Consider the following 72,089-nt stretch of genomic DNA (forward strand, 5'->3'; position numbering starts at 1 on the left):
TCATGGAATATAATCAAAACTGAGTAGAGAACACTTACCCAAATCCCTGTGATGAAATTTGCTTCAAAAATTGCCTCAATCGGAGTCCTACATCTCAAAATATGAAGAAAGAACCAAAACCTCGATTTTTATAACTCTACCCAGCTATTCCGCATTTGCGGTCAAAATGTCGTATCTGCGACCACCGCTTCTGTGATAATTCCTCGCTTCTGCAAAACAACCTCACTCAGCAAAACCTCGCACCTGCGGTCTTTAAGCCGCTTTTGTGCTTGCGCTTCTGCGCACTTGAACCACATCTGCGGTTACGCAGGTGCGTCTAAGCACCCGCACCTGCGATCCTCACGCCCAACTCCCTTTCTCGCTTTTGCGATGGCACTGCCGCTTTTGTGGCTCCGCACCTGCACTACATGCTCCGTAGGTGCGGTCATACCAGAATCAGAAAATCTTCAGCAATGCAACATGGAATGAAATTGGTCCGAACCTCGTCCGAAACTCACCCGAGCCACTCGGGACCCCGTCCAAATATACCAACAAGTCCCATAACATAACACGGACCTACTCGAGGCCTCAAAATACACATAATAACATCGAAACGACAAATCACACCTCAATTTGAAATCATTAAACATTGAAACTTTAACTTCCACAACCGATGCCGAAAACTATCAAATCACATCTAATTGACCTCAAATTTTGCACACAAGTCACATTTGTCGTTACAGACCTGCTCCAACTTTCGCAATCGGAATCCGACCCCGATATCAAAAGGTCCACTCCCGGTCAAACTTTCCAAAATTCTAGCTTTCGCCATTTCGAACCAAATTCTACTTCGGACCTCCAAACCACAATCCGGACGTGCTCCTAAGTCCAAAATCACCCAATGGAGCTAACGGAACCATCAAAACTCCGTTCCAGGTTCAAATTCAAAAAAAGTCAAACTTGATCAACTCCCCCAATTTAAAGTTTCAACAATGAAATCCATTTTTCCAATTCGATTCAGAATAACCTGAAAATCAAAATCGATGATTCACATAAGTCATAATGCATCATACGAAGCTACTCGTGCCCGTAAACTACCGAGAGAAGTGCAAATGCTCAAAACGACTGGTTGGGTCGTTACATCCTCTCCCACTTAAACATGCGTTCGTCCTCGAACATGCCCAGAGTTGTTTCAAAAGCCATCAAATCGCCGTGTAACCTTACCATGCACATACCAGGGGGGTGATCCCACATCACCCTATCCCATATAGGTCTGATAACACAACATGATTGAAATTTCTTAATCCAACCTAGCACATAAACCTTAGAATCCAATTTTCAACCTCCACAATTTCTATAAGATCAGAATCTCGTATCTACTCACTGTATAAGTCTGAACAAGCTGTATCAAGCCATATCTATAACCCAAGATGTAATCACATGATGTACCATATAACTCAAATACTCTTAGCAAAAATTTCAAATCACAGTAGCTGCTCAAAACAACCCAATACCGGTAATAGACATCATATCAAACAAAGCCTCGCTCTAAAACCCTCGTACACTGCCAATGATGAAAGAAACATATAGAATTCATAACCATTCATCAGATCAACAGGTCATGGAGCTCCCTCTCCTTATACAAGAACTATAGCCAATTTCTAAGCCGACTTCCGATATTATCCTTCCAAATATACCAAACCAAATCCGATAGCATCCATTCTAGGTCCAATGACTTTATCCCATCTAACATAATCACTCTAGTGACACGACACATCAATACAGCTTAAAGCCACAACTCGTGCACCAAATAGTAACATTCCAAATGTACTAAATCCTGAAAAAATACCTCAAACGAGAGGATTGTCCCGCTAGCTTAACAAGTACCATCACAGCACCATGCTAAGATCCTAACACACACCGTAGAACCAAAACACATGAATCTATCACATAGGATCATATCTCAACATAACTTCACGGCAATGTGTGACCCCATCCATACGCTGATCCATGTTATATCCCTCGAGCCACCTTTCTCCAAATCAATAACCACGTGAAATTCAACATCAAGTACCCAAAGTGCATTACCATAACCATGGAGAGTAAATAACATAATACCACAATCCAAAAAGAACATAGCCAACGCGCAATCAATCATGCAATACCCAAATACTCATCTCGCTCATATTCCGCTATAAAGCTCAAATAGAACCGCACCATATGTGCGTATAACCAACGAATCACAACTCCTCGTGGCATAGAAGAGTAATTCACCAAACATTTCAGAACACGTATAAGCTCAACAACAGTTGAATGGCGCATCCCTCAACAATGGCAGTATGGAGCCAACCAATCCGACTCGGTGCAGAACACACATCCATATTGGGCCTACCAATGAACCCCAAATCAACTCTCGTCACCCATAATAGATAAATAACCCTCCGAAAGTCCACAATAACTGAATCACAACATATACTATCTTCTGACTAACCTTGGCTACATTTTCAGAGTCCATAACAAAGAAACAATCTACTCATGAGAACTCCCAGTCTCCAAATCCATAGGACACACGAATTACCATATCTGATCTCAACTCCACTGCCTGAATGTCTAACACTTCTCTAATACACGATCATCCCACGAGGAATACTTCTATAATTCTTCTGTGCCATAAAGCAAAATTTGAACATCAGCAGTCGATCAAACAAGAGAGTGCTTGACACAATACCAATGAAGTATCCATAAATCAAAACATATTGCCCTTTCTGAAATGTATACCCTCATCGAGCCATGCCAGATAGTAATATCATTTACCTAGTCGTCCGAAACTGCACACGTTGCCTAAGGACTCATGACCTTCCCTTCAAAATTGAACTGTGACCTTACACATGAAATTCTCAATCCTACCCAACACACCGCACATACCATGCCATCATACGAAAAAATATGAGAGCTTCGAAATCCACTCCGAGTCACAAGCAACTGCATACTTAATTAGCTAAGAACTTTCCTTTTGAGCACATCCAGGAGAAAATCGCTATACATCGCATGCTCCTCACGCCAGTAGAAAATATACATCTCTAACCGTGGTAGAAACCATCAAGAACTCTCTGAATCCCATTTGCATAAAATACATTATAAGCACCAAACGAGCCAATTGCATATGTTGCCATGCTGATCCAACCCGATACTAAACTGTCCTAATTCTCTGAGTTCCTTCGGAATTACCTTCAAATTGATACTCCTCCTTGCCATAATACTTCAATCCTCAACCCAAGAATCACCACACGAGAACCTAGCATAAAAACACACCGCCTCAAGGCTCATAAGCCGCTGAATGCTCTCTTAAGCACCACAAAAGTACCACAATCGAGATACCCACTCTGAAGAGACCTTCTGTGAATTTCAAGTTGTTCATCTTACCTTCCTGATACTGAAATGTAGAATCGACAATGATGTACAAATGCTGCAAGTCTCGACACCATCCAGTGTAAATATCAGATCCTAGCCATATACCAATCTGAAATCCTCAATTTCTACATATAATTCTTGAATCCATTAGAACCACTCTCGAGAGTCATCCACTATACTCAAATCTTAATTGAGCCGACCAAACGGACCGAATGACCTGTGCCCCATTAGTACACCAACACCCAAGGGAGTAGTCCACACTCATAAGCAATCGAGCAAATTCCTACTCCAAGTATCCTACATCCTTCGCGAATAACCACTCAATTATTTTATGATTCCCATATACCCATAAAGCATAACACAAACCTTATCCAAAATTTCCTTTACTCGAGTCACCCTCGATCTCAACCTCTGTAAGCCATAACTGATTCACCAGTATACCTCAAACTGAAACCAATACAACACATAACCATGCAATCAACCCGTCAATACAGACTCCCCCACTAGGCTCAAGGCTAAGGAATAAAGCATCTAATAACTTACAATAGCCATACCTCAATACTACCATAGTACCACAGTGAGATTCTACTAAATCCTTCATCCTCCCATGCAACACAAAACATCTAGTACCTCAAATCATTTGCAAATCTCGCGTTCATCCTCGTGATGGTTAAGCCAACTTCCACAGGCGATCCAAACTCAAATTGTAACATATATCATTCACTGGTAAAAGAGAACTCTTTACAAAACTTCATAAGGACCACACAACCTCAGGACACCTTACAGGAGATAACCTACTTGCTCTGCCTCAAACTGACATCTCTCTATACCCTTCCACAGTCACGACTACTACGCAATCACTTAATCTTCTTGATTCTAAACTCATCAACAAGATATGAGAATCTACTTTACTCCACAACTAAACAACAGGAGAGATCCCTCAACACACCCATAACTCGAGACCATATGCCAAATCAAGACAGAAATCAAACACCCCATAGTCCTTTCTACCTCTCAAGTAAACTCTTCTCGTCACATTCGAACGATCCGAACATATCTCGCAGTCACATCATACTCACAACATAGCCATTTCACCGCTCATCGAGCCATAAATTCCTCTCGTTGGGACATTACCGGACATATGAGTCCAAATGTACAAGTTACCACTGAAGCTACTGAGCTCAAGCTGCGGTCTAACCATGGCCTCAAGTCCTCCAGACTGGCCCATCACCAAAACACAGAATACATATCTCGAACCTCGTTCATAGAATCACAAGCTGGCGATGCACAGCTGATACCAAGCGCTCATGTGCGCATATGAATGGTGGAAGGAATTCAAAGAGTTACACTTCGAGCTGAATCAATGTCGCACGATAAGGAAAGAAAGATGGGAAGTATATCCTAAATATCCTATAGCCTTTCGAAGATAGGTATGGACATCATCAAACCGATACGTAAGACTCTACTAGACACTTGCTCATGACTTGTAGAACCTATGAACCTAGAGCTCTGATACCACCTTGTCACGACCCAAAATCTGACTAGTCGTAATGGCACCTACTCACCCGCAAGGTAATACACTTAACCGCTAAACAAATCTAATAAGAATTAATAAAGTAATTTAAGAAAAGAATTATCCTAATCTTATACATTCCCCAAGAACTGGTAATACAAATCATGAGCTTCTAAGATTAGAGTTTACAAAGCGGAAATGAAATAAATATATAGTCTGTTTGAGTAGTACATAAACAGAGTTTTACATATCTAAAGCTACCGCGAAAAAGAGGCAGCTACAGCCGGGACGCAGGTACATCTTCAATCCATCTCCCATCGAACACAGCAACCAACATCTGCATGCAAGGTGCAGAAGTGTAGTATGAGTACAACCGACCTCATGTACTCAATAAGTAACAAACCTAACCTTAGCTTGAAAGTAGTGATGAGTTTGTACCAAGGTCGGGTCCCAACTTCAATAACCAACAATAGTTCATAATAACATAAAACAAGTAATACCATAAGTAACTCAACAATCAAATGTTCAACAAAAACATAATTTCTGAAAATAGTTTTGCCTTTCGAGTACTTCAATGAAAACCCAAATCGTTTACCAGAGTTACCAAAAATATAAATAAGTTTGAAAACAATAATTTTCCCAAAATCCTTTCCATAATAAATAAGATATTTCATTTTCCTTCCAGATAACCAGTGTAAAACAAATGCATCACTATGCCCATCTGTCAACATGTGTGAGAAATCATGAATGATGTAATATCGTACAGCATGAGGAAAATATATCTCTATGCCCGTATGTCATGTGTGCATGTCAATGCAATGCATCTCAAAGATGAACTCATGCACTCACACTTTCAGAGTACTTAATCTCACTGTCTCGCATTCTCTCTCACTATACTCAAGGCTCAGCACACTCAATCACTCAACGATGTATATTACATGTTGCGGCGTGCAGCCCGATCCACAAATATATATATACCCCGAAGGCTTGTTGCGGCGTGCAACCCGATCCATATAAAATATAATCAATATCATATGCTACGGCGTGCAGCCCGATCCCAAAATGTCACTCTCACTCAGGTCCTCGACCTCACTCAGTCATCAATCTCTCTAGTCTCACTCAAGGGCTCACAATGCCATGAAACTAGCATGACAATAATGATATAATGTATCAATAAACAACAACTGAGACTGAGATATGTTATGAAGGCATGAATATGACTGAGCACAATATATCGATGAAATCAGTGAGATAACAGCAAGAAACGACCACTATGGGTCCTAACAATATCAGCATAAAGCCTAAACATGATATTTAGCATGATTGACAGCTTATCTACTTTATCACATGGTGATAACACAGATATCAACAAAATAGGGCCACTATACAATGCCTATGGAAATAACGGAATCACAATTCACAGGGTGCATGCCCACACGCCCGTCACCTAGTATGTGTGTCACCTCAATACCAATCACATAACACGTATTTCAGGATTTCATACCCTCATTACTAAGATTAGAAGAGTTACTTACCTTGAACAAGCCAATTACAACATCGAGCAAGCCAAGCGATGCTCCAAAAATGCCATCACGCGTGTAGCGATCTCCGAACGGCTCAACTCAAATACATCAGATAAAGCCCAAGGGAGCAATTACAAATGATAAAGATCGAATTGTGCATGAAATCCCAAATTTGGCCAAAAATCACTCTGGGGCCCATGTCTCGAAACTCGACAAAACTCACAAAATCCGACAACTCATTCAATTACGAGTCCAACCACACTAGTTTCACTCAGATTCGACTCCAAATCAGTGTTCAAAACTCAAAAATTCATATTATGAAACTTTAGGCCAAATACCCCAATTTCCTCTTTAAAATTCATCAACCAATTGCTAAAATCGAAGATAGATTCATGGAATATAATCAAAACTGAGTAGAGAACACTTACCCCAATCCTTGTGATGAAATTTGCTTCAACAATCGCCTCAATCGGAGTCCCAAATCTCAAAATCTGAAGAAAGAACCAAAACCTCGATTTTTATAACTCTGCCCAGCTATTCCGCATTTGCGGTCCAATTGTCGCATCTGCGACCACCGCTTCTATGATAATTCCTCGCTTCTGCAAAACAGCCCACTCAGCAAAACTTCGCACATGCAGTCCTTAAGCCGCTTTTGCGATTTTGCTTATGCGCACTTGAACCACATCTGCGGTTGCGCAAGTGCATCCAAGCACCCGCACCTGTGATCCTCATGCCCAGCTCTCTTTCTCATTTCTGCGATGGCACTGCCGCTTTTGCGGCTGCACCTGCGCTACATACTCCACAGGTGCGGTCATACTAAAACCAGAAAATCTTCAAAAATGCAACATGGAATGAAATTGGTCTGAACCTCGTCCGAAACTCACCCGAGCGACTCAGGACCCGTCCAAATATACCAACGAGTCCCATAACATAATACGGACCTACTTGAGGCCTCAAAACACACATAACAACATCAAAACAACGAATCACACCTCAATTCAAAATCATTGAACTTTGAAACTTTAACTTCCAAAACTGATGCTGAAAACTATCAAATCACATCTGATTGACCTCAAATTTTGCACACAAGTCACATTTGACATTATGGACCTGCTCCAACTTCCGGAATCGGAATCCGACCTTGATATCAAAAACTCCACTCCTGGTCAAACTTTACAAAATTCCAGCTTTCACCATTTCGAGCCAAATTCTACTACGGACCTCCAAACCACAACTTGGCTGCGTTCCTAAGTCCAAAATCATCCAACAGAGCTAAGATAACCATCAAAACTCTGTTCTCGGTTCAAATTCACAAAAAGTCAAACTTGATCAACTCCCCCAATTTAAAGTTTCAACAATGAAATCCATTCTTCCAATTCAATTCTGAATAACCTGAAAATCCAAACCGACGATTCACATAAGTAATAATGTATCATACGGAGCTATTCATACCCGTAAACTATTGAGTGAAGTGCAAATGCTCAAAACAACCGATTGGGTCATTACATGGGACCCGTGCGTTGTGAATATTCTGAGGTTCGGTACCTCGTGGAGGTTATTGGCTAAAACCCAGTGTGAAAGTGGTCGTTTTGTTGAGTTGTTATTTGCCTTTCATTCATTTGTGATCACCAGATTTAGACTGTGTTTCCATACATCTACTGTGTCATTATTATGGTATTCCGCTGATAGTTGTTGTTTTCCTTTCTTATTGAAATTACCGTATTAATTTCCATTTCGCGTGGTCATTATGTAGTTATCATACTCTGTTGTTCCTATACTTATACTTGTTCAGGTTTTTTAGTCTAGTAGGTATCTTGACTGTACCTCGTCACTACTCCACTGAGGTTAGTCTTGATACTTGCTGAGTACCGCAGTGGTGTACTCATACTACACTTTTGTATAGTTTTGTGCAGATCCAGGTATTTTTGAAGTCAGTTGATCATTAGCTAGCTGTGCGGATTGTTGCTGTAGAGACTCAAGGTAAATATGTTATTGCGTTCGCAGGCTTTGGAGTCACCTTCTGATTTGTATTCACATTGTTTATTTTATTTCAAACCGTTATATTTAAAAAATTGTAACAAACTCTGTAGAGTTTATGACTTGTACTATCGGTTTTGGGAATTATAAATTTTATAGAGATTTCCATTTCAAAAAAAAAATTAAATGTTATTAAATTACTGTTGTTATTTAGAAAATGTTAGGCTTACCTAGTCCTTAAGACTAGGTTCCATCACGATACCCAACGGAGGAAAAATTGGGTCGTGACAAGTTGGTATCAGAGCCCTAGTTTCATAGGTGCTACGAGTCATAAGCGAGTTTAGTAGAGTCTTGCGGATCGGTACGGAGACGTCTGTACTTATCTTCGAGAGGCTGCAGAACTATTAGGATAGTTTCTCTTCCTTCATTCCTATCGTGTGAGTTTATTGATCTCAAAGTTTGAAGCTTTTATCATTCCATTCTCTCACAGATGGTGAGGACACGAGTTGCAGTTACCGATGACGTTGACCCTGGAGCATATGTCGCTAGGGGCAGAGGCAGAGGCCGAAGAGGAGAATGTGCCGCAGCTAGAGCATCCACTAGAGCAACAGTTGAGAAGCCGCCAGTAGCTCCGGTTGAGGGACAGGTACCGGAGGTGCCTGCTGTTACCCCCGGACTTCAGGAGACCTTAGCACAGTTCCTGACCATGTTTGGCACATTAGCTCAGGCGGGTTGATTTCGGTTGCACCAGCTACATCACAGACCAGGGGAGGAGCTTAGACTCCCGCTGCCCATACTCTAGAGCAGCGAGTTCACATTGGTCCGATTTCAGGTGTCATGGCAACATAGCCTGTGGTTCCAGTTTAGCATGTGGTTATGGCAGCAGCATCTGTGGAAGAACAACTTAGACTTGAGAGGTACAAGAGGTACCACCATGCTACCTTCAGTTGATTGGCGACAGACGATGCCCGGGGTTTCCTGGAGGAGTGTCACCGCATTCTTCGTACTATGGGTATTATGGAGACGGGCGGGGTTGCTTTTGTTATGTTCCAACTTAGAGGAGCGGCTTATCAGTGGTGGCGGGCGTATGAGTTAGGTAGCCCGGCCGAGTCAGCTTCACTTACATAGGTTCAGTTTACAGAGATGTTCCTGAGAGAGTTTGTACCTCAGTCCCTTCGAGATGCATGGCGCGTGGAGTTTGAGCAGTTGCACCACGACACTATGTTAGTGTCAGAGTATGCCATTAGATTCAATGATTTGGCCACACATGCACCTGCTTTGGTCGCTACCGTTAGAGAGCGTATCCGTAGATTCATTGAGGGGCTCAGGCATGATATTCGGTTCAGCATGGCTCGGGAGTTAGAGTTGGATGTTTTGTTTCAGCAGGTAGTAGGGATCGCTCGCCGAGTGGAGCTCATGTGGGATCAAGAGAGAGAGAGGATAGGCGGTGCCATGAGAGAGAGGTTAGACGAGGTTAGGAGAGAGAGGACAGAGAGGCTAGGAGGCCTCGTAGACCGGATAGATCTACTGGTCCTTATTTTGGAGGCAAGGTACGGTATGGTAGAGGTTTTGTGGGTCAGCCAGTTCAGTTTGCACTTCAGGCTACGCACGTTGTTTCAGCTACTCATAGGTCTCAGAGTACCCGTACCGCACAGTTCCCACAACCACGTCAATAGAGGGGTTGCTTTGAGTGTGGAGATACTAGACACATGGTGAGAGATTATCCCAGACTCTAGACAGATGTGTCACAGCGGGGTATTCGTGCGAGTAGAGGGCACCCAAGAGGGGGAGACCCAGCCCATTGATGTGTTTCATATAGTAGGCTTAAGGCTGATGTGCCAGATGATGTCATACAGGTATGCTTTTTATTTGTTACAGAGGGGCACCATTCGTATTTAGTTTTGGTTCTACTTATCGGGGCAAGTTCCCTTATTTGTTGCTTCATTTATGGGTGAGTTTCATGATTAGTACTCTCCTTACGTGTTTACCCCTGTTGGGGAGATTCTATGAGTGGTAGCCCGTATCTATAGTTTGTAATTATTCATTATTGAGATTTACAAGGCTAGAAGTGAATTCATGTTGTCCATTATGGTAGGTTTGATGTGATTCCTGAGTAATTTGGTTACGATTTGTGATTTGATACTCTACCGGGGTGAAAGTTTAGTAAGTGTTGTGATTTTATTGGAAGAATTGAGTTAGTGGAAGATTTTCATTGGTATAATGTGTATTCGACTTGTGATTCGGAGTTGAGGGTGAAACCATCGCGATTCCATGTGATTTGATATGTTTGAGCCGGGCTGCATGCCGCGGTGGAAGTTATATCAGGATGAGATCCTTGTGAATTGTTCATATACTTCAATTTTTCCTTTTAAATTGATTTGTAGGATGGTACTCATAGAGAGTTGTGTCTGTCGGGCTTGTTTGACATTCGCATATGTGTTATTCTTTACATATTCAGTCATTTTTCATTCTGTGCTTCTTGAGTTTTAGCTTGCGGGGTGTGTGCCCGGTGGTGTTAGTTGTGACTCGTTGATTTAGGTGTATAGTTAAGAGGTCTTTATGTTTCTTGCACCGTTGTCAGTGTTGTGGAGGTTTAAAACAGGGTTCTAACGGATATGAGACTAATTGTCGATGTTGGTTTGATTACGGGCACCTATTATGATTAGAAATGTTATTACGGGCCTATGTGTGGCGTGTCATGTTGAGTGGTCGTACCTTGTAGGGATAGGCATGAGTTGTTGCAGTTGGTTGAGACTGATACAGGGTGTGGATTTAGAATCGGGTGTTTTGTAGATGAACGGAAGGTGAGAATTTTGACTCTAAGGCTTATCGGTGTTGGTAGAAAGGATAAATTATAGTTGAGATGGTGTCGTCAGGTTTATGTGGATTGAGGTGACATGGGGTCACCTGCGGGTGTATGTTGGATATGTGCATTCAGAGATTTGAACATGTCGAGACGATTCTTGGCACGTTCGAGGACAAACGTTTGTTTAAGAGGGGGAGGATATAACGAGCATGTCGGTCGTTTTGAGAATTTAAGTCATGCTCGGCGGCATAAGGTCTTGAGCAGCTTCGCATTATGTCTATTGACTTGCATGCGTGGTTGAATTCAGTTACCGGATGATTCAGAGTCAAATCTGAAGAAGGATTCAAGTTTTGGAAGCTTATGCGGTAAGAGATGACCGGAATTTGACTTTTGTGTAAACGGCTCCGAAATGAGTTTTGGATGATTTCAACAGCTTCATATGGTGATTTTGGACTTAGGCGTGCGTCCAAATTTGGATTTGGAGGTCCGTAGGGTGATTTGAAGCATTTCGGCGAAAGTTGGAAAAGTTGAAGTTTTGAAGGTTGAGAGGTTTGACCAAGAGTTGACTTTGGTGATATTAGGGTCGAAATGCGATGTCGAGAGTTAGAACAACTCCGTTATGTCATTTGGGACTTGCCTGCAAAATTTGACGTCATTCCAGGTTGATTTGATAGGTTTCGGTGCGAGTTTTAGAAGTTGGAAGATTTGAAAGTTCATAAGTTCGATTCATGGTGTGATTCGTAGTTTCGACATTGTTTGATGTGATTTGAGACCTCGAGCTAGTTCGTGTTAGGTTATGGAACCTGTTGGTATGTTTAGACGGGGGTCCCGGGGGCCTCGGATGAGTTTCGGATGGGCTACGGGCCATTTCCTTCTATTTTTGGACTATTGTTTTCTGTCATCTGGTTTCCTTAATCGCGTCCCCGTCACTTCCTTCGCGTTCGCGTAGTGTAATTTTTGGAGGATGAATTATTTGTTCTCCGCATTCGTATAACTCCTTCCGTGATCGCGGAAGCCTGCCTTCCCCTTCTTCGCGTTCGCATCCGCTCCATCGCGTTCGCGTAGTAGAAACTAGGAGCTGGGAGTTGGTGACCATTTCCTCTACGCATTTGCACTGCTCTATCCGCTAACACGTAAGTGTGCTTTCCCCTCCTTCGCGGTCGCATGCCGCTTCACGCATTCGCGTAGCCCAGTTCCTGGGCCATTATTTTCCTTCTTCGCGATCGCACATGCTTGTTCGCGATCGCAGAGCACCAATTCCGGGCAGTAGCTATTTCCTCTTCGCGATCGCAGCTCCTCTTCTGCGATCGTGATGAACAAATACCTGGGCAGCAGAATATATTTTCCAAATCGAGGGTTATGCCATTTTTATCATATCTTGACTTGTAGAGCTCGGTTTTGAGTGTTTCTTTGTAGGGTTTTCAAGTAAATCAATTGGGTAAGTGTTCTTCACCTAGAATTTATTATATTCCATAATTTTATCTTCATTTTTATCATTTAATTTGTATTTTGAGTTGAGAAAAATGGTGGTTTTTAAAGAAAATTTTCAAAATGAAAAATCATGATTTGAAGGACGAATTGGTATCGGAATTTGATAATTTTAGTATGGTTGAACTCGTATCGAAATGGGTATTCAGGTTTTATAAAATTTGTCAGGTTTCGAGGTGCGGGCCCGGGGGTTAATTTTTGGGTTAATTTTTAGATTTTGATAAAGATTTAGGCTTTATGATCCGGAATAGTTTCTTATGAGTTTTATTTGTGCTTTGAAGTTATTTTGGTTAGATTTGAGCCGTCCGGAGGCCATTTCACCCGAGAACTTTATTTTTGAGTATCGGTCTTTCTTCTTTGAGGTAAGTATCTTGCCTAACTTCGTGTGGGGAACTACCCCTTAGGATTTGAGTCTCTATGCTAATTATAGTCCGTGTACGCGAGGTGACGAGTACGTGCTCGGACTTATTTGTGGAAAGTTGGTCTTTTAGGGTTTTTAGGTTCTTTTATTTACTGAATATGTAGTTGTTTTGTTATGAATACGTTTCTTAATTACTATTTTCACCTCTACCTGCTTTAATTAGAGTTAATTGCTTCATGATCCACTCATGTTATTTATTTGATTCATCTATGCCTTAACTGAAATTGTTATCTCTTCTATTGTCACGTTATCTTTCCCCTAGCTGCTTATCTTTATTTGAAGTTATAATTATCTCTTCTGTAATTGTTCATCCTTAATTGAGACTATGATTATTTTTCTGCTGCTTGTCCTTAATTGAATTCGTTGTGTCTATTTCATAATTGCCCGACCTTAAAAGAAGTTTAGATATCCTATATCTTAGTTGACTTTTCCTTATTTGGAATCATTCGACTTATGTTAGCTCCCTTGTTGTTGAACTGTACATTGCGGGCCGTTGTTACATATTATTTCCTTCCTTATTGAGCTATTCTTATTATGACTAGCATTCCCTATTATGACTAATCCTTGTGAATTTGTTCTTCCGTTTCTTTGAGTTCTAGAATTTCTGAGTTGATTTATTTATTGTACCCTTGTATTAGTGTTATTGTTGATGTGGTACTTGTTGTGATGCACGAGGTCTCTGTCATGCGACTGTTATTGTGATGCACGAGGTTTCTGTCATGCGGTTATTGTTATGGGGTTGCATGAGGTTTCTGTTGTGCTATTGTTACTACTGATATTTGCACATACGGCGTGACAATGCGGGCTATATATATGTGGGTTGCGCATGTGGCGAGACAAGGTGGAAACATTATTATGCACGTGTGGCGAGATAAGGCGGGCATTTACTTTATTATTGCACACGTGGCAAGACAAGGTGGGTTGTGTCAGAAATTGATTTGTGATAACTTGTGATGTCCTGGGGGCATTCTTATTGTTGATATTTGTGTAATGATACACTTACCTGTGTGAGCTTTATCTTGTGGAAAGTTGTGGGAAAACATTCTACGTGTTGTCCATTTCTTTTCCTATACTTACTAGCTGGCATGAACTATGTTAGGACACTTGCACAAGCATACACGTAGTTAAGCACTCTTATCGGTTAAGAGGTTTTCTTGATATTATTGAGTATAGATGCACACCCATGTTTACTTTCCTTCTATGTGAGAATGGCTCTATTTGGCACGTGAGTCGTCAGTGCGGTTATAAATTGTAATGAGAGCACAGGATGCTAAGTGTTATGGTTCAGAAATTGGGACCCGTGAGTTGTGAATATTCTGAGGTTCGGTACCTCGTGGAGGTTATAGGCTAAAACCCAGTGTGAAAGCGGTCGTTTTGTTGAGTTGTTATTTGCCTTTCATTCATTTGTGATCACCGGATTTAGACCGTGTTTCTGTACATCTACTGTGTCATTATTATGGTATTCCGCTGATGGTTGTTGTTTTCCTTTCTTATTGAAATTACCGTATTAATTTCCATTTCGCGTGGTCAATATGTAGTTATCATACTCTGTTATTCCTATACTTATACTTGTTCAGGTTGTTTAGTCCAGTAGGTATCTTAACTGTACCTTGTCACTACTCCACTGAGGTTAGTCTTGATACTTGCTGAGTACCGCCGTGGTGTACTCATACTGCACTTCTGCATATTTTTGTGCAGATCCAGGTATTTTCGAAGTCAGTTGATCATTAGCTAGTTGTGCGAATTATTACTGTGGAGACTCAAGGTGAACCTGTTGCTGTGTTCGCAGGCTTCAGAGTCACCTTCTGATTTGTATTCACACTATTTACTTTATTTCAAACAGTTGTATTTAGAAAATTATAACAAACTCTGTAGAGCTTATGACTTGTACTACCAGTTTTGGGAATTGTAAATTTTATAGAGATTTTTATTTCAAAAAAAATGTTAGATGTTATTAAATTACTGTTGTTATTTAGTAAATGTTAGGATTACCTAGTCCCTAAGACTAGGTGCCATCACGATACCCAACGGAGGAAAAATTGGGTCATGATAGCATCTGGTGTGTCTACTACTCTTTATGTTCCAACGTTTGATCTGAATATTGCATCACCATCAGGTAACGTCTCTTTCGCCTTCATTGATTCTATATTGTTGGATGCAACTGAGAAGGAAGCCATAGAGAACATGTTGTTTATTGCTACTGAAGGGGTTTTGGTTGGGGAGTATGTGTCTGGAGATGTGAGTGCTGAGACTCAGGGGGAATAAAAAGAGAATGGGAATGGAAGTGAGGAACTGGTGCCTCAAGGTGACTTGGTACCAGTTAGTACTACAGGGAAGCCAACAAAGGTACCTGCTCCCTCTGCCCAAGAAGATCACTTTGCTCCTACTTGGGATGAAACTCCATGCTCCACTAAAAAGCCCCTGGATAGTATTAACCCTCTCCCTTCCCCTCATCTAGATGCAGTTCCTTTACATTTTGTGATTCCTGATATGAAGCCTTTGTCTGAAGAAGAAGATGACGAAAGTGAGGAGGATTATGATGATATGCATGTTGCACAATTTATAGTTGCTAGAAGTGGTAGGGCTGTCTCCAAGGTGACACGTCAGTATGATGACCCCCACCTGCTCGTTCTTCATGACAGGGTTCAGCGAGGTGATGCTAGAGATGTGATTGTTGGTGATGATGGCATGTTGAGGATGCAGGGCCGGATATGTGTGCCCAACGTGGATAGGCTTCGGGAGTTGATTCTTGAGGAAGCCCACAGCTCGCGGTACTCCATCCATCCGGGTGTCGCGAAGATGTACCAGGATCTGAGACAACACTATTGGTGGAGGCGGATGAAGAAGGATATAGTTGGGTTTGTGTCGGTGTCTCAACTGTCAGCAGGTTAAGTATGAACATCAGATACCGGGTGGCTTGCTTCGGAGGTTAGAGATCCCAGAGTGGAAGTGGGAGCAAATCACCATGGACTTTGTAGTCGGGCTCCCACGGACTTCGAGGAAGTTCGATGCTATGTGGGTTATTGTGGATCGGCTGACCAAGTCCACACACTTCATTCCAGTTGGCACTACTTACTCTTCAGAGCGGTTGGCTGAGATTTACATCCGAGAGATTGTTCGCCTGCATGGTGTCCCAGTTTTCATCATTTTAGATAGGGAACTCAGTTTACATCGTAGTTTTGGAGGGCCGTGCAGTGAGAGTTGGGTACTCAGGTTGAGTTGAGCACAACTTTTCACCCTCAAATGGACGGGCAGCCCGAGCGCACTATTTAGATACTGGAGGACATGTTACGCGCTTGTGTCATTGACTTTGGGGGTTCATGGGATCAGTTTCTGCCGCTCGCGGAGTTTGCATATAACAACAATTATCAGTCGAGCATTCAGATGACTCCGTACGAGACTTTATATGTGAGGAGGTGTAGATCTCCAGTAGGATGGTTTGAGCCGGGTGAGGCTAGGCTCTTGGGTACAGACTTGGTCCAGGATGCATTAGATAAGGTGAAATTGATTCAAGAGCGGCTTCGCACAGTGCAGTCTAGGCAGAAGAGCTACGCGGACAGGAAGGTCCGTGATGTGTCTTTTATGGTTGGGGAGAAGGTTTTGCTGAAGGTATCACCCATGAAGGGTGTTATGAGGTTTGGGAAGAGGGGAATGTTGAGCCCCCAGTTTATTGGGCCTTTTGAGGAGCTTCAGAGGATAGGGGATGTGGCTTATAAGCTTACCTTGCCACCCAGCTTGTCGAGTGTGCATCCAGTGTTTCATGTTTCCATGCTCCGGAAGTATGTTGGAGATCCGTCCTATATTTTGGACTTCAGCACGGTTCAGTTAGAGGGTGATATGACTTATGATGTGGAGCCGGTGGCCATTTTGGATCGGCAGATTCGGAACTTGAGTGCAAAGGATATAACTTCAGTAAAAGTGTAGTGGAGAGGTCAACCTGTGGAGGACACCACCTGGGAGACCGAGCGGGAGATGCGGAGCAGATATCCATACCTATTTGAGACTCCAGGTATGTTTCTAGACCCGTTCGAGGACGAACGATTATTTAAGAGGGGGGGATGTAACGACCCGGCCGGTCGTTTTGAGAGTTATAGCCCCATTTTACCCATTTCTGCTTCCTTTTGTGCTTTTTAGCTATATTATGATATATCGGGTTAGTTGGTTTGGCTCCGGAGTGGTTTCAGAGTGAATTGAGACACTTAGTCTCTAAAGTAGAAGCTTAAGTTGGAAAAGTCAACCGGATGTTGACTTATGTGTAAAAGACCTTGGATTTGAATTTTGATGGTTTCGTTAGCTCTGTTAGGTGATTTTGGACTTGGGAGCGCGTTCGAAATGAGATTTAGAGGCCCATGGTAAAATTAGGCTTGAATTGGCGAAAGTTAGAATTTTGACAATTTTGGTCAGTAGTGAAAATTTTGATATCGGGGTTAGAATGGAATTTCGGAAGTTGGAATAGGTTCGTGGTGTTATTTTTGACTTGTGTGTAAAAATTGAGGTCATTCGGACGTTGTTTAGCGGGTTTCAGCATCGTTGGTGGAATTCGGAAGTTTAGAAGTCCTTAGGCTTGAATCCGAGTGTAATTTGGTGTTTTGATGTTGTTTTGAGTGATTTGATGATTTGTCTAAGTTCGTATGATGTTGTGGGATATGTTAGTATGTTTGGTTGAGGTCCCGAGGGCCTCAGGGTGATTCCGGATGATTAACGGAACAAGTTTGGAAATTGGAGGATTGCTGAAGTTGAACTCAGCTGTCATAATCGTACCTGCAGATGTCTCATCGCAGGTGCGAGCCTGCAGAAGCAAGCGGGAGATCGCAGATGCGAGATTGGAGGAGCTGGGCAGAAGGCGTAGGTGCGATGGTCGCGGAAGCGGATTATGGGGAGCAAGTGCGTTGTTGAACTGCAGGTGCGAGAAGGTTGTCGCATCTGCGAGTCCGCAGGTGCGAGATTTGGCCGCAGATGCAGAACCTGGGATCTTAAGTGAGTTCTGCACCTGCGATGGAAATTCCGCAGGTGCGGCGTCGCAGAAGCGGAAAAAGGTGCCGCAGGTGCGTTTTCACTGGGCAGAATGTATAAATTGAGGACTTCGTGATTTTTGCTCATTTCCACCATTTTTAACTCGGACTTTGGAGCTTTTGGGGTGATATTTGAAGGGGACTCAAGGGTTTTCACAGAGGTAAGTTGCTTGAGCTCTAATACTCCTAGCTATGGTGCTTTCCCGTTGATTTCTCATCTAATTAGTGGGGTTTTGAAGTGAAAATTGGGGGTTAGGGCATGGGATTTTGGAGAGTGTAATTTGAGGATTTGAGGGACCAAATGATGTTGGATTTTGATGAATTTTGTATGGTTAGACTCATGAGTGAATGGGCTTTCGGGTTTTATGACTTTTGTCGGATTTCGAAACATGAGCCCGGGGGTCGGATTTGAGTTGATTTCGGGTTTTGAGTCTAATTTAGTAGTTTTCTTGTGGAATTAATTCCTTTAGCATATATTAATGGTATTGTACTGCTTGTGGCTAGATTCGGGATGCTCGGAGGCTGATTCCAGAGGCAAGGGCATTGCGGAGTAGAGATTTGCTCGGATTGAGGTACGTAACGGTTGTAAATCTAGTCATGAGGGTATGAAACCCCGAATTTTTGTGTCATGTGACTATTTGGAGGTGACGCACATACTAGGTAATGGGCGTGTGGGAGTGCACCATTGGGGATTTGTGACTTGGCCCGTCCCGTAGCAACTGTAAAGTTGAACAACTTGTTGTAGCTATATGCTCTTTATGTGCTTTAGAAAGATTTACTATAAATCACGCTAGATACCATGTCTAGGCCTTATTCCAGTATTGTTTGGACCCTTAGAGGTTGTTTCTTGCTGTCCTCTCACTGCTTTAGTTGATATCCCGTACTCAGTCATGTTCATGCATTCTTACATCATAGCTCAGTCTCTGTTATTCTATTTGTTGCATCATGTTAATATTGTTTAGGTTGATTTCTGAGAGCCCGAGAGACTGGAGAGGTTTATGACTGAGTGAGGCCGAGGGCCTATTTGTGAGGTGTTGTACCTTAGCACGTGAGTTGTCCGTGCGAATTCTGATATGATATTATAGCACGTGAGTTGTCCGTACAACACATGAGTTGTCCGTACAGATTATAGCGCTTGGGCTGTAGGAGCCCTTCCGGAGTCTGAACACCCTCAGTGAGTGCATGTACCTACTGAGTGCGAGTGCCGAGCGATTGTGAGGCATGAGTGATGGTGAAGCATGAGTGATTGTGAGGTTGGAGTGATTGGGAGGACTGAGTGATGTTAGCCCGAGGGGCAGTATATGATTTCATCATCCATGCTCATAGTTGCTTTGAGTCCTTGTTTGAGAACTATTGAAAGATATTTCTAATTGATTTACTTGAACTTGATTTAAACAAGCTGATTTGACTTAAACTCTGGTTACAAAGCATGCCGCACTTTACTAAATTTTGTGATATGAACGGTACTTGCATTTAGCTCGTCACTACTTCTCAGCCTTTATTTGTTTCTGTTACTTACTGAGTTGGTGTACTCACGTTACTCCCTGCACCATGTGTGCAGGTCCAGGAATTTTTGGTCACAGTAGTGACTGTTGATATTCCTGTAGCTGATCATTGGAGTTAGCAAGGTAGCTGCCTGGCGAACGCAGCCCTGTTTTCTCCTTCTTTATCTCCCCCTTAGTTGTATTTTGGATTTTTTCCCAGACTATGTTAGTCTTATTGTTGTCGGACCAGTTTTTAGTAGTTGCTCATGACTCAGTGACACCCCGATGTTTGGTCCTTTTCATTCCGCATTTCTATTTTTGAGTTCAACCCTTATTTCCTTTATGAAATTCTGTTATACAAGATGCCTTTTGGCATATCTTTGAATGAATTGTTATAGTATTGTGGGAGTCGGCTGGCCTAGTACCATCGATAGGCGCCATCACGATAGGTTTGAGTCTAGGGTCGTGACACCTGCCTCCTGCCAATATTGTGGATGTTGAGGACAAAGAGGTGAATAAGGAACCTGCTTCCCTTGTTCGTAAATCCTCTAAGAAGTCTGTGCTCGTGAAGCCCAAGAAAATATCGTCTGTGAGGGGTGTTGAAATTGATAGAGAGAAAATTATTGAAAAGAAGGAGCCTGGTGAGAAAGCTAAGTCTGGTAGGAAGGAGAAAAGTGTTAAGAAGAAGAAATCTCATAAGAGAAAGGCAAGTGACACTGAGGAACCTGATTCCTCCAAGAAAGCCACAGTGGAAGTATCAGAAATTAACAAAAGAGAAAAGCTGAAGAAGCAAAAGGTACTGTGAGGCAAAGTGTTTGACGCTGACATTCTTGACATGTCAGGCATGAGACAACTGTTTGATATTTGCGAGTTTCATAAGTGGACTCATCTCTTTACTATTCAGAGTCCCAAAGTCTATGAAGAGGAAGTTCGCATTTTACGCTACTCTGTTCACTGTGGAAGATGACAATATCTACCTAAGGGTTAATGGAGTGGATTTTGTGATGGATGAAGCTGTACTGGGGAGTATCTTGGATGTGCCTACTGAGGGGCTCTCGTCTGTTGAAGGGACATGTTCCTCCGATTTTAGGAAAATCATTCTAAAGCCTCAGGCTGTTCAGTGAGAGGAGCGGCTGCACAAAAAGACCCTGCTTCCAGTATACCAGCTCATGTTTGAGATGGTGAACAAGGTCCATCTCCCTCATGCGGAAAGACGTTCCATTACTTCAATAGCGGACCTATTCCTCCTAGAGGCATTGGATGGATACATTACTATCAAACTGCCTGGAATCATAATTGAACATATGAAAAAGGTGGCAGACTTCAAGGATGGGAACCATGGTTGCCTTATGGGTTTCTGCTCACTAGAGTGTTTGAATATTTCAAAGTTCCTTTGGGAAGAGGAGCGATGGGTACTCGAAAGCAAACGTTCTCAATGACTACCTTGGAGGAGTGCGAGTGTATCGATAAAAAGGGGGAGTTGGTAGCAATTCTACAATTTCTCAGCTAATTGATGCTCATACTACTGCTAATAAGGAAATAAAGAGGCTGAAGGCTAGGAATGCCATTCTTAAGGGACATCTCGGTCAAGTCAAAGAGTAACTAGTTCTAGCAGTGCACAGGGTGCAGAGATTGCCCGCTTGATGGCTGAAAATGCAGACTTGAGAAAACAGGTTGAGAACCTGAAAGAGCAGCGATCTGCAAATGCTCGAGTGTATGTTCTTCTCAAAGCCCTTGCCCCATCATCCTTCCCTCCCTCTTATAGTGCCCCTTAAACAGTCCCTTTGTCAGTGTCCAGTTTATCCATGCTTGTCTTCGTCCCAGTGTCCTATTTTGGTTTGTTATTTTTGTGACTGTGCTACTTTAAGTTGGTTTATTGTGCGTATGTTTTGTAACAATAGTACTAGTACTGCATATGTTTTTCTTCTCAAATTAATCAATGAGCATCCCAGTCTTTTGCTATGCATGTTATACTCTTGTGCTCTACTTTTAGCTATGTTGTGTGCACACAAGTGGCATGAGTTAACTTTGCTGGACTTCTTTTTACGTTTACTTGCATAAATATTTTGTATGATACCAAAAGTGGGAAGAAAAATTGAAGGGGAGAAAGAGAAATAGGTTCCTAGGGGGAATATAACTAATCTGCAAGGTGAATTGTATGGAGATTTGGTTCTTAGGGGGAACTTCAATTCTAAGTTCGTCATCATCAAAAAAGGGGAAAATTGATAAGTTATGTGCCTTTGTGTTTTGTTGATTTAATAAACTTCGTATGAGAACCAGATATGGAACATGATACAAAGCCTCAAAGTGTTCAGAACAACAAGTCACATGTCTGGCACAAGTTCCAATGATACCAGTGAAAGGAACGACAGATGGAATAAATGGCTATCAATTCCTCCGGTCACACTACATGTCAACTCCTTATAGCTGTTAAAGCTGCTGCACTGTTGCACTGCACACACAACAGTGCAACAATCACTTTTTGGAGCATGCTATGTACCAGATACTTGCTTATATCATCCCAATGACCTCACTTATATATTACCAACACGAGACAAGGGAAAACACACACTTGCAAACCCTAAATCATTAATTCTTTCTCAAGTGTGTTGCCGCCTTCATTGACTCCAAGGCTTAAAGAACAAAGTAGCAACAGAACAAAGGACTATATCCCAGCACTAAGTTCATCTTGTGCCCTTAGTATTGTTGTATCTTTGTTAATGTTATTCACTTGTAATTCCTGCCCAACTTAGTTAGAAGCATCTCGTAGGATATCTTTGTATACCAAAAACCTTGTGTTTTTGTTTGGCTAGAGTTAGTCAAAATGATGAGGTTTGTAATAGAGTTATTACAAAAAGACTTGCAAGTACGTGAATGATTACGAGTTTAATTCCTATATTACAATAGGTCATGATTTTTAATCCCGTGAGCTGATAGTTTTACACGTAAAATATTGTTGTGTTATTTACTTACTGCTGTGTGTGTTACGTGTGAATTAATAGAGAACCAGGTTCTCTATATAGTTTGTGGACTCTAGTTTTCATCAATAATATTATATTATTTTATAATATTATATATTACATAACTTGGTATACACGTTCCACCAAAAAACTAGTAAATATAAAAGCCAATCCACAAACAAAGAAAAAGAAGAAAAAGGAAATGAAAGTCCTCATAAAAAAAAGCGATTTTTTTGTTAACGACATTAGTTGACGGGTAAAATCTAAAAAATTTGTGATAACATTATATTAGAATAAAAAATGTTTGACATTTTTATTATTGGTCTGACGAAGTTGTACGCTTCAGACAGCTATGATTAGCGGCCAAAACACCGTGCTGCACCATCCTCCTAATTCGCTCTTCAATTCCTTATCTCCTCGCCATATCTGTGTATCTTTCTGTAACGACAAAGCTTTAAAAAAGTCAGTCACGCACTCCGCCCCTCGGTTTGCTCGTCTGTTAAACAATGAATCACGAAAGTTGTTGGGTCGTCATCCAAATTGCTGGCCTTGGGCTCGACGACCATCTCTTCCTCCGGGACGTTCCTGTGACGGAAACATTGAAAAAGAACAAGATATGTGCGACAGCAGCAAAGACGATAGTGATAGTGATAGTGGTATCCAGATAGGATCTCTGCTCGAGGAAGTTATCCCACAAGGCAATAATACCGCTATAATCTCGGCTTGCTTTGTTGGCCTCTTCACCGGTATCAGTGTCGTGCTTTTCAACGCTGCGGTAAGTGCGCTATAGGTCTTTCATTTCTCTTTTCATCTACTATTCTCCCTTACTTACTTGGCCTCAGTCAATCAGCCCCCTGCCTACTTTAAATTATTGTACAATTTATCAGAGGAGTATCCTATACATCAAATTCACATAACTTAGTAAAATATGCTGACATTCTGAATTTTAACCTTACCAGCTTAGAACATCCAGGCTAGTTCAGAAACAGATAATCTAAATTGGCCTCATTTATAAGTCATTTTGTTAATCAAGACATACAATTTGGCTCTTGATAAAAGATTATGCAGCGCCCGATGATAACCTAATATTTATCAGCAACCCATATGTCACTTTCTTTTGTTTAAATGCTCTCCCATGTAATTTAACAATATTGTCACCATACAAAAGAGAACTGAAGTGAATGTTCCATTTGTGGTCATATAACGGATATCTCCCTTGGTTAGGTTCATGAAATACGTGATCTTTGTTGGGATGGAATTCCATATCGAGCTGCCTCAGAGGAGCCCATTGGAGTACATTGGCAACGTGTAATCTTAGTACCAGCTTGTGGCGGTTTGGTAGTCAGCTTTTTGAATGCCTTCCGAGCCACTCTGGAGGTTTCAACTGAAGGAAGTTGGACATCATCTGTTAAATCTGTGTTGGGGCCAGTTTTGAAGACAATGGCCGCTTGTGTCACATTAGGAACTGGGAATTCCTTAGGACCAGAAGGCCCTAGTGTTGAAATTGGTACATCTGTTGCCAAGGGAGTTGGAGCTCTGCTTGATAAAGGTGGTCGTAGAAAGCTGTCACTCAAGGCTGCTGGATCAGCTGCTGGAATCGCTTCTGGTTTGTTCCCCATATTATTCTTGGTTCTGAACCATACATGGTACATTTTCCTTATAATTACATGTAGCCTGTTGTATGCTTTCCTCTTTCCTGGGAAGCCTTTCTGTAAATGCAAATGTGTTTGCACTCAAACCAATAAACTGTAAAAACAGTGAACCCCTTGAGCAAGCAAAAGCACTAGAAAACCAACAAATAGATCCCCCCCCCCCCCAAGATACCAGTGAAATGACACCGGGTGACCCAAAAATAAAGCAGCTTACATCTTGACTTTGAGAGGAACTGCAATCAGCTATAAGTAGGTTATTAATTTCCAGTGCCTGCATTCTGCCCAAGTACTATGATATATTTCTGAAGCTTTGTTTCCCCAGTTCCTTTTTCAGACGTTTGCTGTCAATAAAGTTGAGCCAGCCAACTTGGTTCCCACAAGCTACTAATTTTGTCCAAGCTTACTCTATGGGAGAAGTTAAATTTCCCAAATTCCTTGAGCAGAAAATGAAAAATGAACTCAAAGTGTCATATTAGGCAACTATCTAAAGAAAAATACTTAATTGAAGTTTAGATAAGAAAAGTGAATATATATTGATGTAGTCTCCGTTAGGTGAGAAGCGCATCACTTACCCAGCAACATATGGACCTAAAATTTACTAGTGAACTTTTCACATTGTATCAAAAGCTCAACAAACAGAAAGATGACTAGTCCTAAAATGTTATTTCACATCAACCTTATCATACGTGCATTATTTGTTCTCTATATTTCTATTTCATCCGATATAACCAATCGTCATTGTAAATTCTATAATGCCTGTGGTTACTTTTGTCTTTAGTGACAAATGACATTTAGGCTAACCATGTAGTTATTGACTTATTTCGCTTGACGTCTCTTCCAATTATGTAGTAGTAGAGTGTTGAGATATGGATATGTTACCTTCTAAAAAAAAAGAGTGTTGAGATGCGGATGGTTTGCTAGCTGGCTTTTGTCTCCCTTCAAGTTGAATTAGCAAAAGCAATGTCTCATAAGTTGGATAGCTAGACAAGAAAAACTCCAAATTACTTTATGTAGAGTATTCTTAAGCTTGAGTCGCGAGTTGGAAATTGGAATTATGTAAAAAAACCTGGAATTATTTGGTTGAGCCTGCTTTTTATTTTTGTCAATATTTCCAGTATCTAACCCAACATGTTTAGAGCAATTCCCAGAGAGCCTCAATACGAGGCATTTGCAGAGTCTTTATGAGAGTCCAGGAAGGGGCACACACTGTAGAGGTATAGTGTTGTCCTTATTTTTTTTTTTTTGATAAGGTAAGATTTTATTAAAAGGTACCAAGATGGTGCAAAATTACAAACATCCAAACTAATACAACAAAGCAACTACATTCCTCCTAGCTCCTCTAGAAAATTCATATATTGTTCCATATTTTTCATTACATGTCTTTTACACCAGAAATACAAGTTTAATAAGCATCTGTTTTTAATCCTGGATACATGCTGCCTTTCCCCTTCAAAGCAAATCCTGTTTCTTTCCAACCATATTGTCCAGAACACACATAGAGGAATTGTTCTTCATACTATCTGTTGACTCTTTGCCACTTTTTGTTGTTGCCATGTCTCCAACAAACTTTACACTGGCAGGCATTGCCCACTTGACATCATATATATTTAGGAAGAGCTACCAACACTGCTTTGCCACTTTGAAATGGATGATTAGATGGTTGACTGTTTCTGCCTCTTCTTCACACATGTAACACCGGTTACATAGAGCAAAACCTCTCTTCTGCAAGTTCTCCTGAGTTAGAAAAGCTTCCTTTGCTCCAATCCAACCAAAACGGGCTACTTTAATAAGTGCTTTTGACTTCCATATTGCTTTCCATGGCCAATTTGACTGATAAAGCCCTTGTAGTTTTTGTAACAAGCTATAACAACTGCTGACTGTGAAAATACCATCATTACTTGCTGCCCAGATTAATGAGTCTCTCCTGTTTTCCTCCAATCTAACATTATTCAATAACTGCATCAATTGGGAAAATTCATCAACTTCCCAGTCATTGAGGCCCCTCTTGAAGATTAGCTGCCAGCCGGTGCTTGAATAGAAGTCTAACACTCTTCCATTTTTGTTAATAGAGCAGCTATATAGACCAGGAAACTTTGATCTAAGACTTCCATTTTCCAACCACATATCAGACCAAAATAGGGTATTATTACCATTTCCAAGTTTCTGTTTCACAAACTGACTATATTTATTCCAAAGATTACTAATTGTGCTCCAAACTCCCCCTTTTGAAGAAGATTGAATTGAACGAGGAGCCCACATGTCCTTCATACCATACTTGGCATCTATCACCTTTTTCCATAATCTATTCCCATCATAATTATATCTCCATAGCCATTTAAATAAAAGACTTTTGTTATGCATCTTTAGATTCCTCACTCCTAATCCCCCTCTTTCTTTTTTTTTCATCACCTCTTGCCATTTGACCAAGTGAAATTTCTTGTTATCATTATTACCTTCCCACAAAAATTTATTCCTCATAGTATTCAATTTTTTCTCCACTGATGTTGGCATTTTAAAGAGAGATATTAGATAAGTAGGTATACCATCCATCACACTATTGACCAGTGTAAGCCTACCACCAAGAGATAAATATTGTCTTTTCCATGACACCAGTTTACTGCTACATCTATCCAAGACCCCCTGCCACATCTTTGCATCATTCTTTTTTGCTCCAAGTGGTAGGCCCAGATAGGTGGATGGTAGCTGCTCCACTTTACAACCCAAAACATCTGCCAGATCATCAATACAATGCTCGGCATTAATACTAAACACATTACTCTTTGCCAAGTTCACTTTCAATCCCGAGACAGCTTCAAAAGCTAGTAGTACTCCTCTGAGGTGTAAGAGTTGCTCTTTTTCAGCTTCACATAATATCAATGTATCATCAGCATAGAGTATGTGTGAGAAATACAGTTCTTCCCCCTCTCTTTTTCTAATTTTCAATCCTCTAATCCACCCTAACTTTTCTGCTTTTAAAAGCATTCTGCTAAAGATTTCCATCACCAACAAAAATAAATAGGGGGATATTGGATCCCCCTGTCTTAACCCCCTCTGAGAATTAAAGTATCTATGTGGACTCCCATTAATTAAAACTGAGAAGCTAATTGAGGATATGCAGAATTTTATCCACCCAATCCATCTTTCCCCAAAATTCGTATGTTTCATCAGATTTAACAGACATGACCAATTTACATGATCATAAGCCTTTTCCACGTCAAGTTTGCAGGCCACCCCTTTAATCTTCCTCTTGAATAGATATTCAAGACACTCATTAGCTACCATAGCAGCATCAATAAATTGCCTTCCTCTTACAAAGGCATTCTGATTATCTAATATCAATTTTCCTATCACCATCTTTAATCTTTCAGCTATCGACTTTGCAATTATTTTATAGACACTGCCCAACAAGCTGATAGGTCTAAAATCTTTCACTTCCGCTGCCCCCTTTTTCTTAGGAATAAGAGCAATGAAAATTGAGTTTAGGCTCTTAGTCTTGTCCTTATTTTCAGGGTTGAACTAGTTCTTTAGAAGTTTCCTAGGCTTCCTAATTTCCAAAGTTCTGCCAGGTCCTTTTCTAGTGAAGTACTTGAAGTTTAATAAATCAAATTTTAATTTCTAACATATCCCGAGAAATTCATTCACAAATTCAACTGGTGACTTCTGATGCAGAAACATAAGCAACTGCTTATGGGTTCATATGTTCCTGCAATTTTATTGTTGACATGGATTGGCTTCATATGGTTTTGTTCCTGCAATTTTATCGCTGACACTAATCCTTTCATATGGTTTTATGTGGGGTGGTAAATAGAGGTTAAGAGACAAGAAGAGGCTGGAAAAGGTGGGCAGTTCATTTGTTAGTAGACTACTCTATTTACTAAGAGATATGATGTCCCATACATTACTCGAATTGGCTCCAAATACAGATTCCACTTCTTTGTCGAGTTTCCTTATTGTACAGAGTTCGACTCGTCAAGGGAAATTCACTTCCTTTGACTGAATAATGCTAGTTTGAGTAGTACCTTAAATTAAATGGACCATTTAATTCTATCTACTTGATAGAATAGACTGGTCATCAACTAGTTGCAAATATAATGACAACTCCGCCATGTTTGCAGAGTCACCTGATGAAGAAGTACCTCAATTAGTAGACCATTTCTTGAATGTTCTACAGTATTCTCTATGCCTACATGACCACATCACTTTTCCTTTTGCGTTGTGAGAACTTGAACTTGGTGAGCGGGGGTTCCCCAGGAATGGCATCTTGGTGGCAGATGACCATTCTGTCCTTATCTTAGCTAATGCTTCTTGGATTGCCTCACTAGATTTATTATACCTTTAATAAATGTTTGCCATTGTTCTGCCATAATAGAGGGATGTACCTAGCTGGTGCTTCACATCACATAGTCCAAAACTAATGAAATGCTTTACAATTGTCGAGTACTAAAGGATGATTTGTGGAATCAGATCTCAAACAATTTATTTTGAGGAAGAAAAATACCAAAGGTTTTTTCTGTTTGTTGGAAGATTAAAAATCCTTTAAAAGGTAAAGATTTATGAACTTAATTCAGCATTTTTGTGGCCATTGCTGAAAAAGAGAAAACAATGGCACTTATTCGAGTTTGCTTATCCAAAAAAAAAGAAGAAGAGAATGTCACGTAATGCAATTTCATCTTAGGAAACTTTGCAGGAGAAAAGCAAGAGTGATAAAACAGAACTATTTGTTTTTTTGATAAGTTGTTGTGACCTATTTCTTTGTCATTCTTATTTGCTAATAAGCTAATGTACCCTGTACTATGGTTGTTTTGACTTAATCCGGGGATGTTCAGTGAGCATTTTCTTGTTTTTTCTGCTGTCAGCATCTGCTGCCTTACAGGAATTCATTTTCTGGAAATTTACTTCTTGTTCTGCTAACATTTTCCTGTTATATCTTGTCAGTCATTTTCTCTCCATGGTTATACTGTTTGTGTCACTTTGAAACTCTCCTTGTTTTCTACTTTAAAGGATTTAATGCTGCTGTCGGGGGCTGTTTCTTTGCTGTGGAATCTGTGTTATGGCCATCACCTGCAGAGTCCTCCTTGTACTTGACAAATACGACTTCAATGGTTATTCTCAGTGCTGTTATAGCTTCTGTAGTCTCAGAAATTGGTCTTGGCTCTGAACCTGCATTTGCAGTTCCAGGATATGATTTCCGTACACCTACTGGTAATTTTGGACTTCTTTCTCGAGTTTGATTCTTAAATACAATTGTACCCGTCACTTACAGCAACAACAACTACATTTCAACAGCTAGTTGGGGTTGGCTACACAGATCATCACTATCCATTTCAATTTCTTTAGTCCCATTTCTTTCGAATATTCAGTACTTTGGGATTCTCTATTATCAGAGGTTCTCTTTATTTTCTACTTTGACGTACAAATCTCTAAATAGATTAAAGAAGACTCCTAGAGACACTGGCCTAATGCAAATGTACCACCATGAAAAAACCTTAATCTGAAATAGCTGGTATCGTATATAAGAACCTTTAGCTTTAATTGTGTTCTATATTGATCTTTTGGGACAACTTCCGTCCAATAATATTATGTCTTACTTATACAGTTATACTTATCCTTAAACTTTACTCTTTAGAGTGGTTATCCGTAGTTCAAGCTTTTGTTGGCACCATAGCTAGTTTGGTTCTTAGTAAAAAGTTACTCTTTAGAGTGGTAACTTTTTGTCAATTTTCTTAGTGAAAATATAACCTCTGTGACAAATCTACCAAGTATAAATCCAATATGGTTCTGTGTCATACTTGTAGTTTATCCAAGTCTATGCTCCATCACTCTTACAAAGGCTCATCGTTTGACTAATTTTTTTTGAGAAAGGTAACAGTTTGTATTGATAATAAGATCAGCGCCAGGTTAGTCATTAGTGCTAATAGCTGTATGTACAACTCCAAAAGAGCAAAAGACAAGCACCTGGTGTAACGTAAATTACAAGCTGCCTATAAAATCTATCAGGTCTCCTACCTCACTAAACATTTCTTGTTTACACCAAAAAAATAAAACAAGGAAAGACAATCCATCTTAATCTTCTGAATGGAGTTTCTTTTGCCTTCAAACATCTCGAGTTCCTTTCGTTCCATGCAATCCACCATATACAAGCTGGGATGCTTTTCCATTTGTCTTTATCCATTTTTTCTACCAATTCCCTTCCAATTGACTAGAAGTTCCAATGTGGTTCTAGATATGACCCAATTAACTCCCAACATATAAAAGAACATGTTCCACGGATTTGTAGTGATTCTGCAATGTAGGAACAAGTGAGCATTACTTTCTACTTCCTGTCCACAAAGAAAACATCTTGAGCAAATCTGGAAACCTCTTCTTTGTAAGTTATCATGTGTTAAACATGCTTTTTTACCACTAACCAGACAAAACATGATACTTTGGGAGGAGTTTTAACCCTCCAAATGTGTTTCCAAGGCCACACCTCAGTCATTGAAACATTATGATTTAGAGTCCAGTATGCATCTTTTACTGAAAATGCACCTTTGCTATTCAGCTTCCAAACTATTTTATCTATGGTCTTGTTAGTTTACAGCTATGTATATAGTGTAGTCTTGTCCCACATTGGAATAGGAGTAGTATGTCCTTGTATAGTATAGCTATAAATAAGGACCTCTTGTATTGTATTGAACATCCAATATCAATAACATATTTTCTCCCGTGCTTTCTCACATGGTATCAGAGCAATTGTGAGAGATTTATCGCTGCGCATAAATTCCAGCGACTCCGGGAAGAGAAATCAGTCACCGGAAGTCTTTTTCCGACGACTCTTTCAAGGTTGTTTGCGTTTGCTTTATAAATCCAACACTACCACAAGAGTAATCACTGTCCGGCGACCAAACCCCAGTAAAAATCTCCGGCAGCAGCCTCCTCACGCCACCAGAAGCTCACGCGCCGGCGCGTACGACCACTTCCGTCCATTTTTTGAAAAACTTCCTTCAGAACAGTTGGGTCGCCTGGTAATTCCTATCCTACCCCTACTGTTTTCATTTCATTCCGACCACTTTGAGTTTTTTCCGGCTGCTACAGTACTATTCCGGCAGCTATAGTACTATTCCGACAACTACAGTAAGATTCCGGCTGCTACAGTATTTCATTATTCTGTTTTTGTGTTTCCTTACTCTGTTTCAGTGGATTACAATTGATTCTTTCTCTTATTTGGTAATAATTTGCAACAATGTCTATGGGATTTGATGTTTTTGGGTCTAGAAACATGAGTTCTGGAAGCTCTAGTGTTATTATTACCTCAGAACCTTTAATGGGAGGTTCAAACTACTTAGCTTGGGCTTCATCTGTCGAGTTGTGGTGTAGAGGCCAAGGTGTTCAAGATCATCTAATCAAACCGTCTAGCGAAGGAGATGAAAAGGCAATAACACTTTGGACAAAAATCGATGCTCAGTTATGTAGCATCTTGTGGCGATCTATTGATTCCAAGTTGATGCCCTTGTTTCGTCCATTCCTGACATGTTATTTGGTTTGGGCAAAGGCACACACCTTATACGCTAATGACATATCTCGCTTCTATGATGTGATATCGCGGATGACAAACTGAAAGAAGCAAGAATTAGATATGTCTACTTACTTGGGTCAAGTACAAGCAATCATGGGGGAATTTGAGAAGTTGATGCCAGTTTCTGCTAGTGTTGAAAAACAACAAGAGCAGCGACAAAAGATGTTTCTCGTTCTTACCCTCGCTGAACTTCCTAATGATCTTGATTCAGTACGCGACCATATTTTAGCTAGTCCGACTGTCCCGACAGTTGATGAATTATTCTCTCGATTACTCCGCCTTGCTGCAGCACCAAGTCCACCAGTGATCTCATCACAGATACTTGATTCCTCTGTTCTTGCATCCCAGACAATGGATGTTCGGGCATCTCAAACTATGGAGCATAGACGAGGAGGAGGTCGTTTTGGAAGATCTAGACCCAAGTGTTCTTATTGTCACAAACTTGGACACACTCGTGAAATGTGTTATTCCTTACATGGTCGTCCACCCAAAAATGCTTACATTGCTCAGACCGAGACTCCAGGTAACCAGGGATTTTCTTTATCTAAAGAAGAATATAATGAGCTCCTTCAGTATCGAACAAGTAAGCAGACATCTCCACAAGTAGCCTCAGTTGCTTAGACTGATACTTCTTTTACTGGTAATTTTTTTGCTTGTGCTTCCCAGTCTAGCACTCTTGGCCCATGGGTCATGGACTCAGGCGCTTCTGATCACATCTCTGGTAATATATCACTTTTGTTAAATATTGTATATTCATAGTCTCTTCCCATTGTTACTTTAGCCAATGGATGTCAAATTACGGCAAAAGGAGTTGGACAAGCTAATCCCTTGTCTTCTATCACCCTAGATTCTGTTCTTTATGTCCCTGGCTGTCTTTTTCGTCTTGCATCTGTTAGTCGTTTGACTCGTGCCCTCCATTGTGGTATATATTTTATTGACGATTCTTTTATTATGCAGGACTGCAGTACGGGACAGACAATTGGTGGAGGACGTGAATCAGAAGGCCTTTACTACCTTAACTCACCCAGTCCTTCCACAAACATGTCTAGTTACAGATCCTCCAGATCTAATCCACAGACGTTTAGGACATCCGAGTTTATCCAAACTTCAGAAGATGGTGCCTAGTTTATCTAGTTTGTCTACATTAGATTGTGAGTCGTGTCAGCTTGGGAAACATACCCGAGCCTCCTTTTCGCGTAGTGTTGAGAGTCTTGCATAGTCTGCCTTCTCCTTAGTTCATTCTGATATATGGGGTCCTAGTAGAGTAAGTTCAACCTTGGGATTTCGTTATTTTGTTAGTTTCATTGATGATTATTTAAGATGTACTTGGCTTTTCTTAATGAAAGACCGTTCTGAGTTATTTTCTATATTCCAGAGTTTCTGTGCTGAAATGAAAAACCAATTTGGTGTTTCTATTCGCATTTTTCGCAGTGATAATGCCTTAGAATATTTATCTTTTCAATTTCAGCAGTTTATGACTTCTCAAGGAATTATTCATCAGACATCTTGTCCTTATACCCCTCAACAAAATGGGGTTGCTGAGAGAAAGAATAGGCACCTTATTGAGATTGCTCGCACACTTCTAATTGAATCTCGTGTTCCGTTGCGTTTTTGGGGCGATGCAGTGCTCACAACTTGTTATTTGATTAATCGGATGCCTTCATCTCCCATCAAGGATCAGATTCCACATTCAGTATTGTTTCCCCAGTCACCCTTATACTCTCTTCCACCCCGTATTTTTGGAAGCACGTGTTTTGTTCATAACTTAGCCCCTGGGAAAGATAAGTTAGCTCTTCGTGCTCTCAAGTGTGTCTTCCTTGGTTATTCTCGTGTTCAGAAGGGATATCGTTGTTATTCTCCAGATCTTCGTAGGTACCTTATGTCAGCTGACGTTACATTTTTTGAGTCTAAACCTTTCTTTACTTTTGCTGACCACCATGATATATCTGAGGTCTTACCTATACCGACCTTTGAGGAGTTTACTATAGCTCCTCCTCCACCTTCGACCACAGAGGTTTCATCCATACCAGCCGTTGAGGAGTCTAGTGTTGTTCCTCGTAGTTCCCCAGCCACAGGAACACCACTCTTGACTTATCATCATCGTTCGCGCCCTACATCGGGCCCAACTGGTTCTCGTCCTGCACCTGACCCTTCTCCTGCTGCGGACCCTGCTCCTAGTACACTGATTGCACTTCGGAAAGGTATACGAACCATACTTAACCCTAATCCTCATTATGTCGGTTTGAGTTATCATCGTCTGTCATCTCCCCATTATGCTTTTATATCTTCTTTGAACTCGGTTTCCATCCCTAAGTCTACAGGTGAAACGTTGTCTCACCCAGGATGGCGACAGGCTATGAGTGACGAGATGTCTGCTTTACATACAAGTGGTACTTGGGAGCTTGTTCCTCTTTCCTCAGGTAAATCTACTGTTGGTTGTCGTTGGGTTTATGCAGTCAAAGTTGGTCCCGATGGCCAGATTGATCGACTTAAGGCCCGTCTTGTTGCCAAAGGATATACTCAGATATTTGGGCTCGATTACAGTGATACCTTCTCTCCCGTGGCTAAAGTGGCTTCAGTCCGTCTTTTTCTATCCATGGCTGCGGTTCGTCATTGGCCCCTCTATCAGCTGAACACTAAGAATGCCTTTTTTCACGGTGATCTTGAGGATGAGGTTTATATAGAGCAACCACCTGGTTTTGTTGCTCAGGAGGGGGTCTCGTGGCCTTGTATGTCGCTTGCGTCGGTCACTTTATGGTCTAAAGCAGTCTCCTAGAGCCTGGTTTGGTAAGTTCAACACGGTTATCCAAGAGTTTGGCATGACTCGTAGTGAAGCTGATCACTCTGTGTTTTATCGGCACCCTGTTGACATTCCGATGGATCCGAATTCTAAACTTATGCCAGGACAGGGGGAGCCGCTTAGCGATCCTGCAAGCTATAGGCGGCTGGTTGGAAAATTAAATTATCTCACAGTGACTAGACCCGATATTTCTTATCCTGTAAGTGTTGTGAGTCGATTTATGAATTCTCCCTGTGATAGTCATTGGGTTGCAGTTGTCCGCATTATTCGGTATATAAAATCGGCTCCAGGCAAAGGGTTACTGTTTGAGGATCAAGGTCATGAGCAGATCGTTGGATACTCAGATGCTGATTGGGCAGGATCACCTTCTGATAGACGTTCTACGTCTGGATGTTGTGTTTTAGTAGGAGGCAATTTGGTGTCTTGGAAGAGCAAGAAACAGAATGTAGTTGCTCGGTCTAGTGCAGAAGCAGAATATCGAGCAATGGCTATGGCAACATATGAGCTAGTCTCGACCAAACAATTGCTCAAGGAGTTGAAATTTGGTGAAATCAATCGGATGGAACTTGTGTGCGATAATCAAGCTGCCCTTCATATTGCATCAAATCCGGTGTTCCATGAGAGAACTAAACACATTGAGATTGATTGTCACTTCGTCAGAGAAAAGATACTTTCAGGAGAGATTGCTACAAAGTTTGTGAGGTCGAATGATCAACTTGCAGATATTTTCACCAAGTCTCTCACTGGTCCTCGTATTGGTTATATATGTAACAAGCTCGGTACATATGATTTGTATGCACCGGCTTGAGGGGGAGTGTTAGTTTACAGCTATGTATATAGTGTAGTCTTGTCTCACATTGGAATAGGAGTAGTATGTCCTTGTATAGTATAGCTATAAATAAGACAGTACTAACGTCCCTTTTGCCGGGGGTTCTGCATCTTTAAATAGATGCACGTGGTTCCATAGCAGACCGTGTTGATCACAGATCGTGCTGCATCCTCTTCCCAGCGGACTCGGTGAGCCCCTCTTGTATTGTATTGAACATCCAATATCAATAACATATTTTCTCCCGTGCTTTCTCACAGGTCTGTGATGTACCCTTGAAAGGTTCAAGAGTTTGGAGGAAGATAGAAACTCTGTTTATCTCCCAATCATCCAAAGATCTTCTAAAGTTCCAGTTCCATCCTTGTGAGCTCCAGACTGACTTACCAATGCTTGGCTTTGAAGACTTAGAGAGAATAAGTCAGGAAAAATCTTTCAACCTTCCTTGCCCTATCCGGTGATCTTCCCAAAAAGATGTCTTCAACCCATTGCCAACATTGATCCTGATATTGCTACTGAAAGATTTCTTTTGGTGGCAGGATTACTCTCATTAACAATGTACTTGACAATCTCCATACATACGAATGTCTCTTTACCCTCTTGCCATTAAGGTTGTAAAGAGACTTGTCAAATTAAGAAGAGGTTTCCTATGGAACTGTTTCAAGGAAGGAACCTCCTTTCCTTTGGTCAAGTGGAGTTAAGTCATATAATCTAGGAAGTGGAGACTTGGGTATAAAATAGCTGCAACTACAGAAAAGGAGCATCTTATTTAAATGATCACGCAAATGTGCCCAAAACTTTAAATATCTGCGGAGCATATGGTTGTAGCAAAATTTGAATCTTCCGGTCAATGTTGCTCATGTCCAGTGAATACCCCTGATGGTGAAAGTGTCCTGAAGGGAAGCAGGAACTTATTGGAGGAATTGGCATTTAACACTCAGCATTTCGTTAGGTCATAGCCCGCTGAAAATTGAGTGCCCAGATTTATATAGTTTTGCTCTAAACTGACGATGCAGTTGCACAACATACGACAAACTAAGGTGGGACATCTTCTTCGGAAGGAATTTTGAGGATTAAGAGATAGAGTGGTTGATTCAGTTGCAAATGAAGCTTCAAGGGTTCAATATCATCCAGGAGACACCGGATTCTGATAGATAAAACAACAGAAAGATGAACACTACTTTGTTAGGCTTGTTACAAGTTGCTATCGTCTTTCTTATCTCGGCACACAATTTAGATTTGGGAACTTATTTGGAAAATAGAGTGGTTGTTTTTGTGAATAGCATCAGACAAAGCTTCTGAGCTGGTACGACAGAAAACTCAACAGGGAGAATAAAAGACTGTGGTTCACGATTTCTGCATGCATCTTGTAGGTTATTTGGTGGGTAAAATATTTAATGTTTTGAAGGGAAGGTAGAACATGTTCATAGGCTTAGATTCAAATGTTTGTATTTTTTTGGCTCTTTGGTGAGAGATGCTGAATGTAAATGACATAGGCAGCTGACTATAATTTCTCAGCTCCTTGCTTTTTAAATTGGCAGGCACTGATATGTACATGTGAACATCCAACACTTTTGTGGTGCCGTTCCGATGAATAAAGCACATTAATCACTTACTGATCAGGAGTAATAGTTTAGGAGTTCTAGAATTTTTGTACATAAAATGAACCAAAAAGAATATCAGAATGAGAACATGTTTCTTTTTTTGTTTCTTCTTTTTCGTACAAATTTCAATAACACTTCTGATAGAATAGCTAGGTCCATTTGAATTCCTTTGGAGACCCTTACACAACCAATGAATGGCAAGTATAGCATTTTCTAACACCCTCCCACATGTATAATCCAGTTTTTAGGGTTTAGATGTGGATTTGATTTGACCTTATTGCCTTTTTTTGTTTTTGTTCTTTTTGAAGTAGAGAGTGAGGAGGCTCACAACGACGGGCTACGTAGAGCGAGATTAATTCGGCTCAACGGGCTAATGATTGGACTTACATGCTACAACAATGTTAGGAGAAAGAGAGAGAGAGAGAGAAGCCCAGAGCAGTTCCACGAGTTAAGAAAGAGAAGTCCAAAGCGATTGAATATGAAGAGAGAAAGCGGTTGTGCTAACAGGCTCCCTCAAGTTTGGCTCTGAGCATCCAACTCAAAACCTTAAGGCAATGAGTAGAGTAGCCCAGGACCATTTAAACTCCTGTTGAAAACCTTACACAACCAATAAGGGAACAAGTGTAACATTCTCTTACAACCCTACCGTCTTATAAGTCAGGGCTCTAATTTAGCATAAAATCAAAGTGAGGCGATCTACTATGAAATGAAGTAAATAACTGATAAATATAAAGAATGTTAATTCTCCCATATAGCCTGAATGTTCCCAGAACAAAATAAATTAGTCTCATGATTTATCATTAACATGATGTTCCTCTTATTTTGAGTGATTAGGAAGGTTAATCAAGGAGTAAATTCTTTCTAATTTGTATCGTCTAGAATTATTTGTCTAACAAATTTTCAGATTACCGGTGATCAAAAGAGGAAAATATTTTGCATACAACGTTACCATACCTTACAAAAGGGCGATGAACATTTTTTTATTTTATTATTGTCCTTTTTTTCAATTAGGGGTTATGCAGTCTTCCTCCACGTGATATTACTCTTAGAATCACGTTTTTGTCATTGCTATTACTTACTGTGGTAAGTACAAATGTGTTTTGAACTCTTTTTGGTATGTATTATTGAGTTAATTTTTCGTTTCCATTTCAGAGCTGCCGCTTTATCTTCTGCTGGGCATCTTTTGTGGCTTAGTTTCAGTGGCATTATCAAGTTGTACATCATTTATGCTGCAAATAGTGGAAAATATTCAAATGACCAGCGGCATGCCAAAAGCAGCTTTTCCTGTCCTGGGCGGTCTTCTGGTTGGGCTGGTAGCTTTAGCATATCCTGAAATCCTTTACCAGGGTTTTGAGAATGTTAATATTCTGCTAGAATCTCGCCCACTAGTGAAAGGCCTCTCCGCTGATCTGTTGCTCCAGCTTGTAGCTGTCAAAATAGTAACAACTTCATTATGCCGAGCCTCTGGATTGGTTGGAGGCTACTATGCGCCATCTCTATTCATCGGTGCTGCTACTGGAACTGCATATGGGAAAATTGTTAGCTACATTATCTCTCATGCTGATCCAATCTTTCATCTTTCCATCTTGGAAGTTGCATCCCCACAAGCTTATGGCCTGGTATGAATTTGTCTTTTGTTAGAAGTAGCATTACATATCTGGATAAGTGAGTTTTTTATTATTGAAAAGTAATAACAGGAGAACAAGAGAATATATCACCCAAATCTACTTCTTTCCTCTCTTCTATTCTTCTGAAATTCAAGGTCCTTTAACTCCTCCACAGTCTGTCTAGTTATTGATCCTGTAGACTTAATTCACATAGGTTTAGGACATTCGAGTTTATCCAAACTTCATGAAAAGGTTTCTAATTTTTTTACATTACATTATGAGTCGTGTCTACTTGAGAAACATATCACTCCATGTTTCTATAGTCTGTTTTCTCCTTAGTTTATTCTGATATGTGGGGTCCTATTAAGTCAGTTCAACCTTGTATTTTCATTATTTTTGCAGTATCATTGATAATTATTCAAGATGTACTTGGATTTTCTTTACAAGAGATAGTTCTCAGTTGTTTTTTGTGTTCCTAAGTTTTTATGCTGCAATACAAAATTGGTTTGATGTCTCTATTTGCATTTTTCCCAATGATAATGCCTTAGAATATTTTCTTTTCCGTTTCAGTAGCTTATTATTTCTTTAGGAACTCTTTATCAGAAATCTCAACTGAGATAGATGAGAGGAAGAATAAGCATATCATTGGTCTCATTCAGTCCCCTGTCAAGCTTAGTTTCTTGAGCGATGCGGTTTCACGTCCTTTTATTAGATTAATTGGATGCCTCATCTGCTATCCAAAATCAGTTAACTTTCGATATTGTTTCCTCGCTTACCTTTATACTCTCTTTCCCTCGAGTCTTTGGGAGCACATGTTTTGTTCAATAACATAGCTCCTGGAAAGTGACCAGCGCAACCGACAAACAAGGCCTTCTTAATGTAGAAGGTGGACATATGCTATTCTAGCCACGGGAAAGAAAGTAATATTGTAATCAAACCCAAATATCTGAGTATAACCTTTGGCAATGGCGATCAATTTGATTATATGGACCAACTTTGCCTGCATATACCCACCGACAACCAATAATAGATTTACCGGGAGGTAGAGAAACAAGCTCCCAAATACCACTAATATGTAAAGCAGATATATCTCTGATCATAGCTTGTCCTTGTGGACATAGGGATAGAAATTAAGGACAAAGATGACACAAAAGCATAATGCGGTGATGATAAACGATGATAACTCAAATCAATATAATGGGGATGGGGATTGAGAGTGGATCGAATATCTTTGCGGAATGCGATTGGTAGACTAGGAGGAGAGAAGTCTGTGGACATGATGTTGGACTGAGATCAATAATAAGTCAAGAATGGTGGAGCTACAGAACATGGAACTGGAGCTGTAGGTGACATAATCGGAGCTGTAGGAGGTGGAGCTATAGAGGAAGGTGAAGGAGAGATAGCGACTGAATCTCCAAAAGATGAAACCGGTAATACCTCAGAAAATGTCTAAGAGATCATTTGGACCTATGAAGTATGATTGCGTTTTTAAAAAGGTAACATCATAAGGTCAGGTGAATAACATTGATATCCCCGTTGCATCCTCGAGTAACTTAGAAATATACATTTGAGAGCACGGAGAGCTAACTTATCTTTTCTGGAGCAAGGTTGTAAACAAAACACGTGCTCCCAAAGACACGAGGTGGAAGAGAGAAAGGTGAGTGGGGAAACAAGACAGAGGATGAAACTTGACTCTTGATAGTTGAAGATGACATACAATTAATAAGACAATAGGATGTGAGATCCAATGACAGTTCTCATGAACTGCTGAAATGGAGAAGACAAATACTCTGGGGCGTTATCACTACGAAATGTGCAGTTAGAAACCCCAAATTGATTTTGGATTTCAGAGTGAAAGGTCTAAAAAATAGAGAACAACTCAGATTGATTTTTCATCAAGAATATCCAAGTGGACTTGGAATAATCATCAATGAAACTGACAAAGTAGCGGAATTCCAAGGTAGAACTAACCCGACAAGGACCCCAAACATCTGAATGGACTAAAGTGAAAGGTAACTCTACCCGATTATCAGGATGTCGAGGGAAATGAGAGTGAGTATGCCTTCTGAGCGGATATGACTCACGCTCTAGCGTGGACAAGTGAGACAAACGAGGTACTATTTTCTAAAGTTCTGATAAATTGGGATGTCCTAACTGTATATGTAATAAATCTGGTGGATCAGTAAAAGGACAAGCTGTAGGGGGAAAAAAATACCAAATATTTCCAGAAGATGGCAAACTACAACAGAAGATGCAACTGCATTAACATGCTCAGGATAGGTGATGAAATCATTGAGGACAAAGAGTTGATCAAGAAGGAGATTCTGGAATTCTACCAGAACTTATATAGTGAAAATGAACCCTGGAGGCGCAGTGCAAATTTCGAAGACATCTCCTCACTAAGCATAGAAGAGAAGAACTGGTTGGAAGCTCCATTTGTAGAAATAGAGGTGCTTGAAGCTTTGAAATCATGTGCCCCTTATAAAGCACCAGGTCCAGAAGGCTTCACTATGGATTTCTTTCAGAAAAATTGGGATACTCTTAAAACAGACATCATGGCTGCACTTAATCATTTTCACCAGAGCTGTCACATGGTTAGGGCTTGCAATGCCACCTTCATTGCCCTAATTCCAAAGAAAAATGGTGCTATGGAGCTCAGAGACTACAGACCTATTAGCTTGACAGGTATTGTATACAAATTGGTTTCAAAGATTTTAGCAGAGAGGCTCAAGAAGGTAATTGACAAACTAGTCTCGGGGGAACAAAATGCTTTCATCAAGAACAGGCAGATCACTGATGCTTCCTTGATTGCCAATGAAGTGCTGGATTGGAGAATGAAAAGTGGAGAACCAGGCGTGTTGTGCAAACTGGACATTAAAAAGGCTTTTGATCAATTAAGCTGGTCTTACCTCATGAGTATCTTGAGGCAGATGGGCTTTGGGGAGAAATGGAGAAGATGGATAAACTATTGCATTTCAACTGTCAAGTACTCTGTTTTGGTGAATAGGGACCCAATCGGTTTTTTCTCCCCCCAAAAGGGCCTAAGGCAGGGGGATCCCCTCTCCCCCTTCCTATTCATTCTGGCGATGGAAGGACTCACTAAAATGTTGGAGAAGGCTAAGCAACTGCAATGGATACAAGGCTTTCAGGTGGGAAGGAATCCTGCCAGCTCAGTTACAGTATCTCATCTACTCTTTGCGGATGATACTCTTATTTTCTGTGGTACTGAGAGATCACAAGCACGAAATCTCAACCTGACACTGATGATCTTCGAGGCACTATCAGGACTCCACATCAATATGATAAAGAGCATCATATACCCTGTGAATGCAGTCCCCAACATACAAGAGCTAGCAGACATCCTATGCCGCAAAACAGACACTTTCCCAACCACATATCTTGGACTTCCCTTGGGAGCTAAATTCAAATCAAAAGAAGTTTGGAATGGAGTCCTAGAGAAGTTTGAAAAGAGGCTTGCGACTTGGCAAATGCAATACCTCCCCATGGGTGGCAGGTTAACTTTAATCAATAGTGTACTGGACAGTCTTCCCACATACCACATATCTTTGTTCCCAATTCCAATCTCAGTCCTAAAGCAGATGGACAAACTCAGAAGGAAGTTCTTATGGGAAGGATGCAGCAAAACACACAAATTTCCACTAGTGAAATGGCTGAAGGTAACTCAACCAAAATTCAAAGGAGTCTTGGGAATCAGGGATGCTATGCTCTTAAAATGGCTCTGGAGATATGGACAGGAGGAATCTAGGCTATGGAAGGACATCATATTTGCTAAATATGGAGCACACAACCACTGGTGTTCCAAGAAAACAAACTCTCCTTATGGAGTTGGTCTGTGGAAGAACATCAGCAACCACTGGGATGAATTCTTCCAAAATGTAACTTTCAAAGTTGGGAATGTAACTCGTATAAGTTTTGGAAGGATAGATGGCTTGGAAATACACCTTTGAAAGACATGTTTCCCAGTATGTATCAGATTGCCGTGACCAAAGACTCCACTGTTGCTCATAATAGAAACAATGACACTTGGTACCCACTTTTCAGAAGAAATTTGCAGGATTGGGAGGTCAACAACCTACTCACAATGTTAAGCTCCCTAGAATGTCATAACATTGAAGATCAACAACCTGACAAACTTATTTGGGAAAATTCTAAGAGAGGCAAGTACACAGTCAAAGAATGATACATTCACCTCTGTGACCAGAATCCAATATATAACTGGCCATGGAAACATATCTGGAGAACTAAAGTGCCTACCAAGATGACTTGCTTCACATGATTGTCTCTAAATGGGGCCTGTCTCACTCAAGACAACTTAATCAAGAGGAACATCATATAAGTTAATAGATGCTACATGTGCCAACAACAGTCAGAAAGTGTAAAGCACTTATTCCTTCACTGCTCAGTTGCAAAAGAAATTTGGAACTTCTTCTACACTACCTTTGGTCTAAAATGGGTTATGCCACAATCAACTAAGCAAGCTTTTGAAAGTTGGTATTTTTGGAGAGTTGACAAATCCATTAGAAAAATCTGGAAAATGGTGTCGGCCGCAAGTTTTTGGTGTATTTGGAAAGAAAGGAACTGAAGATGTTTTGATGGCATATCAACTCCACTCAAGGCTGCGTGTTTAGTTAACTTATTTTGCTGGAACTATCTCACCCCTGTTAATAGTGCTGATACTTCAGTGGATTTCATTAGCCCCCTGATAGTAGCATAGGCTTTTGTAAATGGAGCTAATTATCCTTTCTCTTTTGTACTCTTTGCATCTTCTTGATGCCTTTTAATGAATCTAATTTACTTCATCAAAAAGAAAATGACAAGTTGTTGAAGGAGGAAAAGATGTGAGTCCATGTGATTTAGCAAGGATAAGGTACTAAAGTCCATTTGATTCACGTCCGGTACCAATGATCCGTCTCGTGCTGCATTCCTGTATTAAAACAGAGTCATCAAGAAATAAAATAGAGCAAATAAGTGATTGGCCAAGCGACTAGTGGATATGAGATTAAAAGGACTATGGGGAACATAAAAAACTGAATTCAAAGGTAAGGAAGGAAGTGGACTAGCTTAACCTATTCTAGTTGCCATGGTTTGAGAATCGTTGGCCATTGTGACTATTGGAAGTGATTGAGAGTAAGAAATAGTAGTGAAAGGAGATTTGTTACCCGAAATATAATTAGATGCACCTGAATCAATGACCCAAAAGTCGGAAGAAGAGGAAACACAAGTCACGCTATTACCTGTTTGAACAATAGAGATTAGTTTGGATCAAATAGTTGTATAGAGAACTGAAATTTGGAGAAATCAATCATATAGAACTTGTATGTGATTATTGTTGCCCTTTATATTGCGTCAAATCCTAAAACACATTGAGATTAACTGCCACTTATCACAGAAAAGATATTCTCTAGAGACATTGTTACAATTTCATGAAGTCAAGTAATTAGCTTGAACATATCTTCAGCAAGTCCCTCGTCAGTCCTCATATTAGTTACATTTGTAACAATGTCGGTACATAAGACTTATAAGCACCAGTTTGAGGAGGAGTGGTAGAGAGTTGATGTACATAGTTAAAGTAGATATACTTACACTTAGTGTTATGTAAAGAGTGGATATAAAAAGGGATCAGCATAAGACAATTGTCTTCGCGCGTCTTAACATTTTTTTCCTGTCTTTATTTCTCTCATGGTATCAGATAACCTATCTCTATCTTGGTTTACCCAATGGTTGGCCCCCATATTGTATTAGCCATGCTCCAGTTGACTAGGCTTGGACGGGCAGAGGTGTTAAATTATCCCATATTGGTTGAAAGAATGAGCTATTGTCTCCTTATATGGTCTTAGACAATTCTCCAACTCATGAGATATTTTGTTTTGGCTGAGTTAGCCCTAAGGTTTATTTTTTGTCATATTCTTTAACCTTATGGCAATGCTTGTACACGGAAAAACCGGAGTGCAAGACTTAAATTAGGAGAAGGAAACTATTGAAGGTGAGGAACTTAAAGGGTTGTGAGAATACACGGGAGAAAAAAATCTTAATACTATCTAGTGGCCTTGTATATCAAATGATCAGCTTGCAAATATTGGTCCTCGTATTAGTTACATATGTAACAAGCTCGGTATATATGATTTGTATGCACCGGCTTGAGGTTATGCATATTCTATTCCTCCTACTATATATGTGACTAGGAAATATTTTACTCCTACTGCATATGGGACTAGGACTATTTACACATAACTATCTAACATTCCCCTCAAGCCAGTGCACACAAGTCATATGTACCGAGCTTGTTACATATGTAACTAATACGAGGACCAGTGAGGGATTTGGTAAAAATATCTGCAAGCTGGTCATTCGACATACAAGGCCACTAGACTCCCCCCGAGCAACAAAACCAGGTGGTTGCTGATAAACAGAAACTGGCCGAAAAGTTGCCGGAAAAATTTGAAAATAGTGAGACTAAGCCGAATTCTACACTACAAAATAGGTTCTAAAACACCACCAGAAAACAAAAACTTTTCTGGAAATTACTCTTCACACCGGAAAAAATAAAAGTTGTCAGAATTTGATGTAATTTATATAGATAGGTTCGGAATCACTGGAGGAGTAAGTTGTCCCGAAGAAGTTTTGTCAAAAAGTGGCCGGAATGGCTCACATGCGCCGGAAAACTTACTGTAGCTCGCAGGAACCCTAGTTCTGGCGGTGCGTGGAGGCGCGTGACTTAAGATTAAGATGCTTACAGGACTATCTTGAGAAATATACATATTATATAGACGCTTGAGTTGCTTCCCAATCCTAAATAGAAGCTTTTATTCGTAGGCAAGAAGGGAAGCAGCTTTACTTGAGCCAATAGCTTTCAAGGTGCACGTTGTCACACCAAGGACATCCAGAATTTGATTTTATAGGGGGTGTGAGAAAGCACGGGAGAAAATATGTTATTGATATTTGGATAATAAATACAATACAAGAGGTCCCTATTTATAGCTATACACTACAAGGAGATATTACTCCTCTTCCAATGTGGGACAAGAATACACTATACATATCTGTAAACTAACACTCCCCCTCAAGTCGGTGCATACACATCATATGTACCGATCTTGTTACACATGTAGCTAATACGAGAACCAATAAGAGACTTAGTGAAAATATCTGCTAGTTGATCATTCGACTTTACAAACTTTGTAACAATATCTCCTGAAAGTATTTTTTCTCTGACAAAGTGACAGTCGATCTCAATGTGTTTAGTCCTCTCATGGAACACCGGATTTGACGCAATATGAAGAGTAGCTTGGTTATCACACATTAGTTCCATCTTGCTGATTTCTCCGAATTTTAACTCCTTGAGCAACTGCTTGACCCAAAATAACTCACACGTCGTCATAGCCATGGCCCGATATTCGGCTTCGGCGCTAGATCGAGCAACTACATTCTGTTTCTTGCTCTTCCACGAGACCAAATTACCTCCTACTAGAACACAATATCCAGACATAGAACGTCTATCAAAGGGTGATCTTGCCCAATCAGCATCTGTGTACCCAACAATCTGCTCGTGGCCTTGATCCTCGAATAGTAATCCTTTGCCCGGAGCTGACTTTATATACCGAAGAATGCGAACAACTGCATCCCAGTGACTATCACAGGGAGAATCCATAAACTGACTTACAACACTCACCGGAAAAGAAATGTCAGGTCTAGTCACTGTGAGGTAATTCAATTTGCCAACCAACCTCCTATATCTCGTAGGGTCTCTAAGAGGCTCCCCCTGTCCAGGTAGAAGCTTAGCATTCGGATCCATAGGAGAGTCAATAGATCTGCAACCCATCATTCCAGTCTCCTCAAGAATGTCTAAGGCATACTTCCGCTGTGAAATAACAATACCTGAGTTAGACTGAGCAACCTCAATACCTAGAAAATACTTCAATCTGCCCAGATCCTTAGTCTGGAAGTGCTGAAAGAGATGTTGCTTCAGATTAGTAATACCATCCTGATCATTGCCAGTAATAACAATATCATCAACATAAATCACTAGATAAATACACAGATTAGGAGCAGAATGCCGATAAAACACAGAGTGATCAGCCTCACTACGAGTCATACCGAACTCCTGAATAATTGTGCTGAACTTACCAAACCAAGCTCGAGGGGACTGTTTCAAACCATATAGTGACCTGCGCAATCTGCACACACAACCATTAAACTCCCCCTAAGCAACAAAACCAGGTGGTTGCTCCATATAAACTTCTTCCTCAAGATCACTGTGGAGAAAAGCATTCTTAATGTCTAACTGATAAAGAGGCCAATGACGTACAACAGCCATGGACAAAAAGAGACGAACAGATGCTACTTTAGCCACGGGAGAGAACATATCACTATAATCAAGCCCAAAAATCTGAGTATATCCTTTTGCAACAAGACGAGCCTTAAACCGATCAACCTGGCCATCCGGACCGACTTTGACTGCATAAACCCAACGACAACCAACAGTAGACTTACCTGCAGGAAGAGGAACAAGCTCCCAAGTGCAACTCGCATGTAAAGCAGACATCTCGTCAATCAAAGCATGTCGCCATCCTGGATGAGATAATGCCTCACCTGTAGACTTAGGGATAGAAACAGTGGACAAAGAAGATATAAAAGCATAATGAGGTGACGACAGACAATGATAACTTAAACCGACATAGTGGGGATTAGGATTAAGTGTGGATCATACACCTTTGCGGAGTGCAATTGGTTGACTAAGAGGAGACAAGTCCGCAGTAGGTGCAGAATCTGATGCGGGGCGTGAATCACCTGGGCCTGATGCTGGATATGGACGACGATGATAAGTCAAGAGTGGTGGAGCTGCCGAAGGTTGAACTGGATTATGTGGAGGAACTGGAGCTATAGGTGGTGGAGCTACAACTGGAGCTGTAGGTGGTGGAACTAGAGTAACTGAATCTCCAAAAGATGAAACTGGTAGTACCTTAGAAATATCTAAGTGATGACCTGAACCTGTGAAGTATGATTGGGTTTCAAAGAAGGTAACATCAGCAGACTGAACCTGTGAAGTATGATTGGGTTTCAAAGAAGGTAACATCAGCAGACATAAGGTACTGCTGGAGGTTAGGAGAGTAGCATCGATACCCCTTTTGTGTTCTCGAGAAACCTAGAAATACGCACTTAAGAGCACGAGGAGCTAACTTATCCGTTCCTGGAATAAGGTTATGCACAAAACAAGTGCTTCCAAAGATACGAGGTGGAAGAGAGAACAAAGGTAAGTGGTAAAACATGACAAAGAATGGAACTTGGTTCTGGATAGCTGAAGATGTCATACGATTAATAAGATAGCAAGATGTAAGAACTGCATCCCCCAAAAACGCAACGGAGCATGAGATTGTATGAGTAGGGTACGAGCAGTTTCAATAAAATGTCTATTCTTTCTTTCAGCTACCCCATTTTGTTGAGATGTGTACAGACAAGATGTTTGATGAATAATCCCATGAGATTTCATAAACTGCTGAAATGGGGAAGACAAATACTCTCGGGCATTATCACTACGAAATGTGCGAATAGAAACCCCAAATTGATTTTGAATTTCAGCGTGGAAGGTCTGGAAAATAGAAAACAGCTCAGATCGATTTTTTATCAAAAATATCCAAGTGCACCTGGAATAATCATCAATGAAACTGACAAAGTAGCGGAATCCCAAGGTGGAACTGACCCGACTAGGACCCCAAACATCTGAATGGACTAAAGTAAAAGGTGACTCTGCTCGATTATCAAGACGCCTAAGGAAATGGGAGCGAGTATGCTTACCGAGCTGACATGACTCACACTCTAGAGCTGACAAGTGAGATAAACCAGATACCATTTTCTGAAGTTTTGACAAACTGGGATGTCCCAACCGTTTATGTAATAAATCTGGTGAATCAGTAACAAGACATGTTGTAGATGGAAGACAAGATGCGAGTCCATGTATTTAGCAAGGATAAGGTAATAAAGTCCGTTTGATTCACGCCCGGTACCAATGATCCGCCCCGTACTGCGTTCTTGTATAAAAACATGGTCATCAAGAAATAAAATAACGCATTTAAGTGATTTGGCTAAGCGACTAACAACTATGAGATTAAAAGGACTATTGCGAACATAAAGGACTGAATCTAAAGGTAAGGAAGAAAGTGGGCTTGCTTGACCTATTGCAGTTGCCATGGTTTGAGACCCATTGGCTATTGTGACTTTTGGAAGAGATTGAGAATACGAAATAGTAGTGAAAAGAGATTTGTTACCAGAAATATGATCTGATGCACCTGAATCAATGACCCAAGACTCAGAGGATGAAGATTGGGAAAAACAAGTCACGCTATTACCTGTTTGAACAACAGAAGCTATCTCAGAAGATGTCTGCTTACATGCTTTGTACTAAAGGAACTCAATATAATCTGCTAAAGAAACCATCCGACTATTCAAAGCATCGGTTCCCATGTCGCTACAATTTGTAGTAGTAGGGTTAACTTGAAATAGTGGAAATAAGTAACTCCGGTGAGAAAACTGAAGAAATAGTTTGAAAACACTGTTTACAACAGTAAAAACAGAACACTGTTCTGCGCCGGAATCTACTGTAGCTGACGGAAAAACTCAAAGTAGTCGGAATGAAACGAAAAACAGTAGGGGTAGGATCGGAATTACCAGGCGACCCAACTATTCTGAAGGAAGTTTTTCAAAAAATGGCCGGAAGTGGTCGTACGTGTCGGCGCGTGAGCTCACGCGCGTGAGCTTCTGGTGGCGCGTGGAGGCGCGTGAGGAGGCTGCTGCCGGAGATTTTCACTGGGGTTTGGTCGCCGGACAGTGACTACTCTTGTGGTAGTGTTGGATTTTGCACAACACTGACGGAGATAAAGCAGACGCAAACAGCCTTGAAAAAGTCACCGGAAAAGACTTCCGGTGACTGATTTCTCTTCCTGGAATCGCTGGAATTTATGCACAGCGATAAATCTCTCACAATTGCTCTGATACCATGTGAGAAAGCATGGGAGAAAATATGTTATTGATATTTGGATAATAAATACAATACAAGAGGTCCCTATTTATAGCTATACACTACAAGGAGATATTACTTCTCTTCCAATGTGGGACAAAAATACACTATACATATCTGTAAACTAACAAGGGGAATATCGTTTAAAGATAAAAAAGATAGCGTGCAGAAGATTGCATACATTAGAGATGCAAAATACAGAATACCCATACTCCCAGATAATGCAGTATGCCTTTTGCATGACCCACTGGTTGAATGGAAGCACCTGGTCAATTTACTAGGTGTGTTAGTGATTTTTGCTGCTTCCTTCCCCTTTCTAAACTACATACTATCTAAAATGTTAGGGGGACAGAAGCCCAGTCAATCTGACTAGGTGATGTTAGTGGTTTCCGCTTCTTTCTCCCACTTCTAAATGCGTACTTTCTCAAATTTAGGAGCATAGAAACTTAAGCAGCTGCCTACCTGAGGAGGTGCATGGGAACATAAGAGAATAGACTTTACCTGTCATATTTTCCATACCTTAGTTAATTACAGTGTTATCCTGATAATGATCTGTTTTCTGTATCTAGGCTGAATCGAGATTCAATCGCTTTTGGCTGAAAGGATGCTGCTACAGATCCTTAGTTTACATCATTGTGGTTCTTATTCTATAAGTACTTCCCCTATCAACTACTTCCTTCTTTTTTCTTAGGTTATTTGCCTCTTAGGTTGTTTGCAAGGAAAGGAACAATAGATGTTTTGATGGAATAGCAACTCCAAACCACTTCCTTAAGGCTAATATACTGTTTGGCCAAGCTTCTTCAAAGTCCAAAGCCCTTTTTTGTCTTCAAAAAAGTATCTTTTTTTCCCAAAGTTGAGGTGTTTGGCCAAACTTTTGGAAGGAAAAAAAAGTGCTTTTGAGTAAAGCAGAAGCTCTTGAGAAGTAGAAAAAGTAGTTTTTTCCCGGAAGCATTTTTTTGAAAAGCACTTTTGAGAAAAATAAACTTAGAAACACTTTTTAAAGTTTGGCCAAACACTAATTGCTGCTTAAAAGTGTTTTTCAGATTTATTAGCCAAACACAAACTGCTTCTCACCAAAAGTACTTTTTTGAAAAATACTTTTTTGAAAAGTGATTTTCAAACAAAGCACTTTTCAAAATAAGTTTATTTTAGAAGCTTGTCAACCGGCTATAAATGTCTTTTATTTTTACAGCTAGAGTACCCTAACACCTGTAAATTCCCCTAGACATTTTTTTCGACTTTGTTAGCTCATTAACCCTAGTATAGGACTCTTTGTTTTGGAGCTAGCAAACTCTTTTGTTTTCCTATTTTTGCATCTTCTTGGTGCCATTTATAATATCTCTTACTTCACCAAAAAAAATAAGTTCCCAAAATATGACTACCTTGAGTTGGCCAAAGCATAACCAAAGCTTGGGCACACCAGTGTTTGCGTGAATTTTATGGATGTTCCTTACCTTTATCCTTCTGTGCTTATGTAGCATCTGTCTTGGTTAATCTTTTCTGAAGTCTATAGTGTATTTCTGTGTTGCAACATGAGTTTACTGTCAATCTTACTGTTTGACCTCAATTTTGGGTTCTTTTTGATTTTGAAAGACATCGTTTAACAGGTTGGCATGGCTGCTACTCTTGCTGGTGTCTGTCAGGTGCCTCTCACTGCGGTTTTGCTTCTCTTTGAACTGACACAGAATTATCGGATAGTTCTGCCCCTCTTGGGAGCTGTGGGGTTGTCTTCTTGGGTTACATCTGGACAAACAAGGAAAAGTGTAGTGAAGGATAGAGAAAGACTAAAAGATGCAAGAGCCCACATGATGCAGCGACAAGGAACTTCTTTCTCCAACATTTCTAGTTTAACTTATTCTTCAGGTGTGAAACCTTCACAGAAAGAGAGTAACCTATGCAAACTTGAGAGTTCCCTCTGTCTTTATGAATCTGATGATGAAGAAAATGATTTGGCAAGGACAATTCTAGTTTCACAGGCAATGAGAACACGATATGTGACAGTTCTAATGAGCACCTTGCTAACGGAGACCATATCCCTCATGCTAGCTGAGAAGCAATCTTGTGCAATAATAGTTGATGAAAATAATTTTCTCATTGGTCTGCTGACACTTAGTGATATCCAGAATTACAGCAAGTTGCCAAGAGCAGAGGGCAATTTCCAGGAGGTAGCTTCTTGGTACATTTCAATATTCTTAACTGATGAAAAAATAAGGGAAATTGATCTAGCATGAAATTAAGCTAATTATAAGTTTTACACTGTAGAACTGGTAAAACAGGGTTGGCTGGATATTTCTTTGTTGAATTTTTAGGATTATATGTATTGTTTTAGTTTTGTAGGTTGTTTTCTGATGTGCTTTTTGACTTGGCAGAATCTTAAGATGAAATGGAAGGTGTTTAACCAAAAAATAGAATTTTCAGTCAAAGCCTATATTTAGAAGAAAACGGGTTATTGATAACCAAGTTTTACTTTACTTCCCCAACAATCTATTTGGTAAATAGCAAAAGTAATAGCGTATGTGAGAAAGCACGGGAGAAAATATATTATTGATATTAGATATTCAATATAATACAAGAGGTCCTACACATCATATAGCTATAGTCTACAAACTACATATTACTCTCATTCCAATGTGGGACTACACATAACTAACACTCCCCCTCAAGCCGGTGCATACATATCATATGTACCGAGCTTGTTACACATGTAACTAATACGAGAACCAGTAAGAGACTTAGTGAAAATATCTGCTAGTTGATCATTTGACTTTACAAACTTTGTAAAAATATCTCCTGAAAGTATTTTTTCTCTGACAAAGTAACAGTCGATCTCAATGTGTTTAGTCCTCTCATGGAATACCGGATTTGACGCAATATGAAGAGCAGCTTGGTTATCACACACCAGTTCCATCTTGCTGATTTCTCCAAACTTTAACTCCTTGAGCAACTGCTTGACCCAAACTAACTCTCACGTTGCCATAGCCATTGCCCGATATTCGACGTCGGCGCCAGATCGAGCAACTACATTCTGTTTCTTGCTCTTCCACGAGACCAAATTACCTCCTACTAGAACACAATATCCAGGCGTAGAACGTCTATCAAAAGGTGATCCTGCCCAATCAGCATTTGTGTACCCAACAATTTGCTCGTGGCCTCGATCCTCGAGTAGTAATCCTTTGCTTGGAGATGACTTTATATACCGAAGAATGCGAACAACTGCATCCCAGTGACTATCACAGGAGAATCCATAAACTGACTTACAACACTCACCGGAAAAGAAATGTCAGGTCTAGTCACTGTGAGGTAATTCAATTTGCCAACCAACCTCCTATATCTCGTAGGGTCTCTAAGAGGCTCCCCGTGTCTAGGCAGAAGCTTAGCATTCGGATCCATAAGAGAGTCAATAGGTCTGCAACCCATCATTCCAGTCTCCTCAAAAATGTCTAAGGCATAATTCCGCTGTGAAATAACAATACCTGAGCTAGACTGAGGCACTGAGCAACCTCAATACCTAGAAAATACTTCAATCTGCCCAGATCCTTAGTCTGGAAGTGCTGAAAGAGATGTTGCTTCAGATTAGTAATATCATCCTGATCATTGCCAGTAATAACAATATCATCAACATAAACCACTAGATAAATACACAGATTAGGAGTAAAGTGCCGATAAAACACAGAGAGATCAGCCTCACTACGAGTCATGGCGAACTCCTGAATAATTATGCTGAACTTACCAAACCAAGCTCGAGGGACTGTTTCAAACCATATAGTGACCTGCGCAATCTGCACACACAACCATTAAACTCCCCCTGAGCAACAAAACCAGGTGGTTGCTCCATATAAACTTCTTCCTCAAGATCACCGTGGAGAAAAGCATTCTTAATGTCTAACTGATAAAGAGGCCAATGACGTACAACAGCCATGGACAAAAAGAGACGAACAAATGCTACTTTAGCCACGGGAGAGAAAATATCACTATAATCAAGCCCAAAAATCTGAGTATATCCTTTTGCAACAAGACGAGCCTTAAGCCGATCAACCTGGCCATCCGGGCCGACTTTGACCGCATAAACCTAACGACAACCAACATTAGACTTACCTGCAGGAAGAGGAACAAGCTCCCAAGTGCCACTCGCATGTAAAGCAGACATCTCGTCAATCATAGCATGTCGCCATCCTGGATGAGATAGTGCCTCACCTGTAGACTTAGGGATAGAAACAGTGGACAAAGAAGATATAAAAGCATAATGAGGTGATGACAGACGATGATGACTTAAACCGACATAGTGGGGATTAGGATTAAGTGTGGATCGTACGCCTTTGCGGAGTGCAATTGGTTGACTAAGAGGAGACAAGATCGTAGTAGGTGCAGAATCTGATGCAGGGCGTGAATCACTTGGGCATGATGTTGGATGTGGACGACGATGATAAGTCAAGAGTGGTGGAGCTGCAGAAGGTTGAACTGGATTATGTGGAGGAACTGGAGGTGGAGCTACAACTGGAGCTGTAGGTGGTGGAACTGGAGCTATAAGTGGTGGAGCTACAACTGGAGCTGGAGATGTAGAGGAAGATGAATGAGAGATAGTGACTGAATCTCCAAAAAATGAAATTGGTAGTACCTCAGAAATATCTAAGTGATGACATGAACCTGTGAAGTATGATTGAGTTTCAAAGAAGGTAACATCAGCGGACATAAGGTACCGCTGAAGGTCAAGAGAGTAGCATCGATACCCCTTTTGTGTTCTCGAGTAACCTAGAAATACGCACTTAAGAGCACGAGGAGCTAACTTATCTGTTCCTGGAGTAAGGTTATGGACAAAACAAGTGATTCCAAAGATACAGGGTGGAAGAGAGAACAAAGGTAAGTGGGGAAACATGACAAAGAATGGAACTTGGTTTTGGATAGCTGAAGATGGCATACGATTAATAAGATAGCAAGATATAAGAACTGCATCCCCCCAAAAACGAAACGGAGCATGAGATTGTATGAGTAGGGTACGAGCAATTTCAATAAGATGTCTATTTTTTCTTTCAGCTACCCCATTTTGTTGAGATGTGTACAGACAAGATGTTTGATGAATAATCCCATGAGATTTCATAAACTGCTGAAATGGGGAAGACAAATACTCTCGGGCATTATCACTAGGAAATGTGCGAATAGAAACCCCAAATTGATTTTGAATTTTTAGCGTGGAAGGTCTGGAAAAATAGAAAACAACTCAGATCGATTTTTTATCAAAAATATCCAAGTGCACCTTGAATAATCATCAATTATTCAATAAAACTGACAAAGTAGCAGAATCCCAAGGTGGAACTGACCCGACTAGGACCCCAAACATTTGAGAATGGACTAAAGTAAAAGGTGACTCTGCTTGATTATCAAGACGCCGAGCGAAATGGAAGCGAGTATGCTTATCGAACTGACATGACTCACACTCTAGAGCTGACAAGTGAGATAAACCAGATACCATTTTATGAAGTTTTGACAAATTGGGATGTCCCGACCGTTTATGTAATAAATTTGGTGTATTAGTAACAGGACAAGTTGTTGAAGGAAGACAAGATGTGAGTCCGTGTGATTTAGCAAGGATAAGGTAATAAAGTCCGTTTGATTCACGTCCGGTACCAATAATTCGTCCCGTACTGCGTTCCTGTATAAAAACATGGTCATCAAGAAATAAAACAACGCATTTAAGTGATTTGGCTAAGCGACTAATAGTTATGAGATTAAAAGGACTATTGGGAACATAAATGACTGAATATAAAGGTAAGGAAGGAAGTGAGCTTGCTTGACTTATTGCTGTTGCCATTGTTTGAGACCTATTGGCCATTGTGACTCTTGAAAGAGATTGAAAATACGAAATAGTAGTGAAAAGAGATTTGTTACCAGAAATATGATCTGATGCACCTGAATCAATGACCCAAAACTCAGATGATGAAGATTGGGAGAAACAAGTCACGCTATTACCTGTTTAAACAACAGAAGCTATCACAGAAGATGTCTGCTTACATGCTTTGTACCGAAGGAACTCAATATAATCTGCTAAAGAAACCATCCGACTATTCAAAGTATCGGTTCCCATGTCGCTACAATTTGTAGTAATAGGATGGATAGACTCGGAAAATTGTAAAGTTATCGGAATTTGTCGTAACCAGGATCGAGCAAGCTGTCTTGAAGAAATGGTTTCAAAAAATGTCCGGAAAGGTCACTTTTACGCCGGAAAAATATAAAAATGGTCGAAATTTGATTTGAATTAGATGGGTAGGCTCGGAATTGTGAGGAGAGCAGACTGTCCTGAAGAAGCTTAGTGAAAAAATGGCCGGAAAGTGGCCGGAACCCTCGCCGTAAAAGTTGTTACCGGCGCGTGAAGGCGCGTGGCATTTTTTCTGCCAGATAAATTTTCAGGGGTTGGTCGTCGGAGGGTGATCCCTTGTGGTGGTGTTGGTTTTTGCACAATACCGACAGGCCTTAGGTCACCCGAAAATTTGCACGATGACTAAGTTCTTTCTTCCCGGTTAACGCTGGAATGACGCACATCGATCTTTTCTCACTAATGCTATGATACCATGTGAGAAAGCACGGGAGAAAATATATTATTGATATTAGATACTCAATATAATACAAGAGGTCATATTTATAGCTATAGTCTACAAAGTACATATTACTCTCATTCAAATGTGGGACTACACATAACTAACAACGTAAATTAACAAAGAGAAATAAGGAATGTAACAACAGTCAATCCCTAAAATCAAGGTAGAAAACTTTGATAAAGCAGAGAATTATAGAATGTATTTCAGTAGTACTTGGAACTTGTCCTTACAAATAAAATTCTTTATCCTTATATAGGGGCGTACAATCATAACATTTTTCGCACTTAATTCGAATTCATTATGAGCATTAATTGTATTGATTGCCCGTTATCATAGATAACCATAACTGACGTATTTGTAACTATAAATGCTTTATAACGGCTCTGATTCCCCTTCCTTATTTACTTCTGGTTTGTGTATCTTCCCTTCTTTTTAGCCTTTATTCATTCAGTTCTCGCCTCTTCTTTGACAACTGTCAAGCCCGATCCTCTGTTCTGTACTGTCTCGTGGGTGTTTCCCCCGTACCTTCCTTATATTCTTAATTCTGTTAATTGAGAGTGTCACTTGTCACTATGCCATTGTTCCACGCGTCATGTTTCATCCACGTGTAATATCTTTTTTCCACCAATACAGATAATCCCCCACTTTCTGAATATTCTCAACTGAATATTCGGGTAAGTTTTTATGGCGGGAATTCTTTGCCGTCGTTTTTCGAGTATCATCGTGTCATCTTCAGAACCGATGTGACGTACGTCACGTCTATTTAATGCCCATGCCAGGTGGCTTCTATCGATTGGCTCTGCAGTTTTTTAGCGCTTTTTAGGGTTTTTCAGCGGCTGCGTCAGTCACGAAGTGACGGTTCCATTATGACGCTTCATAATGACTAACTTTAATGATGGTCGTGTCTTCTTATTAATACTTCATTCCTTTTTGATCTCTTGGAGTCTTCCTTCTTCAGTATCCACCACATTACTTCTTTGTATTTCTGCATCTTCTCTTTGATATTCCTTTGGACAATCATGTCTTCTTCTACACCAGACCCCCGTAAGGTTGTGATTGTTGACGAACTTGATCTTTCTACTGCTCCTACTAGAAGTAGGAGAGGTGGTAGACTTCGTAGTCTTGGTTCACTATCTAATCGTGGTTCTTCTTCCCAGGGTAGTGCTCTTCTTCTAGACCTAGGGCTCCTTTAACCCCTAGATCTTCTTCTAGGAATAGAGATTTAAATGATCCAGTGCGCGAACCCACAGTTGCAGAGATTGTTCCTCAAGAATTTTCTTTTGTAACTGACCGTGAAACCATAAGGAATCAAATTTCTTCTATAGCCTCCCTCAATACCGCTAACCTTTATCCAAGTTTAATCAGTACTGGTCTTCTCTCCCGGGTTCGAAGAGAATATTACTGAAACCAGATTTCCCAATTTTAGTCCCTGGTGCCAACCAGAGAATTACTCCATACCATGTTGGTTTTTCCTTTGTTTACACCTACCCTTTTACTTTAGGGTTCAAACCACCTATTGAACCAGTAATCATTGAATTCTGTCGTTATTTCAACGTGTGTCTTGGCCAGATTGGCCACATAGTATGGAGGGCTGTTCATGCCTTCGTTATTTATCAGATTTGGTTTCCATGCCTTTCACTTTTCAGCACTTGCTTCATCTCTACTCCCCTAAATTGTTTCGTGAAGTAGTTTTTACTCTCGTGGCTAGAAGTAAGAGAGTGTTGGTTAGCCTTGAAGACGATTGGGACCGTGGCTGGTACGCTCGTTTTGTTGCTGCTCCCACTAGTGCATTAATGGGTGAAGAAAATATGCCTTTCCCGGAGAAATGGAACTTTGCACGTAAGCTTTCTTCTCCTCTTTTTTTTTGTCTTAAAAAAACTCCATGTAATCATATACCCACTTCTTCAGCAACTATGGAAGTTTTTTATGCTTGGGTAGAAAAGATGTTAACTGCTGCGCCTATGGAGAAAAGATCCTGGAAATACTTTTCTCAAAGATTTGGTTGGAAAGTGAAGACGCACGGTACTTTTTACCTTCATTGTTTTTCCTTTTCTCTTCCTTGTTTGTTCAATGATTTCTCATCCTTCCCTTTTTTTTTACTAAGGTTTCCGATTCGTGGTATTAGTCCCGCGTCTGTTCCATCAACTAGGCTTTCCGTGATTCTTGCTCAGGAAAGAATTTTAAGTGCTTCTTCTTCAAAAAGGAAAACTGACGGAGCCCGTGGCTCTGATGACGAAGAAGAAACAGAGGAGGGTTCTTTGGTGCAAAGGTCACGCGTCAGGAGACGCGTGGTTTCTGATGATGAAACTACTCCTTCTCATGACCCTCTATCTAGTTCAATCCCTTTTAGACTCACGGATGAGCTAGAGAGTACCCCTTTAGTGATTTCTTATGATGATGCTGTTGATCCTCCTCCAAGTTCTGTTGATAGATTGTTTGCTCATGGCTTCGAGGGTGATGAAGTTTTGGGCCTGTTTCTGAAGAATTGCCCCTTGCTTCCCTTCCAGTTTCAGTTTTCATTAACCCTTCCGCGTCCTTACCTGATGATACTCCTGTTGTTATTCTCGTGGCTGCTTCTACTCCGTCATCTATTCCCGTGACTGCTTCTCATGCAGAGGCCGAACCTTCTAGCAGCAGAAGGGCAATGAAAAGAGTTGTTGTTGAGGTTCCTGAAGGTGAGAACTTATTAAGAAAATCCGGTCAAGCCGACGTGTAGTTGAAACCTATGCTCGGCCCCGTAGAGAAGAAGAAGTTAGAAAGCCATAGCTCACTCACTTTAATGAATGATATCGTTCATTCTTCCTTGAAAGTACAAGCTTAATTATATTTCCTTTCTTTTCTCTTTCTTATTCATAACTCTTCCTCCTTTTTTGCAGATCAACTTGATTGGCACAGAGCTTATGAAAAGAGTTTCTCAGGCGGACCGGCAAGTTATAGATTTGCGCACCGAGGCTGATAACTGGAAGGAACAATTCGAAGGTCTTCAATTGGAAAAAGAGGTTCTGGCGGAAGAGAAGAATGCTTTGGAACAACAGATGAGAGTGATTGCCTCTGAATTAGCAGTTGAAAAAGCTTCCTCTAGCCAGGTTGGAAAGGATAAGTATATACTTGAATCCTCCTTTGCTGAACAACTTTCCAAGGCAACTGAAGAAATAAGGAGTTTGAAGGAACTCCTTAATCAAAAAGAGGTTTATGCGAGAGAATTGGTTCAAACACTTACTCAAGTTCAGGAAGATCTCCGTGCCTCTACTTATAAGATTCAGTTCTTGGAAAGTTCTCTCGCTTCTTTGAAGACAGCTTACGATGCCTCTGAAGCAGAAAAAGAAGAGCTGAGAGCTGAGATTTACCAGTGGGAGAAGGATTATGAGATTCTCGAGGATAATCTATCGTTGGATGTAAGTTGGGCTTTCTTAAACACTCGTCTCGAGACTCTAGTTGAAGCCAACCACGAGGGTTTTGACCTTAATGCTGAGATTGCTAAGGCTAAAGAAGCAATTGATAAAACTCAGCAACGTCAAATCTTTTCCTCACCTGAAGACGAAGGTCCCGAAGGTGATGGAGATTGACTTGTTCCTGGTGGGGCTGATGTTCAAGCCTCTTCTTCTCAAGTTAATCATTCTGCTCCCGTTGATGATGCTCCCGTGGATGATGCTCCTTATTTTTCTCCTGCTTTTTTGTTAACTTTTATTTTGTCGCTTTTCTCTTAGCTTAACAACTTTTTGGAAGGTTGTTTTTTGGTTACCCCTGTCTTCTTTTGGGGTTTAATGACAAACTAATACCTCTGTTGTTCCCAAGGTTTAATATATATATGTTTCGGCTGCTTTTACCGTTTATTCTGCTCTTTGATATTTGAGCTTTTTTCTTGCATTTAAAAATGTTTTAACAATCCGTGACTTTAATAAACACAGGTTTTCATAAAATAGAGCCCTTTTATGTTAATGACACTGATGAAGATGACGTCTCATCTTCACATTGGTGTAAATATATGAAAGACAGAGTAGACATGATAAAAGAAATAGTTTGAGGAAGTTTTGTGCTTTGAACTTTCAAATAAATTTCGTACATTTTCATAATTATTCGTACAACACTTTCATAACTGCTTTCTTTGTAGCAGATTTTAAGATACAAAATCGGGTCTATTATCCCGTGACTAGATTTTGGCCTTAACCTAAAACTCGTAAGAACATGTAATGTATCTTGTATCCTTTTCGCGAGTTCACACCTTGATCCGTGGTTTCTTCAAGGTTTTTGATTCAGGCTTTTTGCTCTCTTCTATATGCATAGTCCCCCCAGTGTTAGAGCTTTGAAGTATGAAATCTCGAACACTGGATTACTCCTTCCTTTTGGTCCATTCCCTGAAAAGGGAAATACAAACGGGACTCGCAGATATACATTTAGATGATGACTGCATAACCCCTTTTTCCATCAGAAAGGTTGCAACCTAAACCGGGAATAATTTAGTATTTCGCGTGTCTTTTGGGTCTAATATCATCATTTGGTACGGGCTAGCTTTTTGCCTATCATCTAAAATTGTTAGTAAATTTCAAAAGAAGAAAATAAAATCGTATCTGAGTGATACCTGCCCATGGGTACTTCCTTCGTCTAGAAGTAATACTTCTTCAGATGAACAGCGTTCCAGTTTGATGGTAGTATCTTGCCATCCATGGTTTCCAACTCATATGCTCCCTTTCCAGCGATGCCTTGAACCCTATAAGGGCCTTCCTAATTTGGACTCAACTTACCCGCGTTGGCCGCTGCTGTAGATCGGAATACCTTTTTGAGGACGAAGTCCCCAATCTTGAAGTATCTTAGATTAGCTTTCCTGTTGTAATATCGCTCAATCATCTGTTTTTGAGTCGTCGTCCTTATTAACGTTGCTTCTCTCCTTTCTTCTAGTAAATCCAAATTCATCTGCATCTCTTCCTCATTTAACTCCTCAGTAACATGCGTGTATCTCGTACTTGGTTCACCTATTTCTACTGGAATTAAGGCTTCAGTGCCATAGACAAGTGAAAATTGAGTCTTGACCGTACTTGTTTTTGCTGTCGTTCGATAAGCCCACAATACCCCTGGTAATATTTCTGACCAATTGCCTTTGACTCCTCTAATCTTTTCTTCAAGTTATTAATAATAACTTTATTTGTTGACTCAGCCTACCCATTGGCTACAGGATGGTAAGGTGCGGATGTAATCCGCTTAATCTGCCAACTCTAAAAGAATTTTGTAAGTTTCGTGCCTATGAACTTTGGGCCATTGTCACACACGATTTCCTTTGGAACTCCAAACCGGTAGATAATGTTTCGCCAAATAAAGTCCCTGACTTCCTTTTCTTGCACCTGTTTGAAAGCTCCTGTTTTTACCCATTTTGAAAAATAATCTGTTAAAACTAATAGAAACTGTACCTTTCCATTGGCTTGAGGTAACGGACCTACGATATCCACGCCCCATTTCATGAAAGGCCATGGCGAATAAACTGAATGTAACAGTTGTGTTGGGCGGTGCATGTTATTGGCATATCGTTGACACTTATCGCACCTGGCTACAAAGTTTTTCGCTTCTTCTTCCATTTTTGCCAATAATATCCTGCTCTTATTAAAGTTTTTACCAATGATCTTCCCCTAGCGTGATTGCCACAGTGCCCCTCATGTACTTCCCTCATCACATATTCCGTTTGTGAAGGTCCGAGACACTGTGCTAAAGGTCCACCGAACATCTTTCGGTATAAGTTTCCACGAATTAAGAAATATCGGGCGGCTTTTTAGCGAAGCAACAGAGACTTTTTCTTGTCTTCGGGTAAAATTCCGTACTGCAAAAAGTTAACAAATTCGTTCCTCCAATCCCAAGTTAAATTTACCTCATTCTTGTCTAGGTCGAGTGCCGAATGAAACAAATGTATTATAATAGCATTTTTTGCATTTGTTATTTCCGCAACAGACGCGAGATTGGCCAACGCATCTGCTTCTACATTCTCCTCCCTGGGTATTTGGACGGCTTTCCACGACTGAAATTGTCTGACTAATTCCCGTACCTTTTCCAGATTATGTTGCATTCGTGCCTCTATTGCTATGTAAGTCCCCTGCATCTGGTTAACTACTAGTTGTGAGTCACTTTTGATTACAATCTGTTCTATACCAAGTTTTCGTGCTAGTTCCAAACCTGCAATCACAGCTTCATACTCCGCTTCATTGTTAGTGATGGGATAACATTTTATTACTTGTGTATGACTTCCCCTGAAGGCGGAATTAGAAAAATACCTAAGCCTGCTTTTTTAACATTCGAGGAACCGTCGGTAAATAAAATCCAAATCCCTGGATTAAATCCGGTAAATACCTGTAGTTCCTTTTCTGCTTTAGGAACTAAATTTGTGCTGAAATCTGCTATAAAGTCTGCTAAAACCTGCGATTTTATTGCAGTTCTGGGCTGATATATGATATCATACTCACTGAGTTCTATTGCCCACTTAACTAACCTACCAGATAGTTCTTGTTTATGCAATATATTCCTCAGGGGAAAAGCAGTTATTATAGAGATAGGATGACATTGAAAATAAGGTATCAATTTTCTAGATGCCATAATTAATGCTAAAGCGAGTTTTTCTAAGTGAGGATATCAAGTCTCAACATCTAACAAAGATTTACTAACATAATAAATTGTAGATTGTTTACCTTTATCTTCTCGTACCAACACTGTGCTTACCGCCACTTCCGACACGACAAGATAAATAAGCAGCCTTTCTCCGTCTTTTGGTTTGGCTAGAAGGGGCGGATTTGTCAAATATAATTTTAAGTCCTTGAGGGCTTGTTGGCATTCGCCAGTCCATTCAAATTGATTTTGCTTTTTCAATACTAAAAAGAGTTTAAAACTCTTTTCTGATGATTTTGAAATAAACCTCCCCAAGGCTGCTATTCTTTCTGTTAATCTCTGCACTTCTTTTTTGCTTGTGAGAACATCCGGTATTTCCTCAATAGCTTTGATTTGTGCAGGATTTGCTTCAATACCCCTGTTAGAAACAAGAAACCTAAAAACTTACCTGAAGCCACGCCAAAAGCACATTTTTCTGGATTTAGCTTCATATTGTATTTGTGGAGAATTTTGGAAGTGTCTGACATGTGCTGAAAATGATCTCCGGCTTGTACTGACTTGACTAGCATATCCTCACTATAGACTTCCATAGTTTTTCCCAGATGTTCCTGGAACATCTTAGTTACCAATCTTTGGTACGTGGCTCCAGCATTTTTTAGACCAAATGGCATGACTTTATAACAGTAAGTCCCCCTATCTGTGATAAACGAAGTTTTTTCTTCATCTAGTGGGTCCATCTTTATTTGGTTATAACGTGAATATGCATCTAAAAAACTTAACAACTCATGTCCTGCGGTGGAATCAATTAGTTGATCTATATGCGGTAAAGGGAACGAATCTTTAAGACAAGCTTTGTTTAAATCAGTATAATCTACACAAACTCGCCATTTCCCATTCTTTTTTTGGAACTACCACAGTATTAGCTAACCAGTTAGGGTATTTCACCTCTCGTATCAACCCAATTTTTAAAAGCTTTTGTACCTCATCTTGGATCACTTGATTTTTGAAGGATCCTTGCTTCCTCTTCTTCTGCTTGACAAGTGGGTATGATGGGTCCTCATAATCATTACCTCCGGTGGTATACCTGTCATATCTGAATGCGACCAAGCAAAGCAATCTACGTTAGCTTTTAAAAATTCAATTAACTTATCTTTCATTTCTGGGCTTAGATTTGCTCTGATGTAAACTTTTCTGTCTGGCCAGTGTTTAAATAGCACTACAGCTTCGAGTTCTTCAGTAGTTGTCTTCATGTTTTCATTTTCTTCTGGCTCTTGTGTGAGAAGGCACGGGAGAAAATATGTTATTGATATTGGATGATAAATACAATACAAGAGGTCCTTATTTATAGCTATACACTACAAGGAGATATTACTCCTCTTCCAATGTGGGACAAGACTACACTATACATATCTGTAAACTAACACTCCCCTCAAGCCGGTGCATACACATCATATGTACCGAGCTTGTTACACATGTAACTAATACGAGAACCAGTAAGAGACTTAGTCAAAATATCTGCTAGTTCATCGTTCGACTTTACAAACTTTGTAAGAATATCTCCTGAAAGTATTTTTTCTCTTACAAAGAGACAGTCGATCTATATGTGTTTAGTCCTCTCATGGAACACCGGATTTGACGCAATATGAAGAGCAGCTTGGTTATCACACACCAGTTCCATCTTGCTGATTTCTCCGAACTTTAACTCTTTGAGCAACTGCTTGACCCAAACTAACTCACACGTCGCCATAGCCATGGCCCGATATTCGGCTTCGGCGCTAGATCGAGCAACTATATTCTGTTTCTTGCTCTTCCACGAGACCAAATTACCTCATACTAGAACACAATATCCAGACGTAGAACGTCTATCAAAAGGTGATCCTGCCCAATCAGCATCTGTGTACCTACCAATCTGCTCGTGGCATCGATCCTCGAATAGTAATCCTTTGCCTGGAGCTGACTTTATATACCGAATAATGCGAACAACTGCATCCCAGTGACTATCACATGGAGAATCCATAAACTGACTTACAACACTCACCGGAAAAGAAATGTCAGGTCTAGTCACTGTGAGGTAATTCAATTTGCCAACCAACCTCCTATATCTCGTAGGGTCTCTAACAGGCTCCCCCGTCCAGGTAGAAGCTTAGCATTCAGATCCATAGGAGAGTCAATAAGTGTGCAACCCATCATTCCAGTCTCCTCAAATATGTCTAAGGCATACTTCCGCTGTGAAATAAAAATACCTGAGCTAGACTGAGCAACCTCAATACCTAGAAAATACTTCAATCTGCCCAAATCCTTAGTCTGGAAGTGCTGAAAGAGATGTTGCTTCAGATTAGTAATACCATCCTCATCATTGCCAGTAATAACAATATCATCAACATAAACCACTAGATAAATACACAGATTAGGAGCAAACTGCCGATAAAACACAGAGTGATCAGCCTCGCTACGAGCCATGCTGCACTCCTGAATAATTGTGCTGAACTTACCAAACCAAGCTCGAGGGGACTGTTTCAAACCATATAGTGACCTGCGCAATCTGCACACAAACCATTAAACTCTCCCTGAACAACAAAACCTGGTGGTTGCTCCATATAAATTTCTTCCTCAAGATCACCGTGGAGAAAAGCATTCTTAATGTCTAACTGATAAAGAGGCCAATGACGTACAACAGCCATGGACAAAAAGAGACGAACATATGCTACTTTAGCTACGGGAGAGAAAGTATCACTATAATCAAGCCCAAAAATGTGAGTATATCCTTTTGCAACAAGACGAGCCTTAAGCCTGGCCATCCGGGCTGACTTTGACTGCATAAACCCAACGACAACCAACAGTAGACTTACCTGCAGGCAGAGGAGCAAGCTCCCAAGTGCCACTCGCATGTAAAGCAGACATTTCGTCAATCATAGCATGTCGCCATCCTGGATGAGATAGTGCCTCACCTGTAGACTTAGGGATAGAAACAGTGGACAAAGAAGATATAAAAGCATAATGAGGTGACGACAGACGATGATAACTTAAACCGACATAGTGGGGATTAAGATTAAGTGTGGATCGTACACCTTTGCGGAGTGCAATTGGTTGACTAAGAGGAGACAAGTCCGCAGTAGGTGCAGAATCTAATGTGGGGCGTGAATCACCCGGTCCTGATGCTGGATGTGGACGACGATGATAAGTCAAGAGTGGTGGAGCTGCAGAAGGTTGAACTGGATTATGCGGAGGAACTGGAGCTATATGTGGTGGAGCTACAACTGGAGCTGTAGGTGGTGGAGCTACAACTGGAGTTGTAGGTGGTGGTACTAGAGCTATAGGTGGTGGAGCTACAATGGAGCTGTAGGTGGTGGAGCTGGAGTGACTGAATCTCCAAAAGATGAAACTGGTAGTACCTCAGAAATATCTAAGTGATGACCTGAACCTGTGAAGTATGATTGGGTTTCAAAGAAGGTAACATCAGCGGATATAAGGTACCGTTGGAGGTCAGGAGAGTAGCATCGATACCCCTTTTGTGTTCTCGAGAAACCTAGAAATACGCACTTAAGAGCACGAAGAGCTAACTTATCTGTTCTTGGAGTAAGGTTATGGGCAAAACAAGTGCTTCCAAAGATACGGGGTGGAAGAGAGAACAAAGGTAAGTGGGGAAACATGACAGAGAATGGAACTTGGTTCTGGATAGCTGAAGACGGCATACGATTAATAAGATAACAAGATGTAAGAACTGCATCCCCCCAAAAATGCAACGGAGCATGAGATTGTATGAGTAGGGTACGATCAGTTTCAATAAGATGTCTATTCTTTCTTTCAGCTACCCCATTTTGTTGAGATGTGTACGGACAAGATGTTTGATGAATAATCCCATGAGATTTCATAAACTGCTGAAATGGGGAAGAAATACTCTCGGGCATTATCACTACGAAATGTGCGAATAGAAACCCCAAATTGATTTTGAATTTCAGTGTGGAAGGTTTGGAAAATAGAAAACAGCTCAGATCAATTTTTTATCAAAAATATCCAAGTGCATCTTGAATAATCATCAATGAAACTGGCAAAGTAGCGAAATCCCAAGGTGGAACTGACCCGACTAGGACCCCAAACATCTGAATGGACTAAAGTAAAAGGTGACTCTGCTCGATTATCAAGTCGTCGAGGGAAATGGGAGCGAGTATGCTTACCGAGCTGACATGACTCACACTCTAGAGCTGACAAGTGAGATAAACCATATACCATTTTCTGATATTTTGACAAACTGGGATGTCCCAACTGTTTATGTAATAAATCTTGTGAATCAGTAACAGGACAAGTTGTAGAAGGAAGACAAGATGTGAGTCCATGTGATTTAGCAAGGATAAGGTAATAAAGTCCGTTTGATTCACGTCCGGTACCAATGATCCGCCCCGTACTGCGTTCCTGTATAAAAACATGGTCATCAAGAAATAAAACAGCGCATTTAAGTGATTTGGCTAAGCGACTAACAATTATGAGATTAAAAGGACTATTGGGAACATAAAGGACTGAATCTAAAGGTAAGGAAGGAAGTGGGCTTGCTTGACCTATTGCAGTTGCCATGGTTTGAGACCCATTGGCCATTGTGACTTTTGGAAGAGATTGAGAATACGAAATAGTAGTGAAAAGAGATTTGTTACCAGAAATATAATCTGATGCACCTGAATCAATGACCCAAGACTCAGAGGATGAAGATTGGGAGAAACAAGTCACGCCATTACCTGTTTGAACAACAGAAGCTATCTCAGAAGATGTCTGCTTACATGCTTTGTACTGAAAGAATTCAATATAATCTGCTAAAGAAACCATCCGACTATTCAAAGCATCGGTTCCCATATCGCTACAATGATCAGGATGGATAGACTCGGAATTCCCTTGCGAGCAAGCTGTCCTGAAGAAATATTTTCAAAAAATGGTCGGAAAAGTCACTGTTCACGCCGGAAAAATACAAAAATGGTCGGAATTAGATTTGAATTAGATGGGTAGGCTCGGAATTTTGAGGAGAGCACATTGTCCTGAAGAAGCTTCGCCAAAAAATGGCCAGAACCCTCGCCGGAAAAGTTGTTGCCGGCTCGTGGAGGAGCGTGGCTGCTTTTCTGCCGGATAAAATTTCAGGGGTTGGGCGTTGGAGGGTGATCTACCTCATGGTGGTGTTGGTTTTAGCACAACACCGACAGAAAGTGACTTTCAGTTAGACAAGCCTTAGGCACCGGAAAAATTGCACGATGACTAAGTTCTTTCTTCCCGCTTAACGCCGGAATGACGCACAGCGATCTTTTCTTACTAATGCTCTGATACCATGTGAGAAGGCACGAGAGAAAATATGTTATTGATATTGGATGATAAATACAATACAAGAGGTCGCTATTTATAGCTATACACTACAAGGATATATTACTGCTCTTCCAATGTGGGACAAGACTACACTATATATATCTGTAAACTAACATCTTGAATAACATCGGGTCTTGAATCAACATCTGTCTGTCCTGGATTGCCTTCAGTTGAGGTTTGTATTACTACATCCTCAACTGAATTCTGTAGTCGCTATTTCTCGTCTGCAACATCGTTCATTGTGCTTGTAACCACCACTGAATTGATACTTCTAGAAGCCTGTTGATCTCTACGGATTTGTCGAATCCCCTATTGTGAAGGAAATTTAATTACTTGATGCAATGTGGACGGTACAACATCCATATCGTGAATCCATGGTCTTCCTAGAATTATATTATAAGACATGTCTGCATCTATCACCTGGAACTTTGTATCCTTGATAACTCCCTCTGCAAACGTGGTAAGCACTACTTCCCCTTTTGTGATAACGCTTGAATTATCAAATCCAGACAAAGACCGTGCCTTTGGTATCACCTTGTCGTTAGCTTACATTCCATTCACCACCCTTAGTAAAATGATATTTACGGAGCTACCTGGGTTAATCAAAACTCGTTTAACGTTAGTATCGTGTACAAGTAGAGATATTACCAATGCATCATTATGAGGAATTATCAAGTCGTCCGCATCTTCATCATCAAATGTTATACTGTCTTCATCCAAGACTTGGCGAACTCGCTTCCCATGAGTGACCGTGACTTTTGACGTCTTTTTTGCAGCTGTATATGTCACACCATTGACCTCATCTCCCCCGGTTATTACATTGACCGTTCTTTTTGTAGACGGGGGTTTCGGAGGCTCTTGTCTATTCTTCATATATGATTATCTACCTTTCTCGCTGAACAGGTCAGTTAAATAACCCTGCTTCAACAAATGCTCAACTTCTCCCTGTAGTAATCTACAATTTGTTATTCTATGACCATGATCGTTGTGAAATTCACACCAGAAATCTGGATTTCTTTTGCTCGGGTTTGATCTCATTTATTTAGGCCATCGCACCTTATCTCCCATACCTCTTAAAACAGCTACTAACTCGGAGGTACTGACGCTAAAACTGAAATCTCTGATCTTCGCATGTGTATTGGAGTCACTGCCTCGTGCATCCCGTTCCTTTCTGAATCTAGATGAAGAGCCCGTATCTTTTTGCCTTGATCTCGATTCAGATCTTATGTTTTCTTGTTTAAACCGAGAATCTCGCCCTGCAGGTCCCATGTAAGGTTCATATCTGTTTTTTCGGTTCTTTTTTCTGATTCTGAACGTCTCGATTCTGCTCTTTCATCAACCCTTGGCTGTGCAACCGTATCTTCTTCTATCCGCAGCTTCGTGATGTACACGTTTCTACGTTGTTGCTAGAAATTCTCGCAAACTTTCCTTCGGTCTCCTCGTGGCTTCTGAACTTTTCTCGTTTAGATTGCTTGCGAATGCCATAGCTGCCCAGTTGTCAGGTACTCGTGGTAGCATCATCCTCTCCCGTTGGAATCTATCCACAAACTCCCTGAATAATTCTGTATTTCCTTGTTTTATCTTAAAGATGTCTTCCATCCTTTTTTCAACTTTCTGAGCTCCCGAATGTGCTTTTATGAATGAATCAGTAAGCTCAGCAAAAGAATCAATAGAGCTTTCAGGTAAAAGAGAATACCACGTTAATGCTCCTTTCGTGAGTGTTTCACCAAATTTGTTAACCAAAACTGATTCGATTTCCTGCTTGGTTAAATCATTGCCCTTCACGCCAGTTGTGAACGCAGTTACGTGATATCGAGGGTCAGTTGTTCCATCATATTTTGGAATATCAGGCATTTTAAACTTTTTAGGAATTGGCAAAGGAGCTGCACTTGGCTTCCAGGGTTGTTGTGAATATTTATCAATATCTACCCCTTTAATCACGGGTGGTACGCCAGGTATTTGCTCTATGCGTCATTTTGCTCTTTCAACTGTTTCTGCAAAGTTAGTACCAAACTTTGTAAATCAGAATTATTTGGTTTACCTGACCTCCCATCACGAGATTCATTGGGAATTCCTCCACTTCCAGAATTGTCGAGCCCCGAGCGTGGGTTTTCTAAAGTTGTTGTATTGACCGGTGGAGGAGTTTGTGGCGCATTAGGCAATCCCATAACAAAGGCTTGAAGAGCACTATTCACGTGTTCTGCAATCAATTGCTTTAAAGCGTCCTGTTCGACAGTTTGTTCGTCCCCTTGTTGGTCATTAGCGTGTGATGTAGATCTTTCAGGTGATCCTTCACGGGACTGACGAGGGGATCCTGTTGGAGAGAGGAGTGGTGGAGTTCCCTCATGTGGGTTCAGCTTGTTATTGTCATTAACAGTTGACATAGTTGGTTGTCAGAAAGAAGAATTTGGAAAGTGAAAAGATTATCAGATTCCCGGTAACGGAACCAATTTGTTTAACCAAAAAATAACTTTGATAAAGCAGAGAATTATAGAATGTATTTCAGTAGTACTTGGAACTTGTCCTTACAAATAAAATTCTTTATCTTTATATAGGGGCGTACAATCATAACGTTTTCCCCACTTAATTCGAATTCATTATGAGCATTAATTGTATTGATTGCCCGTTATGATAGATAACCATAACTGACGTATTTGTAGCTATAAATGCCTTATAACGGCTCTGATTCCCCTTATTTACTTCTGGTTCGTGTATCTTCCCTTCTTTTTTACCTTTATTCATTCCGTTCTCGCCTCTTCTTTGACAACTGTCAGGCCCGATCCTCTGTTTTGTACTGTCTCGTGGGTGTTTCCCCTGTACCTTCCTTATATTCTTAATTCTATTAATTGAGAGTGCCACTTGTCACTATGCTATTGTTCCACGCGTCATGCTTCGTCAGCTTACTAATATTCCACGTGTAATGTCTTTTTTCCACCAATACAGAAGGATGTATCATCAAATGTTAAATAAGGGAATATGTGACTTTCAAAGTTAAGCAGGGAGTATTTTGGAGTCAATAGTTACTTCCTAAATCTTTTAGGATGGAGGAGACAGTTTCTATAGGAATAGGAAATGGGGATCTGATTTCATTATTTGTGTGTATATACATTTGTTATCTAAATTCGCATTACTTTCTAACAACCAACAAAAGGAAAGTGGACATTCAATTTGAGTCGGAGGGAGAAAATTTAACTAGAAAATGACCTGGCCGTGAAATAAAATTATTGATCCCTCCTTTAACTAGTTTTCATGGATTGCCTCCTTGCGGATGATTTTTCCAACCGGTAGAACTACTGTTAGTTGTCCAAATTCTGACCCCCCTACTATGAATAAAAATGTATTAGTAAGTTTGGTGGGTAATCTCCTTGAGAAATAAAGGAACAGGAGAAATATTTTATTGATATATGTTAAGTGTTTTACAATAGCCCTATTTATATACAATGTTTACATATACCTAAAGCCTTCTTTATCAATGTGGGACACTATACATGAACTAACTCTAACACTATCCCTCAAGCTGGTGCATATAAATTATATATATGCTTGTTACATATATAATTTGTACGAGGACCAGTGAAGGACTTGGTGAAAATATCTGCAAGTTGATCATTTGACTTCACAAACTTTGTAACAATATCTCTTGAGATTCTTCTCTGATGAAGTGACAATCAATCTCAATGTGTTTGGTACTCTCATGGAACACTGGATTTGATGCAATATGAAGGGCAACTTGATTATCACACACAAGTTCCATCTGACTGATTACTCCAAATTTTAATTCTTTGAGCAATTGTTTGATCCAAACTAGCTCACATGTTGCGCTAGATCGAGCAACTACATTCTGTTTCTTGCTTTTCCAAGAGACGAAATTACCTCCTATTAAAACACAATATCCAGATATGGAACGTCTATTAGAAGGTGACCCTGCCC

The 72,089-nt window shown here is 40.5% G+C and overlaps 2 protein-coding genes across 3 annotated transcripts in view; one reads left to right on the forward strand and one right to left on the reverse strand.

Moving 5' to 3' along the window:
- Positions 1-22,881: 22,881 nt before the first annotated feature.
- On the forward strand, positions 22,882-60,070 carry LOC104108635 (chloride channel protein CLC-e). 2 transcript variants are annotated; one of them, XM_070186691.1, is made up of 6 exons: positions 22,883-23,349; positions 23,799-24,180; positions 29,228-29,428; positions 38,161-38,627; positions 51,255-51,812; positions 59,114-60,070. In XM_070186691.1, the coding sequence occupies exons 1-6, from the start codon at positions 22,927-22,929 to the stop codon at positions 59,801-59,803; spliced, it is 2,721 nt and encodes a 906-aa protein (XP_070042792.1). In that variant the 5' UTR covers positions 22,883-22,926; the 3' UTR covers positions 59,804-60,070. The 2 variants fall into 2 exon arrangements, with proteins under 2 accessions (XP_070042797.1, XP_070042792.1); XM_070186696.1 differs by lacking the exon at positions 29,228-29,428 and having other exon boundaries at positions 22,882-23,349.
- Positions 60,071-71,775: 11,705 nt separating this feature from the next.
- LOC138907107 (secreted RxLR effector protein 161-like) overlaps positions 71,776-72,089 on the reverse strand; it is a 495-nt gene continuing 181 nt past the window's right edge. The window contains exon 1 of the mRNA XM_070197279.1: positions 71,776-72,089. This exon is cut by the window's right edge and continues 181 nt beyond it. Coding sequence (XP_070053380.1) covers positions 71,776-72,089 — 314 coding nt within the window.

The sequence above is a fragment of the Nicotiana tomentosiformis genome, chromosome 1, assembly GCF_000390325.3.
Source record: "Nicotiana tomentosiformis chromosome 1, ASM39032v3, whole genome shotgun sequence".
NCBI classification, from domain to species: Eukaryota; Viridiplantae; Streptophyta; class Magnoliopsida; order Solanales; family Solanaceae; genus Nicotiana; species Nicotiana tomentosiformis.

Coding starts and splice junctions, on each gene's coding strand:
- LOC104108635 (XM_070186691.1), top strand. CDS start 22,927: ATGATTAGCGGCCAAAACACCGTGCTGCACCATCCTCCTAATTCGCTC. Junction 29,429..38,160: donor TGATTTCCGTACACCTACTG/GTAATTTTGGAC, acceptor TTTCCATTTCAG/AGCTGCCGCTTTATCTTCTG. Junction 38,628..51,254: donor CCCCACAAGCTTATGGCCTG/GTATGAATTTGT, acceptor ATCGTTTAACAG/GTTGGCATGGCTGCTACTCT.